Below are 60,948 nucleotides of genomic sequence, written 5' to 3'. Positions count from 1 at the left end.
TACAGATGGAAAAAAATTGAACATTGCAAATGTGTTGAAGATAAACAAACTGAGCAACAAACAAAAATAATTTGCTGGTAACTGGATCCGTACCTGCTGCATGAAAACTTCATATCAGCAGATGTATGATGTTGTGTTATATGGAAAGGAAATATTTTGTATGTTTGAGGAAAATGTTAAAAAGTCAAAGTTTTAATTGGTTTAAAATATGTTTTTGTTATTTCAAGAAAAACAAACTGTGAGCAACAAATTGCACAAAAAGACCTGATGTATCAAATATGATACAAATTAGAATTCATAAAAGCAAATTGATATTTAAATGTTTTTTTTTTATTATTATTTGTCAGCAGGTTTAATAAACACTCGAGTTGAAAAAAATAATAATTTTCTAGCAATTATTTCATGGTTCAGGCTTTCTAGGGTTAACAGTCCCTGAGTAACAAACTAATATCCAAACATACAGTAACCTCTGCTAATTAATGTGTTTCAATCAATGAGGAAATGTCTCTAAAAGAGGGAGGGGACAGAGGAGAGAAGCCCAGGGTTTGTGGAAGAAAACCTGTTAGCAAGCAGGTTAGGTTCCAGAGTTTGTCTATCTGGAATGGAAACCCGAGTTTCCTTCTTATCACGGTTTATATACTCAGGGTTTTCACAAACCCTGCTTTCTGGAGTACACCTCAGGTATAAACCTTCATGAATTCAACACTTTGTCACAGCTTCATGGTGTCACAACCTTCTAACACTTAAAGATCAGTGCAGCAATGTCTTCCTCCTCACAAGATTCATGGAAAGTTTCAATTCCGCAGGACTGTGACAGTTCAGCCACTAAGGGGGTCCAAAATACAGAATACAGGCAGAGTGTAGAAAAAAATAAACTCACTGGGTGTGCACAACAATGTCAGGCAAACAAATGTACAAATGAACAAAAAGCATGCTTTACTCACACTCAGAAAGCTGTCTTCTATTAAAGTCAAATATAATGGCTGTCATTGTGATTGGTTGTCAAACATCAAATATCATACGAGCCATGTGAGTGGCATGCTGGTCATAGGGCTGGGCGATATGTCCATATAAAAGATATATTGATATATTTTTAAATGTGATATAGAATTAGACCATATTGCATATATCGATATAGTTCAACTTTTTCTCTTTCTTTATATATAAATACCGCCCTTACTAGGGTTTGTCATATTTAGTTCTTTTGTAATGTTAGTTATTCTTTTCTCATATAAATATATTTTTTTCGGAAAAAGATTGGCCTATTTTATTTCATAGGCTATTTTTATTTAAGATGTTTTTATTTAAATGTGCTCTTTATAGAGCTTTGATTTTTTTTATTTTAAAAAGGTACTCCTGTTGTTATACAGTATTTACATTTTACTTAAATAAAGGGTTTCAATAAAACTACTTCTGACATTTCATATTTGACTTTGACTGAACATTTGCTCTCACTTTGTGATAAAAAATATTGCGATATATATCGTATATCGATATTCAGCCTAAATATATCGGGATATGACTTTTGGTTCATATTGCCCAGCCCTAGCTGGTCATAGCCACTACCGGTTTTAACCCTCATCCCACAGCTTTAGTTCCTGTCTGCATCTACTTATGAAACCAAATATACTGGAGCCCATACTGAGCTTAGAGCATGGTAGGAGACTAGAAAGAGAACCAGTCTGGCCGAGCATAAAGCCACTGTGGGAATGAGTGGGTTGAGGTAAGACCAAACTTATTAGTTGGCATATAGAAAATTTGGCGTCTATTTGGTACAACTGACGCAAAATGCTTCTGCAGCAGCACTCAGCTTACAGTCTTTACTGGAGGGGACCCAAATCTGACAGAAATTAAGTTTTATTTGTGTTCATTTTCCACCTTGTTTGCCACTTAGAAGACTGCCTACCACCAGGTGAGTTTATGTTTTCAACATTCTTCCTGTACCTGTAAAGACTTATGTATTGAGATTTGATGTTGCAGGACAGGGATTAATGGGGTTTGCTTTATGTGATTGTGGGCTGTGTGCAGCACTACACTGATGGCTTGCAACCTTTTCTCCCATCTGAAGCATGAAGTCCTATCAGTTCAAACATGCAGCTCAGTAATCAGTAAGCAGTATCCCAAAGCGTGATCACAGCACACAGCAGCTGCTGTCTTTTACATAAAGATCAGTGTTAGCCCTGTTACATTCTCATCTCCGTCCTCCTTGAGCCTCCTCAGATGGAGCCCTCCACTGTGTATCTGGGTTCATGGCTTGAGCTTGAGCCAGGGGTGGACCATGGTGAGGATGGAGAGCACAGAAGAGGCCAGGCCACAGGCCCCGACAAAGCCTTGCCCTGTAGGGTAAATCCCCAGACGGTCTAGTGGGATAAAGATATCACAACTGTTCTTCAGCAGGTCCAGCAGCAGAGGCGGGTTACTGTACAGCACCGTCACCAGCAGGTGGAGCTGTCTGCGAAGCCATGCCAACTGTGCAGGTGTGGAAGGGGAAGAAGAGTGGTCGTCGGGCAGGTTGGGGGAGGACGGGGACTTGGAGGCTCTGTAACGTGATTCACACTCAACGAGGAGGCGGAGCTCATACACGTCTCGACTCAGGTTGAGGATCAGAGCAAAGAGGTAGTACCTGCAGATTCAATCAATCAACGAGGAAGAGATTTGATTTATTTTGAAAGGAACAGAATGGTTGTCAGTGGGTAAACTGTAGTGGTGGAAGAAGTATTCAGATCCCTTACTTAAGTAAAAGTACTAATACCACACTGTGAAATTACTCCACTCCAAACAAAAGTCCTGCATTCAAAACTTACTGAAGTAAAAGTACAAAAGTATCAGCATCAAAATGTACTTAAAGTATCAAGTAAAAGTACTTGTAATGCAGAATGGACCCACTCTCAGACTGTTTTATATATTCCAAATATATTATTGGATTATTATTATTATTGATGCATTTATGTAAGCAGTGTTTTAATTTTGCAAAGACAGATCATTTGAACTACTTACTTTACTGTTATAAGCTATCATAAAAAAAAGCCTAATCATTTTAAATTGACCATATTTTATGTTAAATCTCGACCTGTAAAGTAACTAAAGCTGTCAGCTAAATGTAGTGGAGTAGAAGTATACAGTTACATAAAATGGAAATAGAGTAGTAGAGTCAAGTAAAGTACAAGTACCTCATAACTACTACTGTAGTAGTACAGTGCTTGAGTAAATGTACTAAGTTACATTCCACCACTGGTAAAGTGATATCATGGATGTGTGGCTTTAACTAATTTGTTCCTTGGAATGTTATATATTATAATATTGTCTGTTCTTCTGTTTTGTGTGCATTTCCAATCATTCTTTAGTATCTTGTGCTGCTGCTTATTTCTGCATACTGGGCTCCCTAAACAGTCTGTAAATGGCATAAATTGGGTAAGCCCAATTTTATTCTTGTGTGATGATGTTTGTCCCCATATTTGCATTTCATTGCAGTGAGAGCATTTTGACACTTCAAAGTGCTATGGATGCATTTGTTATTAAAATGTAAAGAAAAAAAAAGGTGACTCACCTGAAAGATCTCTGACTCCATTTGTGTTGGTCCAGTTTGGAAATGAGGCCAGTTTTCCCAGCCCACAGGACGTTGTCACATGCAAAGTACATGGCTCTGTTGAGGTGACTGATGGTCAGGCAGAGCCTCAGCACGCTGTCAGAAAGGTGGATGGCCCTCTTGGCAGCCTCCAACGCCTCCACAGAGTTTCCCAGTCGCAGCACTGTGGGACACAAACACATATCAGCCACCGTCTTTCAGCTTTGGTGCTTGGAAAATAACTTAACCAGCTGCTTTACTCACACTTTCTTGTCAGGCTCATGTGTGCCTCCAGCTGACTGACAGTTTTGCGAAGTTCAGACGATGCCCCGCCCTTCTGCAGAGTGTAGCCCAGCAGAGTGCAGGCATACTGAGCTGCCCTGTGAGTGCACAACACAAAGTCATAAACAGCATGACCAACACATCAGCTCACTGTAGATACATCTGTACTGTTAGTACAGAGACAGCAAACTGGGTTTATCTACGGCTGGGCGATCTATCAATATAAAAAATATATTGATATATTTTTAAATGTGATATGGAATTAGACCATATCGCATATATCGTCATAGTTAAATTTTTATTTTCTTTGTTTATATATAAATGCTGCCCTTACTAGGGTTTGTCATATTAAGTTATTTTGTAATGATTGTTATTCTTTTCTCATATAAATATATTTATTTCAGAAAAAGATTGGCCTATTTTATTTCATAGGCTATCTTTATTGAAGATATTTTTTTAATTCAAAAGGGCACTTTATGGAGCTTTGATTTTTTTTTAATTTTTTTTTTTAAAAGGTACTCCTGTTGTTAACTTAAATAAACAATTTCAATAAAACTACTTGTGACATGTCTTATTTGGCTTTGACTGAACATTTGCTCTCACTTTGTGATAAAAATATCAGGGTATATATTGTATATTGATATTTAGACTAAAAATATCGGGATATGACTTTTGGTCAATATCGCCCAGCCCTAGTTTGGGCTCATTTAAACTGTGTACATTAAAGAGTAATTTTTTAAATTATCCTTTTGGACATTCATCTGTGTCAGTGTCAACTGTCAGACTACTACAAGCACAAAGACATTACAGTCATCAAACTGTCTAGATCAGGGGACTCAAACTTGCGGCCCGCGGGTCAATTGCGGCCCTCATGATGATATTTTGTGGCCCCCACCTTGATATGAAAGTTTAATGTGAGTTTTATATGAATGGCACTTCACCATGTTTTGTGTGGAAGGTCCCTTTAATTACTTTTTTGGGTAATTTTTGTCTTTTTTAAATAACTGTCTTTTTTAAAATAATTTTGTGTCCTTTTTTAAAATAATTTTGTGCATTTTTTGAATAATTTTGTGTCTATTTTGGTAATTCTGTGTATTTTTTGGTCATTTTGTAGGGTTTTTTTTTTTTAATTTTGTGTCTTTTTTTGGTAATTCTGTGTCTTTCTGGTCATTTTGGGTTTTTTTTAAGTAATTTAGTTTTTTCTGTCATTTTGTGACTTTTTTTTACATAATTTTGTGTCTTTTTGGTAATTCTGTGTATTTTTTTTGTCATTTTGTGTCTTTTTTTGGTAATTCTGTGTCTTTCTGGTCATTTTGGTTTTTTTTAAGTAATTTAGTTTTTTCTGTCATTTTATGACCTTTTTTTTTACATAATTTTGTGTCTTTTTGGTAATTCTGTGTCTTTTTTTTGTCATTTTGTGTCTTTTTTTTGTCATTTTGTGTCTTTTTGGTTATTTTGATACTGCCTCCATCGGCCCCCAGGTAATTTAAGTTTGAGACTCCTGGTCTAGATAGAACCCTGCACCTCTGTCCTAATGGGGCAATAAATTGGGAAATCAATATTTGTGTACACACAGTGTGTCCTCAGGACAGAGTTCATGTCCTGACTCCTGAGAGTTTGACATCAGTTTACATTCAGTTACACTTTCAATTCAGTCTCAGTTAGGCGCTTCCTGTTGGAGTGTCTTTGTCCCAGTTCTGAATAATTTCCTTACTGTTTTTAGTATTTAGGCGAAAAACAGAAACTGGTCCGGAGTTATAGGACATGGAAAAACAGCTCAAAACATAGAGACTGTAACGTAATGTAGCTCAAAGACACATAAATGATCTTTCCAATCAAATACATAAACCAAGTCAGACCAACTTCACTGTGTTAACCTAGCTATCCATGGAAAGTAAGTAACTGTATCACGGTGCTTTGAGGTTTATTACAAACTGTGGAGCTCAAACCCATCACTGTGTCTTATACAGTAAAGTGAATTGGCCATCTCTATATGTGTGCCGGCTCAGCCATTGGTACCAGTTAATTTATAGGGCTATTCTTCAGATGACTCCATCTTATTTATCTTCCCTTTTAACCGTGAACAATAGGGCCTACAGTCTCCGCTCCCAGGACTTTTATCATCTTAAGGTTCCTAATGTCAGAACAGAGTTAGGGAAGAAAGCTTTTAGATTTTCAGCTCCGAATACTTGGAACTTATTGCAACAAGAGCTCAAACTCCAAAGCCTGATATCACTAAATGTTTTCAAATCCATGTTAAATTCCATCACATCCAGACTTCAGGAGTGTAGATGTTTTATTTGAGTGCAAACTCTTTTAACCATTTTTTTTTCAATTCAATTGTTTTTGTATGTATTTGTATTGTTGACCAATGTTTGTGACTATGTGTTGAAACGTTCTATGTGCTGCCGTTCTTGGCCAGGTCTCCCTTGAAAAAGAGATCTTGGATCTCAATGGGACAAAACCTGGTTAACCCTCCTGTTGTCCTCGGGTCAAGGAAGGAAGAAGAGGGAAGGATGCAAAGGGAAGTAAAAAAGGATGGAGGAAAGAAGGAAGGAAAGAAAGAAGGATGGAGGAAGGAAAGAAGAGAGGACGAAAAGGAGAAAGAATGGAAAGGAGAGAGAAAGGAAGGAGGATGGAGGAAAGAAAGGGGAGGAAGAGAAGAAAGGAAGGAAAAATAAAGAAGGAAGGAGGAAGAAAAGGAGGGAGGAAGGAAGGAAGGAGGAAAGGAGAGGAAATCAGGAGGAAGGAAAGAAGAGAGAAAGTAAAGGAGATAGCGGAAGGAGAAAAGAAAAGAAGGGAAGGAGGGAGGAAAGGAAGGAAAGAAAGAAAGGAGGATGGAGGAAGAAGGAAGGAGGATAGAGGAGGAAGGAAAGAAGGAAGGAAGGAGGAAAGAAGGAATAGTCAAAACAGATTGGGTAAATTTGACCCGGAAGGACGACAGGAGGGTTAAATAAAGGTTAAAATAAAAAAACTAAAAAAAACTCTAACAAGCCACTGTTGGGTTATTATGCTAGCAGAGGTGTAGCATTAGCTGGGGACCTTCCAGTACTTTAAGTCAACATTAACATTTGTAGGTAACTCACAGTTTGAGCTCTTATTTATGTATAAAAGCGGTGACATTACCTGATGACCCTCTCTTTGGCTTGGCTCTGGCCGTTAAAGCGAACCCAGGAGTCCATCCTGACTGCTTGTTGTGGGCCTGTTCCTCAGCAGCCTGCTGACGATACCGACTCCTGTTCCTGTTAGCAACCGTGGAGCTGCTATTTAGCAGCTATATTTTGTAATACTATGAATAATAATACTTAAATCACAGAGGAGATTAGGTGACTAAAACTTAATCCGTGCACAAGTTCACTAATATCGCACACGGATATGACACTTCTTCTTCTTCGTGTTTTTCCTGGCAGTTAAAAACGTGAGACAGCGTTCAGGTACATTACCGCCACCTGCTGGACATAGGCGGAACTACACTAGAGGCACTGTTATGTTGATTAATAGGGGTTTTATTTGCTGTGATTTTTAATTCATTTGTTTATGTTATTTTGTATATGTTAGCTGTGATTTTTAATTAAATTGTGTTCAGTTCAATAAATATGATAAAAAGATGATTAAAGTCACCTGAGTCTTTGGTCTCTTAAGTGGAATAACCTTATGTACAAAGCACATTCACCTTATCAGTGTGTCTGACAGATTTTTTTCTAGTACAAGTAAAATGTTACAAATTATACAGTTATAGTTGTTGTAATTATACATCATTATGAATCAGGACAGATATATTTACAACATTTATCAAAGTAAACAATTTTACTAAAATTCACTAAAGGCAAAAAACTTGACATTAGACTTCAAAAGGATGCAAATTACTTTGGCATGAGGAAAATGGGAATGACAACAGCTTTTTTTAAAGTTATAATGTTGCTTTAAACTTCCTTATTTGTCATTTCACAATTTAACTGACATCTCTTGTTATTGCACTACCCCTCTCTGCTGCTGTAAATTCATTTAATTCCCTGTTATTACATTTACTTATTTGTTTATATGTGGCTAATAATAATGATAGCAATGTGCTTCACGGCTGTCATCAATAAGTGGTGCCTTTGCGCTGATTAACTGAAGTTGATTAGGAAACATTTTATTGATATCGACTTATCCTGTGTATTTAAAACAACACACTGCTATAAGATATGTCGCTGATACTTCTATTACTTCATTCTGACTGATGAAGAGTGTGTGTGTGTGTGTGTGTGTGTGTGTGTGTGTGTGTGTGTGTGTGTGTGTGTGTGTGTGTGTTCATGTTAGGGCTGCAGGTGTGGAAACAAAATAAAGTGTTAACTGCATGATACAACCCAATGTACAATAATATCAATGCCAACAATATATGATATACATAATAGCATGCTAATATACATTTATAATTAACATATGGCTAAACCCAGGAAGGACAAAAATGGATTGTAGGAGTGTGTGTGTTTATCAGCCGATAAATATGACAAGGCTACTTGTTTATCTTTTTTTAATATAGTCAACATTACAAGAGCAGCACATCTTTACAATAAAATAACTACAAAATAAAAAGAACAATATTCTAAGGTAGCCAAATTCAACTCTTTAGTACATATGGTGTCAGAATAAACATGTTTTGGATCTTATGAATGGGATTATGTTTTTTTTTTTTCTCAGTTTATGGCACCATTTGAACACTGAACCTTAAAAATGAATGACAATGGACCCTCAGGGGTTTTGGTTGAGGATGAAATTTGATCCAGAAATGTTTCTACAAATTTATATTGTGAGATATAAATGTAAAATAATCATTTGAATATTTGATCTAAACCTGTTTTGAAAACTTTGCGTTTTTCAAGATGTAAATTATACAAAAGCAAAAGACACTTAGATGATGAGAGGTGACACTTGTTATTATTAATGCTTTAACTTTGGTCCATGCAAGAAGACGACTCATAATGCAGCAGCAGCTGTCTGATGAGGCTCAGAACACATCGGTACCACCGATGTGGTAAATGACTGCATTGATCAAAGGATTTTTTTGTTTTGCTATTGTTTATTACAATGTGTTTTTCTATGGATACAAAGCACACTGATATTAATCACATAAACCCACTGTGGACTCGACAGATTCACCTCAGAGGCCTTGGGAATGTTTTCTTTCTATCCCATTTTGAACCGGTGAAGAGAGGCCTCAGAGCTGGAAAATCTAGATGCTTTATTTATTGAGTCATCATGTCTGAGGCATTTTCTGGAGAGAACTGCAACTAAATAAAACAGTACTTTCAAGGAAATGTCCTTGGGGAATATTGTGAATATTGGGAAAAGTGTTACCATAGAAACCGTACAGTTGGCCACAAATGTGAAAAGGCCCTCAGACAACAGTAAGATTTTAAAAAAAGCACAACTGACAAGCTGTGCTTACAAACTAGATAGTACCAATGTCAACAGTTCAAACTGAAGCAGGACAAAACAAAAGCAGGAGTGACAGAGTGAAGATGAAGCTCAACATTTTGACATCAATAGAGATGCACAAACAGACAGGCGCTAAATGCAAATTACATCTGGACACATCATGGATGTGATGTGATGGCGATAATCCTCTGATGATAATGATGATGATGAGTTTGCTCATTATTTGAGAAAGCCTACTTGAACACTTGTACCTCCCTGAATATGGGCAGTAGAGAACAGATAAATATGACATCTATTTGTGTTGTCCATGCTAAGATTAAAATAGTGCAAAGCATACTCATTCATATTTTACACTCACAAAAGACTAAGGCAATAAATAATACTACTCAGGTATGATGAGTGCTTTGTTAATAGTTTTTCTATCTCTATAAACCAGTTTGACACACTGTGATATCTTCAAAGAACTACACAGATACCTGAGGGAACCACAGAATACCATCAAAAGATTTTGAACAGCTGAAAACCAAAACACAATGTGCAACATTTATCTTTATGTGTACAAAGACAAACTTGTGTCTGTCTTACAATCCAGTGTTGGTGCATCTACGGTTGATAACAAAAGGCACAAGTCACAAATATGCATATGGCTGATGTTTGTAAAGCAGCTGAATCAGACGCCAAATGTTTCCTGACACCTGTCATCCCACCGGTCGTAGAGAACCTGGCTGCTACTGTTTTCACATTTGGATCTATATTGCCGCCCAAAGATTGTACCTTTGTCATTGATTACGTTTGTACCCTTTGACTGGGTCGAGTGTGGAGTGTGCCACAGTAGCATGATTACCCTATCAGTTCACAACAAGCTCGTTTGGAACAGTTTCTTTGAACTCTGGTGTGAATCCTCCATCAGGGTGAATCACTGCTAGGCTAACAGCTCTTCACATACAGTATACAGTCATGTGTACTTGTGGCAGTCTGTGCTGGCTTTTGGTATGTTTCACGTCTTTGTTAGAATATACATGTGCCATGTGTACTGTATGTTAAAGTTGTTTTGGGTGATTCTTTCCCAACACAAATACCCAATGTTGTAAGAAAGCCACAGCCCTTTGTGCAAAGACACATGAGGAAAATATGAGCTTTCAGCAGTCTGACTTGGACAGATCCATGTAGGGTTTAATGCCCATGTTTTTTTCTGGCTACAAGCCTACATTCAACTGCTAGAACGTATTCAGAGTTAAGGTCCAATCCAAAGAACACCTCTGGAAGATATCCGCAACTGCTGAAGACTCATATTAGCTCGGACTGCGTTTCTACACGGATGACTGGATCGAGGCCGAGCGCTCCATCACTCTTGTGTCATGTCACAGCAAGAGTGGACAAGAGGAATGTGTACAGCAGCTCTCAGCTCTTGTAGTTGCCAAACTATATTTACACAGTAAACACAATGACAGCCGTAAATACGAAATCACATTTGTGTCCATGAAGAGATTGCTCCTGTGCATTCTGGGAGGGTGTGTTATTATGGATCCCACTGTACTTCACAACAAGACCCGCACTGGGACGCTATCATTGGTCAGGGCCGTGCCCTGGTAAATGGACCTGGACTTATATAGCGCTTTTCTAGTTGCTTTGCGACCACTCAAAGTGTTTTACACTGCGCCCATTCACCCATTCACACAAACATTCATACTGGTGGCAGAGGCTACCCTAAACGGTGCCACCTGCCACCATCGGGAATTCATTCACACACCGATGAACGCAGCATCAGGAGCAATTTGGGGTTCAGTATCTGGCTCAAGGCTACTTCAACATGTAGCTGCCATGGTCAGGGATCGTACCACCAACCATCCGGCCAGTTGGTGACCGCTCTACCAACCGTGCCACAGCCGCCCCCCCCCCCCCCCCCCCCCCCCGCCTGTTCTTTTTAAGAAAGCTGCAGAGTTTTAAGACTCTAATGAAAATGTTTTACTCTGCTTTTATTGAGTCTGTACTTTCCTTTAATGTTATCCTTTGGTGCAGATATCTCTGCGTGACGCAGGGCGTAAGGCACGGCGCTGACCAATCCTCGCGCAGCGGGGCGTGTCTTGTTTTGAACTGCAGTGGGATCCCAACCTGACTTCCTCATGTAACTGCAGTCACATGATGAGCACTCAACCTGTCATATAAGTGCTGCTCATGGTTTCAGCTCTCTACTCATTTGGCCTTTATTTCACAATGATATCACACAGCATTGATAGTCTGAATTGGTTGAGCTGTATTTGAAGTACAGGACTCAGATCCAGAGTTCAGATAAACTGCGAGGCACACACTGGAGTGAACACGCTGCCAGAAGGCAGACCAGAGAACACAAACACTCTCGGGTTTGTTTCTCTGTAGCTGCTCGTGGTTGATTCCCATTGATCAAGTGACTTTAACCGTCTTTCTGCTGTCAAACTGTCGAGTACAACACATGTCAGTCATCTAGTACTGCTACTGCACATCACAGCACGGTACAATACAAAGCTTAGGGAGTGTTGCAGTCAGGATCCTGTCAGAGACTGACTTCAGCCTGTCAGTGAGAAAGCGCAAAACTAAACTGTGACTTTGCACTGGAGTTATGAGGTATTTTGGCTTTGGTGATTTGCACCAACCATTTGGTTACATACAGGGTAGCACTGTTTCATTACAAAGAACAACAACACTACTTTAAAGCTAAATGTTTTTGGCTTTTTAGTCTTTTGGTACAAAAATAATATAGCTTGAGCTGGGCGCAATAAGGGAGCTAACGAGCTATCGATGCTAACAGTTTGATTTTAGATCAACATACAGTAGAGCGTACAAGCACAGAGATGGTTTCTTTAATCCATACTTCTACATCAGTTCTGCTGATGATAATACGAGGTAAAGAGTACTGTAATGCTGTTTGTATTCAGTGTGAATTTACTGACAGAGGTATGCAGTTCTCTTTCTGGATAACTTTTACACGTCTGTGTGGATTCCATGAATAAATGTGCAGAACACAAATCCAGATTGCATATAGGGTAAGTGGATTTGTGAAACACACAGTGCATACAAATGTCTTTAGGACACAATGTTTAGCTTCAGAGCTCCAACTGCCTCATGTTTGACTTCAGATTGTAAAGCATTAGAAAAATCTTCAGCAGTTTTATGTCTGTGTGGCTGCAGACATTTTGGTTGTAGTGTGTGTGTGTGTGTGTGTGTGTGTGTCTGTGACACACCATTGATTGTTACAAGCATAATATGTCGTTGGTCATTTATGTTGATTTGCTATGTGTATCAGTTTGAAAACATATTTGGCAACATGTGTCTGTGTGTGCACATTCATAGAATCCAGATTGGAATTTGAACAAAGTCCTGATCCTCAGTTTGCAGGCCCGGGGTCTGCCAGTGGCATAGTGTGCAACACCTCATCCAGAAGCTGCAGAGCGCGGTGCAAGTGGACCTCCACCCAGCAGGGTGTGTGTTTGATGCTCTGCCGAGGGTAGTCGGGTCCCCAGCCCTTCACGAAGCTGAGCCGCAGGATACACAGGCGCCTCAGGTCGTCCACACCGATCCCCGCTGCTGCAGACAGACCTGTCACAGACATAACACAATGATATCTGAGCACAGCTCCATCACAGTGCAGTCTTCTTGGTTGTTTCTTGCTGACTAGGGCTAGGCAATATATTTCTTATATCGAGATATTTTTTAATGTGATATGGCATTAGACCATATTGCATACACTACCGGTCAAAAGTTTTAGAACACCCCAATTTTTCCATTTTTTATTGAAATTCAAGCAGTTCAAGTGAAATGAACAGCTTGAAAGAGTACGAAGGTAAGTGGTGAACTGCCAAAGGTAAATAAAAAAAGGTAAGGTTAACCAAAACTGAAAGATAATGTAGGCTACATTTCAGAATTATGCAAGTAGGCCTTTTTTCAGGGAACAAGAAATGGGTTAACAACTTAACTCTATGGAGTCTTGGGCTATTTTGTCCATTTTTGAATTCTTTTCATGTCTTTTTGTGTCTTTTTTTGTCATTTTGTGTCTTTTTTTTGGTCATTTTGTGTCTTTTTTTAGTCCTTTAGTTCAACATAAAATGTGATTTTGAATCTTTTTTTATTTTCAAAACACTATCATGTTCTATAAAGAATTTTAAATGTTGCAAATGTGCATTAATTTCAGAGTAGACTGAGACATTAAACTGCATCATTTTCAATTAAATTCTGGAAAAGTTGGTGTGTTCTAAAACTTTTGACCAGTAGTGTATATCGATATAGTTCACATTTGCACTGTGATCCTTGATCCAGGATCAGGATGCTTCAGCACTCTAAGTTTTCTACAGATCTGTTCATGTTGTGGTGCCCCTATATTTACCCGGCACAGAGGATTGAATATACAGCCACTTTATTTGGTAAACCTGTGCAACTGCTCGTTAAGGCAAATATCCAATCAGCCAATCTAATGGCAGCAACTCAATGCATTTAGGCATGTAGACATGGTGAAGAGAAACTGCAGAAGGTCAAAGCGAGCATCAGAATGGAGAAGAAAGGTGATTTAAGAGACTTTAAACATGCATGGTTGTTGGTCTGAGTGTTTCATAAACTGCTGATCTACTGGGATTTTCAAACACAACCATCTCTAGAGTTTACAGAGAATGGTCAGAGAAAAAGAAAATATCCAGTGAGCCAATTGCCTTGTTGATGCCAGGGGTCAGAGGAGAATGGCCAGACTGGTTCAAGATGATAGAAAGACAACTCAAAGAAAACCCTCTCTGAACACACAACATATCCAACCTTGAAGGAGATGAAGAACACACTGGCATTTTATCAGGTACACATAAACATGAAGGTGTTAACAACACTTACTGACTGCAGGTGCTATGCCTCCGACGCTGCCCGGGCCTGGAATATTTCCTGCTACAGCAGCTGCCTGTGCAGCAGCTGCAGCCTGAGCCGTGGCTGCCTGCTGCTGCATCTGTCTGTGGCACTGGCGTAGGTCAAACACCTGAAAAAACACACAAGCAGTTCACATGGTACTATTCATTCTTTGGTAACACTGTTGCCTATCTCAGCTAACAATTGCTCAGTTCAAATGGATGTAACTCCTGTAAGCTCATTGCTGCTCACTGGTGTTTTCAAAGAAACACAATAGTGGAACAGTTTTTAAAAAATAAGGAGTTGTGTGTGTGTGTGTGTGTGTGTGTGTGTGTGTGTGTGTGTGTGTGTGTGAGCTGGCTTCGGACCTTGATGTAGGCTCCGGGGTAGATCTTGTGCACAGCATCACCTGGTGCTCGACCTGCCTCCCTGTCCAGGTAGTAGCTCTGTACAAACACAGCGTGGTCACTCATACAGCGCATCCACACATCGCCCTCACCACGACACTCCAGCTGTACGCCTTTACCAATGTGCAACCTGGAACACACAGGAAATATCATCAGGATAAACCAGACGGCAACCTCCGGGTCTGAGCAGGGAGGCAAACCAGGAAGTGCCTTAAGCTGCATTCTACCAAAAATTCACACAGGGGGTGCTAAGTTTGGCTGCAGAAAGATTTCTGTCCATTCATTTCAATGCAAAATGAGAAAACTTCTCACTTGATTTATTACCTCAGAATTTTTTTATGACAACACTATGGTCTCAATCGCTAGTAAAAAATCTTCGAGACAATTTGATGTTAATAGTTCAAATAAGGACCCCGTTTAGAAGAAAATAGAAGATAAAGAATTGTATGATTTGGGGCGGGGCTACCTTTGATTGACAGGTGGCTAACAAGGTGAGCTGTCATCAGGAGAGAAGCAGAACAATGCGTATCCACGGCAACGTGTCAATAAAGTTATATAAATATATTTTTTTAAAAGGGCGTTACTGGTTTGGTCTCATAACTTTGACCCTTTCACTGTATTTTCACTTAATGACAGTTTATTTCAACATTCTGTTCATTAAAAATGTCTTGTTCAGTGTTTGGTTGGACTAACAGACACTCCAAGGAGTCACTGCTCATTTTTCTTCGGTAAGTAACGTACATTTTGTTTTTGTTTTTAGTTAGCCAAAACTAACATCCCAACTGATGCTACAGTTAATGCTAACATGGATTAGCAGTGACTTTGCTCCGAGTGGTAGTACAGCTGTGTAAAATTGAGGTGTTTACATAACCGAAGACATCGATTACAGCGACCGTCTCCCCACCCGTACATGAATATCTTCAAGGAGAGACGGCCCAGTGTTATCCATATTTGTGTTATCCATCATTGTGTCCACAAGCAAGACACAATGCCAGGACAGAGAAGAAGAAGGCACTGTGATGCTGCCAGGAGGAGGGTGGTGTGGCAGAGAGAACGCCAACACAAGATAGTCAGGAAATGAAAAAAATAAAGAAATAAAGGTGTTCTTCTTTACTACTTGACCCATAATGTGTTTCACATAAAAATCAACGTGTTAAAGAGACACACCTGGCTCTCTCACTTGCATCTGTGCGGTGGACGTTGCTCAGCTGGCCGAGGCAGAAGCGATCGCCTCCTGACGGGTCAACATAACCATCCACGGTGACCACAGGGCAGCTGGAGGGCACCTTGAACATCTCACCCACCTGAACGTCCATTTCAAAGTAGGAGATGGAGCACCAAAACTCTGGTCCTGCAACGAAAACAGACTGTGACAACACTGTGGGTCATCTATGCAGTGATGCTGAACAGCTACAGCAGCAGAAAACTACTGTGCATAAACTCAACCATCCCCATTTTTATAGAAATTAAATATTTCTGTCAATGAAGCCAGGATGTAAATAGTGATGACATATATGATACACAGGGCTTCACACTGACTGAGTCTGTGCAGTCTAAAAATTGTGTCTCTGACCTGGGTGGTTGGACACAGAAGGAGGGAAAGGGGTTGAGCTGTGATGCTGAGACCCTGAAAGCAGAGGAATGAATGCATTAATCTGAAGCAACAACGGATAATGCAGATCATCAACACTTCCTACACCAGTTTTACTTTGAGCAACATGTACTTGTACACAAACAAGCAATCTATTTTAAGCTCTCTATTTGAACATGTTTAATCTTTGTGCTCTAGATGAATATTTCTCATCAAAGAAACAATACATTTGTCATTCCATTGGACAAATGTACAGTGTATATATATATATATATATATATATATATATATATATATATATAGAGAGAGAGAGAGAGAGAGAGAGAGACAGAGACAGAGAGAGTGAGAGAATTATTTTATTTGTTTTAAATAAATTTAACAAAATTTAACATGTTTAATCTTTGTGCTCTAGATGAATATTTCTCATCAAAGAAACAATATCGTTGTCATTCAATTGGACAAATATACAGTATATATATATATATATATATATATATATACTGTATATTTATACACTGTATATATATATATATATATATGTGTGTGTGTGTGTATATATATATATATATATATATATATATAGAGAGAGAGAGAGAGAGAGAGAGAGAGAGAGAGAGAGAGAGAGAGAGAGAGAGAGAGAGAGAGAGAGAGAGAGAATTATTTTATTTCTGGCACAGCAGTCCCATTGAACAGTATAAGGGTTAGGGTTATCAAAGTGATCTGATGATTACAAAGTGAGATTCTGCAATTGAAAAACATCTTATTACATTTTCATAGTGGGAGTGTGGGGAATGTCACAATAAGGTTTTGAAGCATTTCTTACAGTGGTGGTTTGGATGATGGAGGGCAGCTTGTTGGTGACCCCGCCCGTTCTGCTGGGGTCCTATGGGAGTATAAGAGGCTGTGCTGCTGCCTGTCCAAACTGCTGAATTACAGGGAAGGAAAGAATGATCAGTGTGACCATGAACACCGTTTATATTACCGAACATTCTGCCCTTGAGAGCCAGAGAAGACTCAAAAATCGTTTTCTCCTTGAAACTGTGGAAAACAAACATTTTTTTCCCAAGTGCAACGTGCAGTTATTTGTGATTTGCGACTCAATAAGCCTTGATTTCAGAAAGCTTTTTAAAAATGTCATACTACAATTTTTCCTTTTTTGATAAAGGGAAAAATCATACAAAACAGGAGAGCCAATTCTGACATGGTACTATTATTATTATTATTTAATTAAAATAATAATGATTCTATATTCTGAAATGAATGGTGCTGATCCGTCACACACACACACCTTCACACTCACTAGAAGATGCTGAGGCCTCCATAAATCTAAACTCTGCAATACAATTTATGAAGACTCATCATATTCAATTTTTGTTGGTGTAGATTTCATTTTGTCTAAAAATTTTGCCTGCAGCATTTAAGTTAACACACAACAGTAACCCAAGTAGAGAAACATATCTGCATTTTAAAATACAGACATGCATTTGTTGTAATAACTAAAATTTTCATTTGGGGTGATGGTGTTTTATTAGGCAACTGTTGGGTTTCCAATTCCCTGAAAGGTGAAATAAAATATTAATATGAAACAATATCCACGTATGCACAGTACTCACTGTGGAAGGCAGCCTGGCTCTGAGGGGGTTTATTGCTGCTGTATCCATTCTGTCCATGTGAGTGGGAAGGAGGTAGGGAGGGTTGTTGTGAGTGGGGTTGTGAGGGTTGCTGGGCAGCCTGTTGCTGAGGAGAGGGTTGGTTTGGGGTCGGAGGTCGTGGTGCCGGGGTCATGACTTGAGCCTGCGGAGATGCCGTCTGGAGCCGACCGTCACCATGAGCGCCCTGCAGTGGAAGCATGGAGCTGGAGCCAGACACTGGAAGGAGAACAGAGAAACCCATCAGGCCTGACTCCAACTGTATACCATACAATTACCGGATTTTCCGGACTATAAGTCGCAGTTTTTTTCATAGTTTGGCCGGGGGTGCGACTTATACTCTGGAGCGACTTATGTGTGAAATTATTAACACATTATTACCGGTATATCATTTCACATGTTATTTTCACACTAAACCGCAAGAGGGCGCTCTAGGCCGAGTATGAGGGTGAGTCTGACGTAATCGACGTAGAAGAAGAAGCGCCGCATCTTCTACCTCCGGAGTTAGCGGAGTTGTTTAAAAGTGACACCGAGGATGAAGATTTCATTGGATTTTGGTTATTTGGAGTAGTTATCTGAATAACTCTTAATATGTTATGTTAACATACCAGGCACGTTCTCAGTTGTGTCATGTAACGTAAGCATACCGTACAATTATTCTATTCTATTTTTATTTTTTAATTGCCTTTCAAGATGACATGTCTGTTCTTGGTGTTGGATTTTATCAAATCCCCCAAAAATGCGACTTAAACTCCAGTGCGACTTATATATGTTTTTTCCTTCTTTATTATGCATTTTATGGCTGGTGCGACTTGTACTCCGGAGCAACTTATAGTCCGGAAAATACGGTAATACACAGTTAAGGATTCATTCATCAACCATTCATTGCTGAACACAGACATGCAGAGCTGACCTTTGGGTGAGACGGGCAGGTTGGTGTATCTGGTAACGGGTTGGGGTCCATGGGGCTCAGAGGACAGCTGTTGGGGAGGCAGGGGCTGGCCGTAGTGTTCTGGAGGAGGAAGCTTGAGGGCAGCTTGGTGCTCAGACAGAGGCATGCCAGGTGGGAGGTCCATCTGTATACAGTCATGGATGTATTCTTCTTTGATCAGGCCACTCGGTGCTGCTGCAGAAGAGGGGAGGAGCCTTTACTATGCTGTACTGCAGTGATATTGGTGTGAGACAGAGAGCTGATACCAAACCAAATCAGGTCATCAGAGAATGTAAATAAAAACATTCCCTGAAGGTCATCTGAGTACATTCATAAAATATTCATAAACATTCCAAAAACCGTTCTGATAAAAGCCATTACTGGTTATTGTTGTCCTCTCATTAAGACTGGCCCTTGAGTTTATTTTGTTTAATATTATCTACCCATTTTGTATGCAAATTGTACCACCCACATGCATGGCATCCCTTTTTCTGCACAAAGTCAGTTCAATGTTCAAAAAAACATTGTTTCACTTTCTGTAATCATCCACCTTTTTGGGGCGGGTTGTGAGGGCAGCAGGCTAAGCAAAGTAATCCAGACATCCCTCTCACCACCCCTACCTTCCAGGACCTCCTGGGGGACCTTAAAGTGGTCCCAGGCCAGATAAGATACATAATCCCTCCAGAGTTTTCTGGTGTGACCCCGGGGTCTCTTACCAGGGTGCCTGTGGCTCATTTGGTAGCACAGATCAGAAGGTTGGTGGTTCGATCCCTGACCATTTTTTATTTACATACTTGGGCAGGATACCGAACCAGATATTGCTCCCGATGCTGCATTCATTGATGTGTGAATGAACTCCCAATGGTGGCAGGTGGCACCGTTTAGGGTAGCCTCAGCCACCATTAAATTAATGTGTGTGAATGGGTGAATGAGCGCCATCTGTAGTTTAAGCGCTTTGAGTGGTTGCAAAGACTAGAAAACTGCTGTATAAGTGCAGGTCCATTTAACATTTACCAGATGAACGAGTCGGGAACACCTGTAACAGGAGTTACCCAGGAGGCATCCTCAGCAGATGCTAGAACCACCTCAGCTGGCTCCTTTACAAGCAAAGGAGCGGTGTCTCTACCATGAGCTCCTTCTGGATATCTGAGCTCCTCACCTTATCTCTAATGCTGAGCCCAGCCATGCTATGAAGGACATCTTTTTTACCTGATGTAAAGTTTTTTTTTTTTTTTTTAAATGTTAAATGTCTTTTAATATTTTAAATGTTGTGCTACTGTAGGCTTTTTGTAATTACACCACTGAGGTCAGACTTGACCTGCAAGCTTATTCACACAAGGCCGTACATGCATGTGTGAAAGAGGCTTTAGCGTTTAGTCAGGCCTTACCGTTCTCCATGTTTGGAGGCTGCCCAGCCAGGCTGAACTGCAGTATGTGTATAAGACATTGTCAAACTTGCTACTTGCTCCTTTAACCTTTGGCTTGTTCTCTTAATGACAGCACCTGCACTGTAACAGATGCTATGACTGCATTCAAACTGTTGACTCGGTACAATTCTTGGCCTGATTGTTGTACAGGAAGGTCAACATGTCCCACAGGTTGTTCACATGAGAAACAAGAAATCCTTTTGATCATGATGTGGTGCAGTAGAGTGAAACTCACCTGTATTTTGAAGGCTGAGACCAACTGTCAGAGAAAACAGAAAGATCATGAGCTGAGAACTTGACATCATACAGAAAATGAAGCATCAGTAACAAACAAAAGGATGAGATGTATAAAGTTTGTCATATTTGTCAGTGATTAAATTATCCTTTATCAAAGCAGACATTTTGAATTGTCATAGAAGAAGAACACAGGTGTATTTAATAACATCCATGCATTTCAGGAGGTCCTGGTATTGTGCATGCTGACTCACTGAGATAGCTCAATGGGATACTTTCTTCTTTTTTTAAAGATTTTTTTTGGCATTTTCATGCTTAATTTTGGGGGGAGACAGAGGGGAAGACATGCAGCAAAGGGAACTGGGTCCGGATTCAAAACCAGGTCTGCTTCAACAAGGACACAGCCTTAGGTCACTTTCACACATAAAGTCTGGTGGACTCGGACTGTGATTCAGTGGTGAAGTCGTAACATTGTTGAATTTTTCATTTGGTTTGGTTTGCTTTCACACTGTGCTTTATCATGTGCACCAAGCATTGTAAACAAATACCCTTCGTCTATTGGACAGAATATGTGAGGGAAAGAGAAAGACACTTTTTCAAAGCAACTTACAGACAATGTATTGTAATCTAATGTATTGTTGAGTTTGTCACTTTAATGTAGCATTGATCTGCTGTGCGATTGAATCCCTTAGCTCCCATTCTGTCACTAAATCATTTGAAGACCTTGTTGTTCTTGTGTGTGTTCTGTGATCGTCTGACCATATTCGGATAAAGGCCTTTACTTCATCGTTAGAATGTCCACAAGACATTTTTTAAGCCTGATGTTGATTCTCAAATTCTTGCCCAAATTCAATGTGTTTTGGTTTGCTTCCTTCCTTTGGTTCACACTGCATTCTCACCTGCAGTGAACCAAACTCTGGTGCACTTGAAGTGAACCTGAGACTCCCACTTTTTTAGCAAGTTTGGTCCACACCAGAGTTCACTTGAACATTCACACCAACAAAAACCAGTGACCCACCAGGACACTCCATTTAGTGGGACACTAAGGGGGCGACCAAAACACAGTGCATCTGGGTTGAATTTGGGCTGAAATTTGAGAATCAACAATCAAGCTAGGTAGTAGCAGGCTTGAAAAATGTCTCCTGGACGGATGAGACGACCACATAACACAGTTGCTTGTGGCTACTGGCTACACATAAAAACAACAAAGGTCTTCAAATTATTTAGCGCCAGAATGGTGGCTAATGGATTTAATCACACAGCGGATCAATGCTGCATAAAAGTGAAAAAAATCATTCAAAAACTCAACAACACATTAATGTCAGTGACTTGCTTTGAAAAAGTATCAGCTCTTTCCCTCTCATATTCTGTCCAATAGATGAAGAGTATTTGTTTACAATGCTTGGTGTGCTTCATAAAGCACAGTGTGGAAGCAAACCAAACCAATGAAAAATGCAACAATGCTGCAATTTCACCACTGAATCACACAGAGTCCATCAGACAAGGTACTTATGTGTGAAAGCGAGCTTAATGGAACTAAGCCATTTTCATCATTTCACCTGTGCTTTTCTTACTATGACGTGTCAAAATGTGTGCTGTGGAAAAGTTTATTAGACACTTTTAGCATAGTGACTGAGACCTGTTAAGTAAGAAGGCGACCTACCGATGCCTGGTGACACCACCCTCTCATAATGGTAGGGGTTGACACACACATTGTCATACTTCAGGTCAAAGGCGTACTGGCAGAACTTGACATGCTTGAGTTCATTCTTGTGGAGGTCAGGCCAGCGCCACAGTCGTGCATAAATGACATGAGGAAAACCTTTCCTTCCTGCCACCTGAAGAGAGAGCAAAGCATCGTCATACCCTCATCTCTGAGGAATAGAAAATAAAATGATATATGAATAAAAGGTATATTTCAGATTAAGATGCTCTTCTTGAGTTGACAGAGAACTCTTGGATGATGTGTCCCTTCACTGTTGCAAAATGAAACAGACATCTGTACTGTTGACTTAATGTGGTGTATTAATAATTTGTGATAATGCACAAGAGCAAATACAAGGACAGGTTCCTGCATCGGAGCACAGCCCCATCAGTCCATCAGGTCAAAGAATAACCTAACATACAGTCACTTTATTATACTATCAATAGATTGTAGTCCCAGTTTGTAGGGTGTGTTACAACACCACAGAGAAAACAGAGTACAGCTGCCATTGTAGACCAAATGAATGCCCAACATAGATAAACTGTGTGTTTACCACTATAGGTTAATAAATCTACCCGCGTCTATGTTTGAATGCAATTCAAGCAGCTGTTCAGACCAAAAACAAGTCTACTTTAACACCAAGCTGGCCTTACAGATAGGTAGACAGCGACAGACTAGTGGTCAGGTGGTGGTGTTTGTTACTTCTCCAACTGACACATCAGGAAATTTGGATTAGTAAAACTCCATGGCGGTGCCACAGTGAGAAGACAGCACCAGGGATGGTAGGCATTTTATTTTCTTAATTGGCTTGAAAATCTGTACATACACTACCGGTCAAAAGTTTTAGAACACCCCAATTTTTCCAGTTTTTTATTGAAATTCAAGCAGTTCAAGTCAAATGAACAGCTTGAAAGGGTACAAAGGTAAGTGGTGAACTGCCAGAGGTAAATAAAAAAAGGTAAGGTTAACCAAAACTGAAAGATAATGTACATTTCAGAATTATACAAGTAGGGGTTAACAACTTAACTCTATGGAGTCTTGGGCTATTTTGTCCATTTTTGAATTCTTTTCATGTCTTTGTAAGTCATTTTGCGTCTTTTTTGGTCATTTCGTGTCTTTTTTTAGTCATTTTGTGTCTTTTGGTGTCTTTTTTTGTCATTTTGTGTCTTTTTTTGTCATTTTGTGTCTTTTTTTAGTCCTTTAGTCCAACATAAAATGTGATTTTGAATCTTTTTTTTACTTTCAAAACACTATCATGCTCAATCAAGAATTTTAAATGTTGCAAATGTGCATTAATTTCAGAGTACACTGAGACATTAAACTGCATAATTTTCAATTAAATTCTGGAAAAGTTGGTGTGTTCTAAAACTTTTGACCAGTAGTGTACACTATAGCTGCTGTAAATAGGTAAAAGAAAAAAGAAAAGCATGTCAGGCTCCCCAAGATTTGTGCTAAGCCCCAAATGTGTCCCCAAAAAGACAAAAGCCCTAAACTGCCCCCTAGCACTCACCGCCACATCATGAAATGCTTTATGTGGTTAGTCAAAATCACTCATCACCTCCTCCCTCCCCGACTCACTGGTCCCATTTCTATTTGCATACAGGTAATGCCTTCACCATAGCCCTCTACTCTGCCCTTTGCAAGCCAGACCACAGGAACACACTCTGTGTGTGAGAATGCTGTTCAGAATTCAGAATTTAATACCACTGTGCCCTCGTTATCAAGTTCAGAGACCTGGGGCTCAACACCAAGCTTTGTAATTGGGCCACATTATCCCACAATGACACAGACACACACACATCCTTGTACATCTAGCTTTGTGAGGACCCTCAGTGCATTGCTTATCCTAAACTTAACAATGGCAACTAAATTAACCACCAACCCTTACCCTAACCCTAACCTAAACCTAATTGTCAAATTATTCTAATTGAGAAACCGTCAGAGGAGAGTCACTGCTGGACAGGTGTCATACTTGAGTCCTGACAGAACAGTGACCAGCAGCATCAGGAAATGCTCAGTATCGGCGCATCAACTAATTTGAGTTTAAATCTTATGGTTTTGAAAGCCCTATGCAGTGGTCAACTCCTTCTCCCTGCAGCATTAAACACCCTCTTCATGCAGAACCAGACAGAAACCACAAGTAAAGCACTGGGGCTGTTTATAGCTAAAGATAAGCAGGCCATGCAGTCTTGAGGATGCAGGATTGCAGTATTTGATTGAAGTATTGTATCCCCTCCTGCTCTGACTTCAGCAACAAAGTCATTCCTGAACTTTATGAAAAGAAACAACAGAATATAGGCTACGTTTACACGAGGACGGTCTGAACAGAAGACGCAAAAGTAGCATTGCGTCTTCACTTTTTATTCCTCGTTTAGACGAGCATTTTCGGGAGGAAATCTGCTGCATACGATGACGCAAAAGTGTGTGAAATTCGATTGTATGCAGCCAGGCGGCATCACTTAAAGCGATTAGAGCATCTTTGGGCATGCAGAAGTTTTCACGCCACACATTTTCATCAGCTACTCCTTCCACAAAGTTCTCCACCATCACTAGATCTCCCAGGTCTCGTTCACAGCCGTCTGGCTCGCCTCCGACTAATTGCTGCATTCAAAATGTGATAGAGGTAATTACAGATCCTTCTCTGTTCACTAATACTATCTGTACATATCCTGTACATTTGGTGGAAAGACTCCTATAAGTTTATTAGAGCTGCCAGAGCAGCTTGAAGGTCCGACGCATGGAAATATTCCCACGTTTGTTTATTTTCCTGTACTGGAGCATGTATGTGACGTAAACACATACGTGACGTGAGCAGATCTGAGCAGTTTTGCGTCTTGGCAGTGTAGACGGACACGCTACGGCGGAGCGGATTTAACTTTTCCACTTTGGAAGGTGGTTTCAGATTTTTGCGTCTTTAAGAACCCAAAACGCCGTCACCGTCTAAACGAAAGGCACTTCCGATAAAATATTTTGTCGTTTTTACCCGCGAGCGTCCTCGTGTAAACGGGGCCATAATCAAATAACTGTCCAACACAGCTGTGGATGGACCTCCAGGGCTACTGAAAGTTACCTGACTGTGACTTTATGGGAGCAAGTGAACATCTCTCTCAAGTAGGGCTGGGCAATATATCGATATAAAAGATATATCAATATATTTTTAAATGTGATATGGAATTAGACCAGATCGCATATATCGAAATAGTTCAATTTTTTCTTTCCTTCTATCATGAAAAGAAAAATCACACCACAAACACAACTACAGCAGAATGTGGTCTGAAGTGGAATGAGTCCCTGCTTTTTTTCAGGACTGGATTTGTTCCATGTGCTGGACAGCTTTTACACTCGCCTAAACAAACCCAACCACACACACACACACACACACACACGTCTGTTTGGACCGCAGCCAACAGGTCCATTGTGAATGATGAAATGACAGGTTGGCTATTTATTAGCTGGATTAAACACATTCCTGCTGATTTATACTATTTCATTGCATAAGTACATACTGAATATGATTGACAGAATGTTGCCACCTGCTGGATATATTCTAAAATAAAACCCAACATGCCTTGCAATGGTTTTTATTTTTGATAATGGATATTCAAATATCGTGAATATATGGAACATGCTAAATTCAATAGGATCAGGATGAATTCATGCAAAAAAGACACAGATAAACCTGGTAGCTGTTTCAATTCATACTAAACTCATTTTTTTATATTAAATATGATTTTTTTTTAATGTTAAAGTGAACACAAAAATCCAAATCAAACTGTGACTTTCCTAAAACAGTATCAATTCCAAATGTCCAACTGCAACATAAGTGAAAGTGTGCAGCAGTAAAAGCTGAGGACACTGATATGTGTTTGAAAGTTGATGCCGTATGTAAGAGGTGCACTGACCTGCAGCCGTCCATCCAGCGTCCTCTGGATGGTGACACACTTGCTGGGATGGACTCCATTAGTGGTGATGGCCGTAATCAGCGAGTCCAACTCGTCCTTCTTCTCCTTCAGCTTCTTCACCAGGCTCTCGATGGCCCGCTTGGCGAAGCCCTCGTTCTCTCCGCCCTGCCGGTGGCACATGAGGCTGTGGACGATACTGAGGCAGGCGTCATTGCTGCTCGGAGGGTTCACTGACATGATGCTACTGCCACAAGACACAAGAGAAAGGCTTTTTATGCTCAGTGGACACATATTATTCACTCTGGACAACTCATGCCGGCCCTTGATAGATCAAATTTCTCTGGATGTAAATCTCAATCTTGCCAACACATGTCAAATGTCATGTCAATAAAACCTATTGAACTAATCTGAATTGAATTGACTCTGACCAACTTCATAACACGGGGCGCAGTAATGTGCTGCCCACTGCTCCTAGCATGGTTTGATCACTGTTCAGCAGTAGTTCTCAACCTTTTTGAGTTGCGACCCCCAATTTAACATGCATGTTGTCCGCGACCCCCCGCTGACTGAACAGAATCTCACATGCACAGTTCAGATCACCCAAAAAAGAAACAAAATGACCAAAAAAAGGAAACAAAATGACCAAAAAAGACACAAATTGACCACAAAATGACCAAAAAAGACACAAAATGACCAGAAAAGACACAAAATGACCAAAAAGGACACAAACTGACCCAAAAAAGAAACAAAATTACCAAAAAGACACAAAACAACAAAAAAAAACACAAAAAGACCAAAAAAAGGAAACAAAATGACCAAAAAAGACACAAATTGACCACAAAATGATCAAAAAAAGACACAAAAAAGACACAAAATGACAAAAAAAAACCACAAAATGACCAAAAAAAAGACATTAAGTGACCAAAAAGACTAAAACACATTAACACATGAACACTTTAACACAGTGGAGACAGAGCTGACTTCCAAAATGATTTGGCGACCCCCAGAAATCATCTCGCGACCCCAATTGGGGTCCCGACCCCAAGGTTGAGAATAGCTGGTGTAAAGGATGGGTTAAATGCAGAGGTTGAATTCCCCCGTTTTTGGAATAATAAGGGAATAATGGAACACATTATTATTTAAAAGTCCAGTTTTCTGATAGAAACACATTCTGGGGCTACACAGTGGGGTAGTGGTTAGCAGCTCTTCTGTGTGGAGTGTGCATGTTCTCCTGTGCCAGCGTGGGTTCTTACTAGGGCTGGGCGATATATCGACATAAAAGATATATCAATATGTTTTTAAAAGTGATATGGAATTAGACCATATCGCATATTGATATAGTTCATTTTTTTTCTTTCTTGAGATATAAATGCTGCCCTTACTAGGGTTTGTCATATTTAGTTCTTTTGTAATGTTCGTTATTCTTTTCTCAAATAAATATATTTATTTCTCAAAAAGATTGGACTATTTTATTTCATAGGCTATTTTTATTTAAGATATTTTTTATTTAAATGTGCACTTTATGGAGCTTTGATTTTAAATAAAGTTTCCCCTGTTGTTATACAGTATTTATGTTTTACTTAAGTAAACTGTTTTAATAAAGCTACTTGTGACATGTCATATTTGACTTTGCCTGAACATATTGCTCTCACTCTGCGATAAAAGTAACGTGCTGCCCACTGCTCCTTGCATGGTGTGTTCACTTGTGTGTAAAAAAGGATGGGTTAAATGCAGAGGTTGAATTTCCCATTGTGGGATTAATAAAGTAATCTTCTTCAATATATATATATATATCATATGTCGATATTCAGCCTAAATATATCTCGGGATACGACTTTTGGTCCATATCGCCCAGCCCTAGTTCTTACTCCTTCTTCCTCCCACAGTCCAAAAGCAAGCACTTCTAATTGGTGACTCTAAATTGCCCGTAGGTGTCTATGTGTCTACCCTGTCCAGGGTGGACCCCGCCTCTCACCTAATATCAGCTGGGATCGGCTCCAGACCCCCGGCAGGATATGCAGTTAAGGAAAATGAATGAAGAACACATTCTGTGCCAATTTTAAAGTGAAAATGAAAAGTCATATGAACATATGTGAAGTCCTTATAACGCTTAGATGCCTCTATCGATTTTATCATATTTTCTGTCTGTTTCACTGAGACTGATGGAGGGGCCTCCCAAAAAAAAAAAACATTTGGTATTGCTGATTGCTGTCTGGCTTACCTGGTATTAAGTTGGTCAGCCAATGAGTGACCAGAAAGTTCACCGGCATCATGATGGCCCAGTTCTGAATCAGTCCCTGTTAGTAGAGCGGGGAGACCAGGGATTAGTGGAAGCCAGTTGTGAGCGGAAATCCAGCACTTATTAGTGCTTATCAGTTGTACAATAATTATTAGATCTTTTACTAAAGTTAAAGTTGTAATACCATAGTAATAATAAAGTCATATTGTGTATCTACTTTGTCAGCAGCACATTAAAAACAAAGTAAGTAGCAGACTAATACGGGTAAAGGTACATATACAGATAGACATATTGATAAGCCATTGGTTAGACTCTCCCTGATGGGTAAAAGCCCACACCTTTCAGTGTGTAACACAGGCTTTCTGTTAAAATATAGTAGTTTCAAAATCAAGCCCTGATGAAATCTCCCAGGTTTTTGTCAGACATTCAGAATAATTAAAACAACTGTTTTTTGTTCTGTCCATGATGAGTAAACTGAACTTGTGTATGTGTAAAATTGGTGGGTTGTTGTGAATAGCATTTGAATTATTAGGTTATCTACTTAAATCATCAAAAGCAATGCTACTTGCTATCAGAATGGCCCTTGGTTATGTACATTCTGCACATTCTTTCATGACTTGTTGTTTACGCATGGCAGGCTGACTACCACTGCATTTATACTTTCATAAAGGAAGTACAATAATGGCTTATCCGGATTATTATGAGGACGATGGTGAGTCATTTCACATTGATGAAACTGGAGGACACTGAAAGGGAGATAATCAAATAGGAGAGGAGACACTAAGAATGAAGGCAGGAGGACATCATGCATCAGGACACTGGTGGTGTTCCTGCACTCACTGCTCTCCTCCACTGGCTGAGAAGACTAGAACCTGTTGATGTCAGTCCCAGATGGAGATGCCTATGTATTTATCCAACATGGCAACTGCACAGTGCAACTTTCTGTGTTTATTTTGGATCACACTTAAAGAAAGGCGTTTGGAATTATTCATTGTTTTTTTGCAAAACTTTAGGAGACACCTTTTAATAAACAGGAGTTTTTTCTTTAATGTAGTTTCTATAGATGGGTGCTATTACAACTACAACCTGGATCCAAAAAAGTTGGGACACTGTGTGAAATGTAAATAAAATAGAGTGCAATAATGTGCTTCCTCTTTTTTGACACATTCAATTGAACTGTGCAAAGACAATATATTTAATGTTTTACCTTATCAAATGTATAGATTTTTGTAAATATATGCTCATTCTGAATTTGATGCCTGCAACGCATTTCAAAAAAGGTGGGACGGGGCATCAAAAGTAACAGTGAAAAACATTCCACTGGTAAAAAAGCAACAGCTGATATAACCACAACTGTTTCTAACTGTTGCCACACACACACACACACACACACACACACACACACCTTGCCCATGTCTTCTTTCAACATTTATCATACAGGCCCGAGTGTCTCAATCCAATGTGATACCAAGAGGCAGACATGACTCAAGTCACTTGGTCTACGTCTCAAACAAGTCCCAAAGTCATTTTTCTTTGGGTAAGTCAGGTCAAGTCTGAAGTCATGTCATAAATAAAAACGTTATTATTCAACAGATAATAGCATATAATGTAGCATTAAATGACACATAAAAACTTGAATTTTTGAACATTGAAACCTAAATTAGAGACTGGGTATCAATGTATCCGTGGTTTGCCCAAACATAATGTGACATTGCCTATGTTTTATTCTGTTGATTGGGTTGATTAGTCAGGCATTTCAAGTAGAATATGTGTAATGTTACCTGTAACTAAAACATTAAACTTTTGTCATTTGAAGACTCATTTGGATCAGCACGTGTCTGTGTGGGCATATGTTAGACAACATTAATCTGTTCTCTGCACAACTCTGTTGATTCATATCACTAATCAACTCTATAGATAGTATAAAATATTACGTAAGTAAAGTTATGTTTCAATGTTGATCACATTATGTTGTGGCGGGCATGACTTAGGACCTGACTTGCCTTAACTAAGGACACGACTTGACTTGACATGCCCAAGGCAAATTGACTTGGGACTTGATTGAGACTTGGACCAAATGACTTGAGTCACATCTGCTTGAAACGTACACCGTGTTATTGGTCAGGAGAAGCATTCAACCTGAGCTGTGTGCCGGCCGTACTGTGTGCCGGCCGCGGATTTCAGAAAAAATACATCCAGTGTTTGACACAAAGCCATTCATATGAGGACTCATTTATCGTCACCTTGTTAAAATAACCGCCTAACTCATTTTTTCAAGTTTTGCAGGAAACACAAAAAACGTCACCAAAAGTGTAACATGTGACATTTATTGATTATTTCAACCAAAAAGGATGTAACAAAGGATGGCTATTGGCATAGTAATAACACTGTGTGTAAATTGTGTAACTTAAGAGAAATAAATGAAAATGAGGCAATTCTTTTAACATGGTTTTGTGACTTAAGCAAGATATGGTAACACTTTATTTTGAAGGTGTCTACATAAGAGTCACACAAGCCTGTCAGAAACATGACATGACAAGTATCATGAGCATTAATGTTACTTCAAAGTGTCATTAATGTTCATGACACATCCCATGTCATGTTTATGACACGATCATGTCACTCTTATGTAGACACCTTAGAGTAAAGTGTTACCAATATTAATGTCAACAATAAAACACTGATGAACTAAACTGATAACTAACCAATCTCCCTCTAGCTCTTCTTTGCTGGGTTCTTATCTGATGCCTATGAATGTGGCAAATTGTCAAAGAAGTGATGATCTTAAAGGGGTAAAATCATGATCTGATCAATTGAGGATGTAGGCGATTTTACAATAGGTGGCCGGCGTCATGAGGAGATGGTTTAGGCAAAAAACCAACCAATTTTGACAAAAAATGACATAGGCGATTAATTCAACAGTGTGACGATATGAGGACTCATTTATGTTTAACGACTAGTAAGAAATAAGCTGTGTGAAAAGGCAGAGCAGGCTACAATGTGTGAGTAGTGTGTTTGAAAGGCTGAGACAGCAGATAAAAGCAGGTTACAGTGAGCAACAATATAGCAAGCTAATGTGACTGACTTCCCCGTCATGTTGTCGCTTCTCGGGGCTACACCACTGGCGAGAGCACGAGACGGAAAAGATGGAGATCGATAGTTTGTACTTACACATCAGCCGGAGTGGAGAGAAGAAGTTGGACAGAAAGACCGTTGGACGTGTTGTATGTGTTGATATACTGCTTAGTATGTTTGGGCTGCGTGTACGCGGCTACAGCTTTTCTCTATTTCTCCACTGTAGCGAGCTAATGTTCATGTGTGACACGTTGTGCTGCGCTAGCTTGATGTTTCGTCGATGTTTTATCCTTTTAACAGCCCCACTGTCTCCTCGTGCATCCTGTCTGTTCCCCTCGCGCACGCCACAATAACAATAGAGGGGAGACGTCGTGCGCGTCACTGTCTCGACATGCAGCAGCCAATGGGCGGCCAGGTCTCACAGGGACCACCGCTCTCGGCCAATCCCGTGACGGTTCTCACAGCAGGGCCGCCAGCCACGGTCTGTCTGGTTCGTAGAGATTGACAGGTCCGCGAGACTGTTTTTTTAAGGTGGCGCCGCTGAGATTACCCCCCACTCCAAACCCCCACCCACCCACCCACCCATACACACACACACACACACACACACACACACATAAACTGCAACTGTTATTTGAGCAACACTGCACTGTGTAATGGTCAGTTAGCATATTTAAGAGAAAGACCACTGGAACAGTGCCTCCACCTTGTCTTGGCTTGGTCAATTCAGTCGCAGGCAGAATTTACAGATCTGTGATAAAGCAATGCATTGTTTTGCAATGCTGCTTCCTCGGGTTCTTTAATCAAACCAGTGGTGTAACGTAAGTAAGATCATTAACTTAAGCTGGCAGCTAAATGTGGTAAAAAAAAAAAAAAAAATACAATATTTGCCTTTAAAATGTAGTGAAGTCGAAGTATAAAGTTACATCAATGGAAACACGCAAGTTAAGTAGATGTGCCTCATAATTGTACTTTATTACAGTATTAAAATTTCATTATTATTTTCTAACACTTCCATTTTCTAAAAGGTAGGGTTGATTTTAACTACTTAATATACTGTTATGTGGTTTAATTAAATAAAATATGCATATCACTTTAAATGTATCATGTTTTATGTTAAATCTCGACCTGTAAAGTAACTAAAGCTGTCAGATAAATGTAGTGGAGTAAAAAGTACAATGTTTGCCTCAAAATGTAGTGAAGTAGAAGTATAAAGTTACATAAAATGGAAATACTCAAGTAAAGTACAAGGACCTGTACTTAAGTACAGTACTTTAACATAAAAAACATGATACATTTAAAGTGATGAGACATTTTTTTTAATTAAACCTTATTACAGTATATTAAGTAGGCTAGTTTAAATGAGCCCCATCTTGGGAAGATTCAAATACTGCTTACATAAATGCATCAATAAAAATAATAATAATCTAATAATATATTTGGAATATATAAAACAATCTGGGTGGGTTCATTCTGCATAACGAGTACTTTTACTTTTGATACTTGGATATTTGGATGCTGATACTTTTTTGTACTTTTACTTCAGTAAGTTTTGAATGCAGGACCTTTACTTGTAGTGGAGTAATTTCACAGTGTGGTATTAGTACTTTTACTTAAGTAAAGAATCTCAATACTTCTTCCACCACTGAATGAAACAGAGTGCAATTCATTGTGAATTTTATTATTTATGACAACATGACAGGGATTCCACATTGGTTAGAAATTCTTATATGCCAGTATTTTAAAAAAATGTATTTACCTATTTTATGGGGTCACCTCTAAGTCCATCAGACTGTGCATTCAAATAGAGTAGGTGAATGCTTATGGTCCTCCGATGATCATGCCTTTCCTTTGTCGCAAGTGCCAACATGTCAAAGTGATGATGTGTAAATAGTAGCCACATGCTCCTTTAAATAAGGGGCAGCACTTTAACTTTACCTTGTGTAAGAATCACATAATTTACTCATTTCAGTGATGACAGGGTTCAAGATAGTGCAATGTTATAAAACATGCAATAAACCTGCATTGTCTTCAATAATGTGTAACGGATATTCAGAACTATACTTAAAAGGATATTCTGCGTTTAACAGCATATTGCGGTGGACGGGTCCCCGGAGAGTCTGGCTCCATCTCAGCAGTGATTAGTTGCTCAGCTGAGGCACAGAGAGCAACAGCCTGGCAGAGTGGAGGCACAGGCGGATGGGATGCAGAACACTGGTGGACTCAGGATGTTTGTGGAGGAGGGGCAATAATAATACGAAGGTCACATCCTGTGTCACCCTACAGATTGCCCCCATTAGCGTGACCCTATGGGCTGCTCTCTAGCGCTACTATTGCTTTTAAGAACATCAGCAAGTTTGAATTACTGTCCAAAGCAAATAAGCAAGGTAAAAAAGTTATGCAGAAGCTCAAAAAGTTGAGAACAAGACAATATATATTTTAGAAACAGCAACTTAAATGCACAAGCAATATGTAAGTATTATGTTGTATAATCGTGGAGGCAACTTTCTACACTGTAATTTTCATTTTCATCATCTAATACCAACAGAATATCATTTCATGCCTTCAGTTCCACCACGATGGGCTATAGTAACAGTATTTATTCTATCCAATAGAACTAAGCATGTTTCTCCTGTTCTTCAATATTTACAAAGGCTTCCAGCGACTTATAGAACACACTATCATACAACTCAATAGAGCTTAGATCTTCATGGAGCCATCAGCTGGTAGAATCACAAGTCTGATCCAAAAAGGGTGAAGATGATCATGCTGCACACAGAGTGAGCCACTTATATCTGTGCCATAACCTATCTGAGCCTCTTCCAAATCTAAAGGCACCATTTTCATGTGCCTTTTGGGACAAAATTTGAAAAGCGTTGTAACTTCACTTGTGGACTAATTCTACTTGTACTTTAGTTTATTCAATGTATTCTCTTTCATTCTAATTTGTAAAATCTAATTTTATTCTCTAAGCATCTTCAATGTGTGCAGCTCAGTGTATTGATTTCTAACATTTTGCCATGCATTGTATGTTCTTCTGAATCAAATCCATAATCAAACTTAAAACTTGTAGAACTCCTATATGTTATTACAATGACATTCCTTCCTCCAAGCCAGAACAAGGTGCTGATTATCTGACAAATCTAACAATCATTTGTTAATTAAAGCACAAGTCCAGATGCTGCAAGTGGACATGTGATCAGTTTGTCAGGAATGTAGATGACACAAATGAACATATATGTACAGTATTATCAGATTGCTTCCTGTTGCAGCTTTAATGCATGGTCAAACTGATATATATATACAGAATATTGACTTGTGTCACAATAAAATGCACATTGGATTAAATATTTACAACAGTTTTTCTTAAAAAATACTATCACAAGTGGTGGCAGACATGTTCTGTCAAGTTAAAGTTTTTTATATTGGAAAAATCTTTGTAAACGTTTTTTTCACTGACTCACATGTCAGAAGTACATTTATTATGAATGTTGCATTTAATCATTAAACTGCTGTCAGTGGTGAGAATATTAATCATGCAGACAACATTATTTGTGGTTTAACTGCATTCACTCATATTGACTAATTGTACATAACTGAGTAAACATTGCAGAAGACAATACAGATCACACTAACATGAGTAACAGAGCAGCAACACCGATGCAAATGACAGATAACAATTCCATTGCCCCAGTGCATGCTGGTTAAACATTTGACACACCTTTTTGCAGTGCAGTAATGTATTTATTGTAGTGATCTTAATACAACCCTAAGTGTGCCACCTGGTGTTGGCGTGGTTGTGGTGTTCATTGTGACACAGCAATCAGGTGTATTAACCCTGCTAGTTCCCATGTGGCTGAGCTAGCATCAGTTAGCATCTCACAGCTAGACTGGTGAGAACTAAAGAGTAAAAGACCATTTAACTTTCACTTCATAAAGAGATACTGGGATCATGTGTGTGAATAACCACTTACTAAAGCCAGATAATTGAACAAGGCATGAAGACTAACTATGCTTCCTCCCGGCAGAACAACAGTGAACAATTTGCTAATGGGTAAAAGTATTTATCTTAAGTGTATGATCTGGTGAACCTTGTTCTTCTACCATTTTGTAGCTGCCCAGCACTAAACAGATAGCAGGCAGGATTTTTAGTATGACAACATCAGACAAAGCAGCGCAAAACATCAGCATGTCATGACACAAACAGCTAACTACATGTTCAAGGAAGACTTGCACTCCTTTGTGTTACAGTTTGCAGTCCTGATGTGTCCATCCTTGTCATGACAGTTCAGAAGGTGGCTCAGGGTTTACTGGGGGAGCGGGAGGTGAACACTCCCGAAGCCTCCAGCATGGTCTTTCTACGTGCCGTCTCCTTGGCCACATTGTGGTTGAGTCGCCTCAGACGTTCCTGGGGACAGAGCATATCACTTAACTGTTTGTCTTCTAATGTCCTCTTACTGTCTGTAAACTTGGTTGGTAATTGTAGTTGTAATATAGTGGAATTAGTGGTGACGTAGTAGTATTACAGTACTAAGACAACAAAAACATCAGTGAAAGTAGTAACATCAATAACAGTATTATTGGTAATAATAACACAAATTGGTAAAGTAGTAGAAGAAGTTGTATTACTAACAGTAGTGGTTGCAGCAGTGTTACCGAAGATGTAAAGCTTCATGTGTCCACCTGATGAATGACATTATTTCCATAGTGCTGTTTAATGCCGGTACATTTACGACTCTGTAACATCTCGCCTGCACTATGAATGCACCTGAAGCAGGATGCTGGGATCAAGTGATTCCACTAATTTTACGCCTCCAGAGGTAGTCACAGAGGAGGAAAATTTTTGGGACTGTTGGAAGCGGGACCACTATGAACGGGCCATCCCGTTAAGGCGGAATATTTCATGTCGCGCATGAGATCTAACACACACCTCCCACTGTTCAGCTCAGCAGCATGCACAGCAACTGCCGTTGCTAACTGTGCACAGTGTCCGGCGCTTATCGTAAACAAATCGGCATGGCTAACTGTGCACTGAGTGTCTGGTGCTTGTTGTAAACAAACGGGGGTCGCTAACTGAACAAATACTGCTGAACATACACACTGTACTGCTACAGAGCTAACTGTTAGCACTGTGCTATTGTGCAGCACTGCTGCTGCTCTGTCGCATGCCACTATTGTCTCCTTCCACCTTTTCCGCGATGCCGGACTGCACTATGAAAGGGCACGAATATCAAGCCTGAGCACGATCACAATTAACGATCTAACGGCGAAAAGCCGGCACAGGTCTTTTCAGCAATATAGCGGTACATTTGCGACACTGCACAATGAAAGGGGGCTTTTGTTTTTGGTCTCTTTATCTGCTGAAGGCTCCACTATGTTCAACAGCACGTAGGGCTGTCAGAATTCTCCAAAACACAAGTCTATTGTACCAGGGGTAGGGCTGGGCAATAAGACCTCAAATCAATATCACGATTGATTAAACATTTTACCACAATTATGATTAATGACCCATGGTTTGTTTTGTTTTTTAAATATACTCAACCATTAAAGCAGGGTTATTTTTTCCAATGAAAGTGCGCATATGTCATGATTTTAAAGAAATTAAGAAAACACACATAAATTAACTATTATGTGGTCATTTAATGAATATTTCAAACTGAAATCAAAGCATTGCTAGAAATTAAAATGTCACATTTAAGTTTTGAAGTAGGAATCAACTTAATTTAAACAGAAAATAAATACATTTCTGCAGTGTTTACATTTGACTTTTCTTTCAGGGTCTTCTTCCCTGAAGCCAAAATGCATCTAAACGAACGACATGGCATTTTTCTCGGGTATAGGCAGCTGGAGTTGCTCAGCTGGCTCCGTGTTTGCGCTCTCAATCCGGGAATTTAATCTAAATAATCGCCATTGGCAAGATTATGTTGGTTAGAGGTTCTGATTGTCAGTTTTGACTTTTCGATGCATTGCCCAGCCCTAAACAGAGGTGTCAAACTGATCCCTGAAAGGGCCACAGGCTGCAGGTTGTTTTGTTTATTTTAAAGATATTTTTTGGCCATTTTAAGGCTTTATTGAAAGTGGGAGAGACACAGAGTGAAAGGGGGAGACAGAGGGGAAGACATGCAGGAAAGGGCTCCGAATTGGATTTGAGTAAATTTGTATTATAACCTTGACTGTAAGGTCAGTACTGAAGCCTGCCATTGTTAGAACATCAAGACATTTGTAAAGATCAACAAGATTAGTTTTATGTCCTGACAACTGTCATTCACATTTTTAAATGCTTCTTTAAAACGTATGCTACATTGTGTTAAGTGTGATATACCTGCCAGATTTCTGGAAGGTACCACACTAAGGTCATTTGGTCAAATGTTCGAGTCTGACAATGCTGCTTTTGAGCTCTATAATTAAAAGAGAAAACTCATTTCACTCAATTTTTCAGAATTAAAAATGGTGACACCTCTAGCAGCTAGTCTTCAGGTAATGTACAGTAGCCTAGAGCAGCTATTCTCAACATTGGGGTCCCGACCCCAATTGGGGTCGCGAGATGATTTCTCGGGGTCGCCAAATCATTTTGAAAGTCAGCCCTGTCTCCACTGTGTTAAAGTGTTCATGTGTAAATGTGCTTTAGTCTTTTTGGTCATTTAATGTCATTCTGTGTCTTTTTTGGGCATTTTGTGTCATTTTGTGGTCAATTTGATTCTTTTTTGGGTAATTTTTTGCCTTTTCTGACATATCCCAAAGTATCAAGTTCTTACTTTCCAAGGAGTCTCTGGCTTGAAGCTGACTGTTACACACTCAGGAGGTCAGAATGGACCTTATAGCAAAGGACTTCGATTAAAAGTAACAATAAAATATAAAAAAATCTATATAAATGCACAGACAGAGAGATGTTTTAGTTGTTGTCTGCTTTATTATTTGTCCAAAATTCGTCGTATCAACTGAGTTTGTATGATCTAAACTGTGCGTGTGAGATTCTGTTCAGTGAGCGGGGGTCGCGGACAACATGCATGTTAAATTGGGGGTCGCGACTCAAAAAGGTTGAGAACTACTGGCCTAGAGGAGAGCAGTGATTGCAGGATAGAAAACCAAAAGCTCTGCAGAGCTGAGAGAACTGTGTAGTTAGCGATTACTCTGGGTTTGACATTATGAGTGATAATAAATGAATATTAAAAGAAATATTAGTGCAGCTCTTAGAAGTCCCACACCGAATGCTTGCCACTGACCTGAGCATTCTGCAGTATGTTGTTTACTAGCACGACTCTTCGTCTTGCATTCAGCAGCTTCTTTACATAAGGGTCCAGGTCCAGAGCCACCTTCTGATGTTCATTTATCCGGCATAACTCTGCGGAGAACGCACCAAACCAATGATAAGCAACACAGGTTATTTAATGTTCGGTTTATGTTACAGGTGTTATAAATACTTATACAATAGATTACCTGTGGCCAGATTGTCTATGTGTTCTCTTAATTCTACCTGGCTTTCTCTGCAAAGAAGAAAGAAGCTCATGAATCCAGAGGAAGGACAGATGATAAAGTACTGACTCCATCTGTGATTATTATCATTTGGAAACATGTCAACACACATAGAAGTTACAACATAATAAAGGATTTTTTTTAGTTTGGTCTTAAATGTATTTAAAGAGGAACATGAGTCTGTTTTTTATGTCATTCCACAGCACCGCATCTTAATAGACAAATGAGAATTTAGCAACAGAGGTCCTACAGAAAGCAATATTTATTTATTTATTTATTATTTGTTTATTTAAAAAGGGACACTGCATGGCTCTCAGTCGTACCAGAATTAGCTACTAGCTAAATTTCATCTGTAGTCCCTGGGCAGGAACAAATAACATAAATCTAACACAAACAAACAAGCATTTCAAACAGCAACAACAAAGTTTCACACTCTTAAAAACACAATACAACACAGGACAACAGCAAAAATAAAGTCACAGTATTAAGACACAACACAAAACAATGTTAAAATAGAACACTAAAGAGATTGCAAAATAGTGAGCTAATGTTTGAGTTCATAGTTGGTAGGTGCATGATTGAGTGGATTTAAGACATGATTTTATTTTAGATTTAAAACCAACGAATGTGCTGATGTCTCTGATCTCATTTTCTACTGAGTTCCAATAATTAGTGGCTCTTATAGAAAAAGCTGATCTGCCAAACTCAGTACATCTGCGCTGTACTGCACAGTGACCTCTACTGGTCTTCCTAGTTGTTCTCTGTTGTCTGGGTGCAGTGATATAAACTCCTTTAAAGGAGGAGCAGCCAGATTATGAATCACCCTATACACCAGGGGTGTCAAACTCAAATACACAATGGGCCAAAATTTAAGACTTGAATAAAATCGCGGGCCAACATTGAACAAATAAACCTTTTAATATATACCAAACATGTTTTGCTTTAACATGAAATATGGAACCAGCAACGCTTATAAACATACAATATATAACTAAATAGTGCAGACATGCAAAATCAAATTTCAAATAAAAAACACATCAATGTCATTAATTTACAATAATAATATAATAATTTGGTATTGCCCCAAATTTGGCCCACGGGCCAGAGTTTGACACCCCTGCTATACACTAAGCTAACATCGGCAAGACACACTACATTTTCAAAAGTCAAGAGTTTGTGCTTTTGAATGATATTGCAGTGATGATGACTTGATGGCTTTTTGTCTAATACCTTGAGAATACACAAGCCTGTCAGAAACACGACATGACAAGTATCATGATTATTAATGTTACTTCAAAGTGTCATTAATGTTCATGACACATCCCATGTCATGTTTATGACACGCTCATGACACTCTTATGTAGACACCTACAAAATAAAGTGTTACCATATCTTGCTCAAGCCACAAAGGCATGTCAAAAAATTGCCTTAGTAACATTTTATTTTGACTTAGGCATAATAAATCCACTTATGTCACACACTTGACATAGGCCATTATCTTAACGGGGTAAAATCACATGATCTGATCAACTGAGGATGTAGGCGATTTTACCATAGGTGGCCGGCGTCATGAGGAAATGGTTTAGGCACACAAAAAAAAACAATGTTGGCAAAAAATGACTTAGGCGATTATTTTAGCAGTGTGACGGGTTATATCCTGAATGTCTGTATTTCTCTAGTTGTTAATAAAGATCTGAAATAAAATAAAAATAAATAAATAAACTTGAAGCATAGGCATTGGCATGACCATTAACATATTAAAAAACAACAAGGGTCCTGGACTGGATAATGAGGTGCAAATGTTTAACAATAAACTGGTGATACAATAACAAACAGCAGCGGGTCGACATACTGGGAAGTCACGGGACTTGTCAATGGTTTCCAGTGCTGCTGTCAGAGCGACAGCCAGCAGGTGAGAGTGATATTTACCTGACCGAGTGCACGTGCAGGTCGAGCTGCTGGATAGCTGGTCTCAGGAGGTCCAGCAGACCCTCGGCTACGGGGTCTTTGCCCGAGGAAGTCGCCACCCAAGCCGCTGCCGCCATTTTAGTAAACTATCACTATCAACAGCCAGACCGGAAGCTACGTCACCGTGACGTCACAGTCATAAGAGCCTCTCCATTTTCCTCTCGCGGACACTCATCACAGCTAGCAGCACCATTTTAGAGACGCAGCCGAGAGTCTGTCTCCTGCGGTGTTTGTTTGTTCAGACAGAGCTGAGAACATAGATAGAACTGCTCATTTCTTAAAGCGCTTATATGGGAATGAAGCATATTATAGGTTATATTTAAACTCAAGAATATAAAGACAGCCCACACAGCCACACCGTGCCGGCACAAGCTAACGTTAGCTAGCTGCTAAAGCTAACCCCAGCTAGCTCTAAGGCTAACCCCAGCTAGCTCTGAGGCTTTTCTCAACCGACGCAACGTTCATTGTAAGTAACGAACATTTTATTAAAGGTACTTGACTTGTTTTTTGGATTATATAATGGTTAACACACATGATTACATCTGGAGTTAACAAGTTGGGCTGCTACTGTAGGGAGGGACAGTTCAACGGCCCGCTGCTCCGAAAATACACACCGGAGTGTTTGGACTACTGTCGGCCGGAACTCTCCAGAGTATAGTGGTGGAAAGTAACTAAGTACATTTACTCAAGTACTGTACTTAATTTTGAGGTACTTGTAGTGTACTTGATTATTTCCACATTTGTAACTTTATACTTCTACTTCACTACATTTAGAGGCAAATATTGTACTTTTTACTCCACTACATTTATCTGACAGCTTTAGTTACTTTTCAAGTCAAGATTTAACATGAAAGACATGATCAATTTAAAGTCATGAGACATTTTTTTTAAATTTAACCTCATTAGGGTATATTAGGTAGTTAAATTTAAAAAAAAATAAAATAAAATGCCGCTTACATAAATGCATCAATTCAAATAAAAATACATTTAGAATATATAAAACAATCTGAGTGGGTTCACTCTGCATGTTGATGCTAGTACTTTTGCTTCAGTAAGTTTTGAATGCAGTACTTGTACTTGTAGTGGAGAACTTTCACGGTGTGGTATTAGTACTTTTCCTTAAGGGAAAGTAAGGGATCTGAATACTTTTTCCACCACTGTCAGAATACAGTAACTTTTTGTTCAGTTTAACAAATCAGGTTTCCCTGTTAAACAGATGATACTCCTACGGCACATCATATGACTTCATGACTCATAAAGACAAGCTTGATCTAGGCTTATATTTGACTTCAACAGCTCTTCTGTTAACTAAGATTTTTTTCAAGTAAGACGCTATGGTGGGATGTTACATTTTGTCCATGTTAGCATGAAAATGAGTGAAACATGACCTAAATAGCTCAGTTTCCTCACACAACAAACATAATCGAAGTCATGACTGGTCTTGATTTGTTACGGAGGACCATCAGAAAAGCAGTAATTGGCAACTATTTAGGAAAGGGCAGACAATTTAACAAAACACTGTATGTCACCATCACAAAAGTCTGTGCTGAAGCCAGTCAGTTCAGTGCTGTTCTCTGCTCTTCTTTTAATGAAGAAATATTCTCCATTTCTGATACAACTGGTGCCATTCGCTTTCTGTGCCACATTAAACCTCTTCAGGAGTCACTATTGTTTTTAGAACCAACAGTCACCTGTGTCTCTGTGTCACATCAGATAGCTGACTGTTGCCAGCAGCTCCTCAAAGGATGCTGACTGGTTAGAACCTCCAGCTGTGTTTCTCAAACGCATAACTTGGTTAAGGGTGGGAATCAAAACGTCCTCCAAAGAGAATTACAATTCTAAAATGGCATGCAGTGCTACAGTCCCCCAGACATTGAAAAGTAACAACTTTACCATTTAGTGTTTTATTTGCAAGTCTTTTTTTAACCGTTCAGAGTCCTGAACCCAGCAGTGGTGTTTTCAGCATAGTCTGGATTCCACAGCGATTAATTTAAATTGAAACCATTTTAAAATAATTGTAGAATCAAAAATGTTTGCCTTCAACATTTGAGACTAGTTTAAGATATAAATGTCTAAGCCCAAAGATATGAATAAGCTGATTTTGTCTGATAAAATCAGTGTTGAGTGTCAAGCTACTTCAATATTGGATGAGCAGCAGAAAATATAATTTGAACCTCTGAAATCAATGGTCAACCCTGGCTCAAATTGAGATACGTCTACTTAAATCTTTCCTAAGTTGTTCTTCGGTAGTAGAAACAGTGATTAGAGATAGAAAGCAAAGCTATCAGAACCAACCTACTTAGTGTTAAGCTCAGTGTAAATGATATCAACATATATTGTGTTGTGCATTTAATGTAATGTTAAGTCAAATTTCCTCTGATACCATATGTTATTTCAGTCTAAATTTAGCTTACCTCACTTCTTATGACCTCCTATTGACGATTTATTTTCCCCTCTGTTTCTAGGAGCCTGCAAGCGAAGTCTGTCAAAATGAGCGCAGCCTCCTCCCAAAAAGTTGTCCTGAAAAGTACCACCAAAGTGTCCCTAAATGAGCGGTGAGGCGCCACGCACCCTGTCAGCAGTTAGACACCAGATGCAAGGGCCATCCTTGGCTTGTGAAGGTTCTAGTGCTCCCTACGGAAGTCTACTGTTGGGGACCGGACCTGAAATGGATGCTATTCTGACTGTCCCCAGTGTGTGCACTGCTCACTCAACTATGATGGTCCTGTCAACATTTCTTGATGCCCCTGCAGAGTTAAATGTGATTGTCACATGTAGCAGAAGGGGCTGGTCCAAGCCAAATATCTTGTATGAGCAGTGCACACATATAAACAAGGGGAGAGGGTAGTGGTCATGCTGGGTAAGCCTTGGTTAGTCTATGGTGGACCCGACCACGGTCCTGCAATTGCCATGGCACTCCTGCTCCCTGTTAACATACACAGCAGAGTATACACCGCCTATAGAGGGGTGAGGAAGGCTTAAGCTAAACCAGGAAGAGGGGCACTCTTAATCCTTTCTGCTGCTCTGAAACCAGTGGAAGTGAAGCACATGCTCCTTTCTCCTCCTGTTCTGTCATTCTTTCTTATCTTTGCTCCGAATCTATAAAAGACCAGGTACTCAGTCCAAGCTCAGACGTGACAAAGAGCTCCCCTTTCCCCATCCATCTCTCCTACCCTCCTGAGTCTCTCAGTGGTTTAACCACAAGTCACGGTCTGTGCTGTAAGTGGCTGAGTGGCCAAGCACTCCTCACGTCCAGGGCCTCTGCTGCTGCAGCATGATGACACCCCAGCCAGTCAGCTGGAGGCCTGTAAGTGGCAAACATCTGGCACCTTCTCTCTGCTTCTGTCCTTCAGTCTGTCTTTGCACTGTAAGTTTTCCTTATCTTAGTTTTGCCTTTCTTCTTGTGCTTGTTTGAAAACACATCGGATTGTCATGTGATTGAGAAAGGAAAAAAATGGTGCCAACAAATGGAACATAAGTCTTGCATAACAAAAAGCCACCACAGTCTGTGGCTTCATCCATAATATGAGAAATGACTTGATGTGGAACCCTGCTTCCTCCTCCTCTGTATATCCCCTCTCCCCTTCTTTTACTTCCTCCCTCTTTTTCCCTCCCACCTCTAAAGCTTCACTAACATGCTGAAGAACAAGCAGCCCACTGCGGTAAGCATTCGAGCCACCATGCAACAGCAGCATTTGGCCAGTGCCCGCAATCGCCGGCTGGCCCAGCAGATGGAGAACCGGCCTTCGGTGCAAGCTGCTCTGAATCACAAGCAGGTGAGGGCAAAGATCTGATAAGCTGAGTGTCAATGGACCGTTTTACCATTGAGACCCATGTAGTTAACTGTAGGCACCTGCATCAATACCATATTTGTGTAAATAGTTATACTGTATAAAAGTATTTACTTGGTAGACTTGGGCACCGAGAACTGGTTCCAAATCTCATTCAAAAGGATTTGTTAAAAATGTCAAAGTTGGGTTCTGCTTATCGGTTTCTAAACTACACGATGTCGCTCTTTCTGGACTGGAAGACCCTGCGCAAAGTTATTTGTTTTGTTAAAGAACAATGGAAAGAGTTACGATCACACAAGTTGGCTCTTCACAGCCGCAACTGTTTGTTTGCTGTGCAGCCATCTTACCTCACCCAGTGGATCCAGCAGCATGTAGCCGCTGCACATACGGTGTCCAGAAGTCCTGGTTTATTCAGGATTGTTGCAGTTTTAAGCTGGGTGACCTCACAAATGTCTGTAAAACACTAAAATATCCAAGTTTATAACATTCACTGGCAAATTGTCCTGCTGACCTGCATGTGTCTGAAAAAGACTGCCGCTGCTTCTGCGCTTTTCCAGACACATGGAATGTGTCTCCTGCTGGAGTCAGAGATGATGGAGAAAAATCATAAATGGAAAATCATCTAGCTTCATTGAAGCCAGGAGTGTGGAACTTTTGGTCTTCACTGTAGTATTATGCGAACCAACTGCATGAACATCCTGCATGGAAACAGACCAAGCACTGCCCCAACTCGCATTTGCTGAGATTGAATGCAAGTTAGGAGAGGGGTAACATTATTTTAGGCTGTTTGCCAGTTTTACTGATTGTTATTTTTGCAGTCCATGCAGTATTGTGTGAAAAATGTAAATTAAAGGTGATTACATGTGAGCTGTCCTCTCCCTGTCAGTGATCTTTGGATTTGGTCCTGAACCCTGCAAATATCAGCTCTATAAATAAATCAGTAATAATTCTTCTGACATTTAACAATGGTTCATAGTATGGCGATGGTGGTTGGCAGAAGTATGATGAATGAGTGGTAGGATGCTGCACATAGCCACAGCCATGTGTAATGACAGCTGTTCTGGTGCTGTTTGAGAATCTCTCCTAGCCAACAGTCAGTAAAATGCTAATTGTCAACGACGGGTCAAGTTACAAGTCTCAATATGCAAATAGAGTTTAAGGCTGTTTCTTTATCCATTTCTGGTGAACTATGGAATCGAGGCTTGGTTATATTCTCCCAGCTCCACAATGACAGATTTATTAAACTGAACATAGGAATCAGGAGTATTTGCAACTTTATAAATCTGACTAAAAGAATGAGTATGCACATTTCTGACTTTGTGTGCGCTACCACTGTTTGAATGTGGCTTTCATTCAGTGACTTTAACCATGTGTCGTCATAATTGCATCCTTGAACAACTTGTGTCAGAGCCTGAAGCAGCGTCTGGGGAAGAGCAACATCCAGGCCAGGCTGGGCCGGCCTGTCGGCGCTCTGATGCGCGGAGGAGCTCCTGGAGGCAGAGGAGGAATGCGAGGGATGAGCAGAGGAGGCCTCAGAGGACGAGTCAGAGGAGGAGTTATGAGGGGAGCTCTGTCCCTGAGAGGTGTGTGTCCGCCACCTCACACAGTTTCTGGCCTACAATGTGGCTGTGTGTGACTTCAGCTGCAGGGTTCTTGTTTGTGTTGGCTTTGCATTGACTGATGTGTCTTTGTGTTGCCCAGGGAAGCGAGTGTCTCCTACAGGTGGCCCCATGCGAGGTCGTGGTTCTGCGGGCCGCCTGGCAATGCGTAGAGGAGGTCGCCACCGTGGAGGACCTGTTGGCAGAGGAGGACCTCAGTCCCGAGGCGCGCCACGAGGAGGAGGAGGAATAGCCAGAGGTCAGATGATGACAATGTTACTTTCTCTAATAGTGGAAAAACAAGATTGTACATACTTTTCACTTTATGTTAATGATGACCCCTAATCTGGGCTATTGTTCTGTGTGTTGATGGACAGGTCGTGGTGGACTGCGTGGGCGTGGTGGTTTTGCTCCCCGAGGTGGTCGTGGGCGCGGGCGGGGTCGAGGTGTTGGCCGACCAGCCGTGACCCGTGAACAACTGGACAACCAGCTGGACGCCTACATGTCAAAGACCAAAGGTCATCTGGATGCTGAGCTGGACGCCTATATGGCCCAGGCAGACCCAGACAGTATGGAGTGACACTGAAGGACTCTGTCTCTGCAGAACTACAGTCCAGCCCAACTCACACGTGCAGTGTAGTTTTCCACCAGATTAATGGGCTGAGAGATGATTGTGCTTGTAATTTAGATGAGAGTGGTGACAGTCCAGGACTCTTTGTTTTGGAACAGCAAGAGATCAAGGTTTCACTTGAATGTGCTTCAACCACTACTCGATTCTGCATCAACCTGCTCCTGCAAGTCTCTTTTCCATCTGGAATAAGTGTGTGAAGGGACCTTTTTTAAACATTAACAAACCCTACGGTCTAGACATTGTTGTTTTTTTTAATATGTGACCTGAAAAACACTTTAAAACATTTGGGATGTATGTGAAGTGTTTAACTTCTGTTGAAAACGATTTTGAATTACACCTGTTTTTTGTTTTTTTTACATTTATTTTAAATGGGATTTTAGCCTTAGTGTGCTCAGATCTTTGGGTTTAATTAATTGGCTTATCTTGGAAACAATTGCAAAGCAAGACTTTTCTTTATTTGATGAAGATTGTGAGCAAAGAGTTTTTAAGCCAAGTATCCATCTGTCATTGTTTGTATTTAAAACATGTAATACTTTGAAGTTTTTTTTGTTGCTCTGTATCTTCCATCTGTCAGCATTCTTTGGTTAACTGCTGACATTAAGTTCTACTTGAGAGCATTTGTATGACATTATCCAAAGCAAGTAAAATAGATTTTAATTAAAGTGGAAATGATTTCCCTGAATGTGTCAGTTGTGTGAATGTGAAATGGCATTGAGTAAAATGTTAACTGCAGATGAGATAAAGGGAGTCTCAGAAAAAATAATAGAATTAGCCGATAATGGCAGTCAGAAAATGAGCTTTCTTATTGTGCTCCAGTGGACATGGATAGATGACACCTGAGGTGAAGTAATGTGTTTCTTTGTTTCTTGTGTTTTCAATAATTTTAGATGCCTGAAAAGGTAAAAAAACGCGAAAAAAAGCATAAATTTGTGTAGCATAAGCGACGATTTAAGCTTTCTTGAGTTAAAAAAGATGCTTGACTTTGGGGTTTTCTGTCCAGTCAACATGTAAGATTTTCAGACTGAGGAAGGTTCTCGATCAGGCAAGCTCACAGACTCTGAATAGGATCTGTGTTACTGTGACTGAGCTACGTTTCAAGTGATCAATAAGATTAGTTTGTGCTCTGTTCCTTTTTCAAGCTAACATCCATTTGTCCTCCCTGAAGCAGCAGGCAGGGCTTGTTGGGCCACATGGATGCGGGGGTTTGGGTTCTTACACACCTATATATAGCAACAGTTGTTACTGTTCCACATATCTTTGGAATGAGTATTTGCTGTTCAAGTCATTTGTCAAATCACCACCAAGACTCCTACACTTTAAGTAGGTATTTCAGCCATAGAGCAGATAGGAGATTTGAGTATTATTTGTAGTTGTCTGGTTTTGATCCTGGTTTAGCTGCACTTATGTTTGCTTTCACATGTACTGCAACTGCTGCACAAAATACACTTTGAGCCTTTGTTCTGAAAAGCGCTTTGTAAGGAAGTTCATTTTTATTATTAAATCATACATTTTATTAATTTAGCACTTTCCAGAAACATGTTTACAAAGTGCTTCACAGACATTCATTCATTCATTATCCTTAAAATCAGCCCTACCTTTTAGAAAATGGAAGTGTTATAAAATATTTTTAAAACAAATACTGGACTTAAGTACAATTATGAGGCACATCTACTTGTGTGTTTCCATTTATGTAACTTTATACTTTGACTTCACTACATTTTAAAGGCAAATATTGTATTTTTTTACTACATTTAACTGCCACATCAAGATTTAACATGAAAAACATGATTTTTTTTTTTTTTTTTTTTTTTGTACTTTATTTTTATAGAACAAACATAGACAACATACAGAGATACATAGAACAAACAGTTGGTCACCTATACATTCATTCAGATATTACACTGGTAAAGTTACAAATACAATGATGGCTCAATGAGCATCTCTTTCGGACATGTACACAATCCATTTTTCCCAATAGTGCAAGTATTTATCAGTCTGTAGATTTAACGAAAAGGTCATTCTTTCCATATTTTGAATATTGGTCACAATATTGATCCAGTCGGACTCCGCCGGAGGTGCAGTTTGCAGCCAGCTGCGAGTAACAGCTTTCTTACTAGCTGCTAATAATATTTTTAAAAGATATTTATCTCGCCCCAATATATGGGGTGCAATATTACCCAGGTAGATTGAAGAAAAAGAGCTGTTGATTACATCACCAAAAATGTTTTTTACTACTTGTGTAATCTTTTGCCAATATGGCTGAATAGCTGAGCAGCTCCAAAATATATGAAAGTGGTCTGCTAGTTGTTCACCGCAGTTCCTCCAACACAGTCCCCTGGCTGTCTCCCCTGTTTGCACACATTTTAACTTAGGGGTTATGAAATATCTGACCAGATTCCGCCAGCAGAAATCTCTCCAGAGACCTGAACTAGTGGAAGTTGACTGCACTGAGCATATATTCATCCACTCTTCTTCTGTGATGACAGTTTGAGATTCTTTCTCCCATTTTAGTCTAATCTTATCTGTTGAGTGTTTCTTGTTAGATTGAATACAGGAGTACAATTTCGAAACAAGTTTCCTATTGTCCTTTTTTTTGTACATGTCAATAAATATGTCAATTAAGTTGGTCTCACTTTCTGCTGGTGGTTTTATCTGGTCATTATAATAAGACCGAATTTGAAGATATCTAAAGAAATCCATTTTTTCCAGCCCATATGTATCCGAGATTCTCTGAAAACTATCAAATTCACCCTTGGACGTAATTGAGCAGTAAGAGGTAATTCCTCTTCTATACCAGTGTTTAAACCTTCCATCAATCCTTGTGGGCTTGAAGTCAGGGTCAAAGACAACCCATCTCAATAACTTAGACTGTCTTTCAAGTGATGGTGACCTACATTCCTTAAACCAAATACGAAGGCAAACTTTAGACCATTGATTCAGGCCACTAGAATGCTGCTCATACAGTGTTTTACAACCCAGAATAGATTGTAATGGTATTTCTAATTGTGAAGTTTCCAAATCCTTCCATTTTGCTGAATAATTTGGGTTACAGCAGCACGCCAGTGGTCTCAATTGCGCTGCCTTATAATAGTCTGCCAGGCATGGTAGTGATCTGCCCCCTTTCTCTTTGGTCAGTTGTAGTGTTCTGAATTGAATCCTTGGCCTTCTCCCTGCCCATACGAATCTTGAGATCCACTTATCCCATTCGTTAAATTGCATTTGTGTGATCATTACTGGGAGGGATTGAAAGAGATATAAGAGTCGGGGAAGTAGGTTCATCTTTATTGTTTCTATCCTATTGTGCATGTCCAAGGGCAATTGAGACCACCTGTCGATATCTGACTTGATGGTTTTATTTACAGGCCCAAAATTGGCCTCGTATATTTTGGATAAATCTTTAGGTATTCGGATCCCCAGATATTTAATCTCCTTTGAGTTCCATTTAAAGTCAAATCTATTCAACATGTCTTTTTGCGGGGAATAATTATAACTTAAAATTTGAGTTTTTTGCACATTTAATTTATATCCAGAATAGGTTCCAAATTCTTTTAGTACAGACATCAACCTAGGGATGCTAGTTTCTGGCTCTGTTATTAGCAATAAAACATCGTCCGCATATAGACAAATCTTTTGCTCCGAGCCCCTGACCATTATTCCTTTTATTACCGGGTCATCCCTGATTGACTGCGCTAAGGGTTCAATGAATAGGGAGAAAAGAGCTGGACTGAGAGGACAGCCTTGTCGGCAGCCTCGCTCCAGGGCAATAGGCTGTGACTGATGTCCGTTGATTTTTATCCTGGCATTTGGGGAAAAATATAGGGTTTTAAAACATCTAATAGAGTCTTCTTTAAATCCAAATCTTCTCAGCGTCAAATATAGGTACTCCCAGCGGACCGAATCAAACGCCTTTTCGGCATCTAGACTGAGTACTACAACTTGTTCTTTCCCTTTAGTCACATGATCAAGTATATGCAGCACCCGTCTGATGTTGTCTTGCGTTTGTCTATCACACACAAAGCCTGTTTGATCTGGGTCCACTAGTTCTGGTATAATATGTTCTAATCTTTTAGACAGTATTGACGCATACAACTTATAATCAATATTCAATACAGATATTGGTCTATATGCACTACACTCTTTTTTATCCTTACCCTCCTTATGAATAACTGAAATGATTGCTTCACTCCATGTTCTTGGTGGTTCAGCTTCTTTAAGTGTATGGTTAAAGCAATCCAAAAGTATCGGTACTATTTGTTCTTTAAAGGTCTTGTACCATTCGGCTGGAAAGCCGTCGGTTCCCGGTGCTTTGTTAGCCTTCAACTTAGAGATTGCCTTTTCTATTTCTTCCCTTGTGATATCTGCCATTAGTGTTTTATTCTGTTCTTCACCTATGGAGGGCAAATCTAGTGATTCCAGAAATGTATTTATTTCCTGAGGGCTAGTCGAATTTGGTTCCCTGTATAGTTCTCTGTAATAATTTTCAAAAACGTGTTGTATGTCCTCTAATTTGTGGCATGTTTTTTTTGTTCTAGGGTCTCTAATTTCAAATATGGAGCTCTCTGCCTGTTGCTTCCTTAGCCTCCATGACAAGAGTTTTAAGGCCCTAGGGCCACTCTCATAATACCTCTGCTTAACAAACTTTGCTTTTTTCTCTAATTCCTCTTCATAGAGGCCATTTAATTCCTTTTTGATAGTATTAATTTTATTTAGGGTGTGGGGATCTTTCCCTTTTACATGTTCACTCTCTAGTACTTTAAGTTTTTCTTGTAAATCAGACATTTTTTTACATCTTTCCTTTTTCTTATGTGATGTGTAGGCAATAAGCTTCCCTCTGATCACTGATTTAGCTGCATCCCACAAAACACTTGGCGATACTTCCCCATTATTGTTATTATCCATGTATTCTTTAAATTCCTTCTGTACATAGTTCTTGCACGTGATATCATTTAAGGTACTTGTATTAAGTCGCCAAAGAGTGTTTTTCTTCTTGTTGTCTAGGTGCAGGGTTAGATAAACAGGCGAGTGGTCAGAGACATCACGAATCCCTATACTACAATCTCTGAGTCTATGCCTGTCCGAATTATTGGTAAAAAAATAGTCAATTCTTGAGTGCACTCTGTGACTTGCTGAGTAAAATGTGTATTGTCTAGCTGATGGGTTGAGCTCCCTCCATACATCAATCATCCCAAGCTCTGTCAACAAACTCTTTATTACTCTAGCGTTGGGAGCGGGTCTCTTCGATGTGTTAGAGGAATCTAGTTTACATTGTAGCTGTGTATTCCAGTCACCCCCACATATTAGAACTCCAGTGGCTTCAGTGGCAATCAAATTAAAAATTTCCCTAATACAGGAAATTTCCTGACCAGGTGGTATGTACACATTCACTAGTGTAACTTCTTTCTGTTCAAGATACCCCTTAACAATTACATACCGACCCTCTTTATCACAGAGTTCAGAAACCACTTGGAAATTCACCCTATTAGGAATCAAGATTGCTACCCCTCTTTTTTTCCCGTTTTTATAGCTTGAGTAAAATGTATTTTTAAAACCATATTTTTTTAGCTTTTCATGTTCAATCTGGTTGAGATGGGTCTCCTGCCAGAAAATCACATGCAGTTTCTCCCTCTTCATCTTTGCAATAACCTTGCCCCTTTTTGTCGGATTGTGTAGGCCGTTTACATTAAGAGTAGCTACCCTATATTCCTGACATTGCATTTAATCTCACAGTTAACACAGGTAAGTGAATGAAATACTTTTGGTGACCAAACTTGAACTATTTTTGAACTGTAAAACAAACTTGAAACATTGAGTAAGGAAAAACTCAAGTGAACCTCCATTTTGAAGTAATCTAATACTTCTTAAGGTGGGGGGAGTAGTCTAGTGAATCACCAGAGCCCCCTCTTCAGTGCAACTTGTAAAGTCCCTGCTCCAAGGGTGTATTTGTGCACTAACTTCTTCAAAACCCCAAACTCTTTCCCGTATATGTCGGTCAATCATAATCATTTTAGGGTTAAGGACGATCTCACACAGCAATACATCAAAGACTGAAATTAAGAGCTGGTGGCTGTATATAAATGAAAAAAACAAAACAAAACATAGAAACAGAAATAGGTGAGGTTCAGTCTTACGGGGCGGAGGGAGGGACAACTACAAAACAACAGGTGATACAGATTCTACTCCCATCAGCAGTAATGTTATCCCTCCGTTCCGTGATCCCAATGTCATTACCGGTTCCTTTTTTTTTTTTTTTTTTTCTCCTTCCTCCCTCTTTTTCCCCTCACTTTTTAATAACTTTTCTCAGTCGGGACTCTGCCCTTACATTACACAATCTGTTACCTCCCGTTTCCGTTATCGTCGGATCTCTCACGACCGTTGAAAGTTTCGCAGCCTTTCCTTGATCTTCTCTTGGTGGGATTGGGTGCTGGCCATGGTGCTGGCCGTGGTGCTGCTGGCTGTCTTCGCTACGCGCTGCCAGGTGTTTTTCCGTGCCTTCTCCGTGAGTCCGGATTCAGCCGTGCTCCCGCGCTCCAGCGAGAAGCCTCTCTTCTTCAAATCCTCCGCTGCCGCCGCTGCACTCTCGTACGTTACCGGTCCGCTGTCGAGGAAGACTCGTAGCTTGGCTGGCGGTGGTGTCTGAAACCTTATCCCCTTCTCTCGTAGAAGTCTCCTTATCTGTGCATACGCCTTTCTTTTTGCCAGTGTTTCTGCGGGGTAATCATGATCGAAATAAATCCTCCTTTCGTCGTAGTAAATCTCTCTCTTCTTCCATGCAGAGTGCAGCACCAGCTCTTTGGTTTTAAACTCCTGAAAGTAGACGACCACCGACCTGGGTTGTGCCTCTTTTGGGGGTTTAGGGCCGAGTGCTCTGTGGCACCGTTGTATGCCAAGCTCAACTCCGGCGAGGGGCTGCAGCTCCTTTTTGATCATTTTGACAATAAATTGCTGGATGTTGTTTTCCTCAGCTCCCTCTGAGATGCCGTAAATGCGTATATTATTACGCCTCGAACGTGCTTCTAAGTCAGTTAGTTTCAGTTGTAGCCTTTCCTGGGCTTGCAGTGACTGACTCAGCGCCTCTTTGAAGTCCACAGAGCACTCTTCAATGTCGGCTATGCGGCTTTCTGCTTCGCACAGTCTTTCGGTTGTAGCTTTAAGGTCGGTAGCTACTTCACCTAGCTTGTGTTGGATTTCCTCTCTTATGTCAGTTAGCTCCCTTTTCAAATCCTCTCTGATGCTGTCTCGAAAAATACCAAGCTCAGACTTCACCTCTGAGACCATGGACTTTAAATCTGCACGGATGATAGCAATGTTAGCTTCCATATCCACTGCTGTTAGCTCAGCGCGTTGTCCGCCATTACGGTCAACCTGTTCCTCGTCCATGGCCTCTTCTTCAGACTCGAATATGTCGTCATTCTCCACTTTCTCCGGTTGTTTTCCCTTGCCCTTCTTGTGTTTTTCCCCCTCCATCATTAATTAGGACAAAATTTAGAGAGTATTTGTATTTCAATTGGGGAATAAACTCCGACCGACCGGGAGGGAATATTTATGCGACCATCCGCTTCTGTCGCTCCGCCGGAAGTCATGAAAAACATGATTAAACGTTTTTTATAAACTAAACCACATAAAAGGATATTAAGTAGTTAGTATACCTTGACAACAGTAAAACGCTGCTTACATAAATAATTGTAATAATAGATTTAAAATATATTTAACAATCTGAGTGTATCTATTCTGCATAACGAGTACTTTTACTGTTGATACTTGATACATTTTGATGCTGATACTTTTGTACTTTAACTTCAGTAAGTTCTGAATGCAGGACTTTTACTGTAGTGGAGTACTTTCACAGTGTTGTATTAGTACTTTTACTGAGGTAAGAGATCTGAATACTTCTTCCACCACTGAATATACCCTGACTGTAGAAGAGGGGGTGTAAGGGTGAGTAGTTGGACAGTGTATAAAGGGGGAAGGCCTTTTAGTGATTTAGAGACTAATTTTAAACAAATTCTGAAACAGTGCAATGGGGCAAGAACAGGAGAAATGTGGTCATACTTCGGTGTTCTTGTAAGAATAGTAGCTGCTGTGTTTTTTACAAGCTGCAGGCGGTTGATGGGTATCTGGAGTAGTCACACACTGATAGTGGTGTAATGTAACTAAGTACATTTACTTAAGTACTGTACTTATGTATCATTTAAGGTACTTGTACTTTACTTGAGTATTTCATTTTTATTTAACTTTAAACTTCTACTCCACTACATTTTGAGGCAAATATTGTACAGCTTTAATTTGTTTGCGTACATAAATGCATCAATAATAATTATCTAATATATTTAGAACATATAAAACAATCTTAGTGGGTCCATTCTGCATAACGAGTCCTTTTACTTTTGATACTTTAACCCTGTAAAACCCAGATATAGAAAAACGCAAAAAAATATATTTTTCAACCATTAAGATGTTGTTGTAGGAGGCCTTTGGGGGTGAAAATGGAGTGTTTTCGAAAATGTTATGTTTTAGTAAGTTTTTACGGAAACGTTGTAATATTGCAACGTTGGGCTTAATGGGTAGCAGAATCTCCTGTATTTCCACTCATTGTCTGAACAACAGTACAGAACTATGGATTCATTTGCAGGGTTTTGCTTTTCCCAAACCAGTATATAGCATGAATAATAATCTTAGTCATGTTGTTATGAAGTGTGATTTATTCAAACAAGCACTTTGACATCTATTTACATTATTTACATTTTAAGTTGCAGTCAGTTGCAGTGATAGTCCCAGAAGCAGTTCTTGGACTCTGAAAAGCAGAGGCGGACATCACACTTGCTGCATTGGGTATTTGTATACCCTTTACTGCAATGTCTGCAGCGTCCTCTTGTCGTCTTGTATGGAAAGTGTCCAGTGAGGTCTCTGCGCACATCCAGAGGGGGGTGTGCACATGTTTTTTTGGAGGAGGGACCGTTTGGACTCCCATCACCCAAGGATGGTCTCTTTACAGCATCCAAAGGGCTCCCTGCTGCGTCTGGGCTCCTGTTGCCTGCCGATGGCCGTCCTCTCTTTGGAGTTTTGAGTGCTGTGCCCACCTGATTAGGGGAAAAAAAGAATAAATATATCAATTTATATACATCTCAAATATGCATAAAGATACCAGTCAAATATATCACAAACAAGGTAAATAGCAGGAATAGATAATTACCAGAATGAGAGAGGATGCAAGCTGTGCCTGGAACATTCTCATGTTCAGTGTCTCCTTCTTTGGAATCTTGAGGGCTTGGCAGTGCCGCTTGTAGAGGAGCCAGGCGTTGACCACGGCGAGGGTGATGGTGTGCCAGAAGATGTACATGTACCACCGCCGGGATTTCAGAGCGTACTTGTATTTCGCTGTAAATGAGTCCAACAAATGGCGACCCTGCCTGGCTGTTCCCACATAATGTATTCCTTGCTCAAGGAGCTCCGCTACCAGTGGAACCGAGATGAAGTAGTTGTCTGCGTAGATCTTGTAATTTTGACCCTTTGGAAGTGTGGAGGCAAGCTTCATCACAACGTCACCTGACAGTCCAAGTTCAGATTTGACTCGACCTCCATTGATGCTCCCTTGGTAAACATCAAAGTCAAGCATCATGCCAGAGACTCCAGCTCTCACCCATACTTTAAACCCCAATGGGTGTGGCTTGCCTCGCATATACTGCTTGATGCTGCTGAACTTCCCCTTGAAAGGTATCATCATCTCATGCACAGAATTGTGCTCTTCTGGTACCACCTGCAGGCAGTTCTCTCTGAGTGAATCCAGCCATGGTCTGAGTTTCCAGAGTTTGTCCCTCTTTTCAGTCTCCGACACTGTAAAATTGTTTACAAAATGCAATGTTGTCAACAGCAATTGGAATCTGTTGCGTGGCATCACATCAGCAACAGGTGGGTGCCGCGTGTCCGTCTCCCAGTACATACGGGCTCCAGGCATTTGTACCAGGCCCATCCTCAGGTACATGCCCAATACTGTCTGTATTTCTTTAGTATTTGTGTTGACTGATCTTCCGTGATTTTGAACGCTGTACTCATTTGTGTTTGTTGCCAGAGCTTCAATCATGTCTTCTGACACAAACTTCTGGAAGTAGTGCAGTGGTGTGTGGATGGAGGTGACATCATCTGTGAGAGCTGGACCAGAAAAATCAGTATTGGGACTGATAAAATCTTTTTTTTGCCAGCGATATCTGTCACGGGGCATGGTGTGTCTGTTTGATGGGGGCTCAATGTCCACATTGGATGGGCAATCAGGTTCTCTGTTTTCTTTGTCCACGCAGGCATCGCTATCTGATTCTTCGTCACTTGCATCAGTGTCGTCAAAATCCAGGTCCACATCACTCTCTCCGTTTTGGACGATGGAAATTACGTCCTGCACACTGTATCGAGGATCTCTCTTTGCTGGTGGCATTCTGAAATGGAAAAAATAAAATTGAAACAAATATATATAACTGTATATACAAATAGCACACATGCTTACTAGATTCCGGATGACGAGCAGGAAAGATGGGCTGGTGGGGAGACTGATTTCATTTTGAAGTGTTTACACATTGCACTGAAGTAGCCAATTCACACATTTCACAGGCCATACAATACTGTATGATTGACCTATCGTAGACTGTGATTATCATCCTAATAGGAATGCATGTAGCCTCCACCTTACAACCACACCTTACATTCCTGAACATTAGCACCTGTTCCAGAACAATGCAACAAGTGCACCAGGAGCATCCCCCACAACTGCTTTGACTATGAATTGATAGGAGCATTTTCTTATCAATAGAGACTAAGACAAAGGGCAGACATGCACAAACAGAATTTCTTTGGTAAAAAGTCCTGCATTCTGTGATAAGGAGAAAATACTGAGAGTGTTGAAGGTGGTTAAAAATCATTATAAGTAAATGAAAATGTTTAGATACAGCAATATATCTTTGCACTTTAGTTTCTAATACAATAAATATGTAATTCAATATAAGGCTCAGGCTAGAATGTGTAAATCATGTGTAGTTTAAAGTTATATTGTAAAAATTTTAATTGAAGTTCCTCTCAAGACATTCCTCTCAAAAACAGGGCTGTTTTGACTACCACTCTGACCCAACGTTGTAATATTGCAACACTTATAAAACAAGCTCTAAATAAAATGTAGGGCACATTTTCCACAAACACTACATATGTTCATGTTCTAGACACTGTAATAAACACACAAAAAAATATTCAAAGCATTTTACTAACTTGAATCAGATTAATCCAGTCCAGTAAATCGAAGGGATGTTGCTCGATCAAAAAATTGGAAGTTGTGTGACTTCTTGACCCAAGGGCGGGCCTTATATACAAATGTTGGATCCAATCGCATTGTGAGAACAAACAATAGGACCCAATGATCATGTTAATGTGGTTGAACCAATAAAAAAAAAAAAATGTAGAGGTTTTTTGGGGTTAACCAAAATTGTTGTAATTCTGCAATACTGGGTCTTACAGGGTTAATTACATTTTGATGCTGATACTTTTGTACTTTTGCTTCAGTAAGTTTGAATGCAGGAGTTTTCCTTGTAGTGGAGTCATTTCACAGTGTGGTATTAGTACTTTTACTTCAGTAAGAGATCTGAATACTTCTTACACCACTGCACACTGATAGCAAGGTCTTTATTATGTCTATTATGTATTTATTATGTCCATGATATGCAGTTCACCAAAACTTCGCAGCAGATCTTTTGGTTGGAGATTATGTACTCAAGCTTTGTGGTTGCAATTGTTTGTGTTGGCAGGGTGTTTACTATTAACACTAAAATTTCCGTTATGCAAGGCTGTTTACACTATCAAGGTTTTGTAATCTCAAATGTTGAAATTACTGACAACGGGGCCAAGTTTTAAGAATAAAATGCCTATTATTGACTGCTTACACATTGTGTCTTTACCTTAAAAAAGAAAAAATAAGTTTTTTGTAATAACAGCAGAACTAAATAAACAAATGTGATTCTTGTAAAAAATGCTTTTCTTTGTATACAGTGTGAAAATAACAACAAAAACAGCAGCTTCTCATATGCTCGTCAAAAAATTAAAGTTTATTAAATCGAAAAAAAAAAAAAAAAAAAACTTCGCAGTCACGATTTCCGAGCTGCCGTGAATGCAGAAGCGGCTGTCGCAAAGCGGTTTCAACTGACGTAACTCTTCCTATAAATACTGGTGCGGCGCGGCTAAGAGTCCTCTTAGCGCCGCCACCGTGTCCAGTGTTGTCTCCACCAGAAAGCAAGTAGGTGAAAAAACTAAACACACTTTATACATAGCTGTACCTACGACCGCCGTGGTTAAGTAACGTTAGGTTAATGTTAATTATATTCAACGTTTGTAACAAGACGTCCTCATAACGGCCACCAATAAAGGTAGCTCTGAGCTAGCGAGATGCTAAAGTAGCTAACGGCTTCCTTACACGTGCTACATGTTGGATTATGATCCGTCGGGTCTGAACGGATCTAAAGAAGTCCTGATGCAGACCCCATCGGGCTTCAGGTGTTGTGCATGCTTTGGTAAGGCTTTATTAGAAGTGAATGGTCGGTAACTTCTACCCTGCAGCTCCTGCTACAAACCAAAATGGGGTAATTTACCGTCAAAGGGCGGATTTCTACGTAAACATGTACAAACTAATCCGACGGGATTTCGATTGTGGTTTACATGACCAATGAAAAATATTATTTCAGTATGTTTCCTTGATTTGGACGTAGTTTGCCACATGCCAGTTACACTACAGGCCCATTCAGAGGCTCTCGCCGTCACTAACCAGCACAACGTGCCGCCTTCTCTTCATGTTAAACTCGAAACCAACACACTGAAATGTGTTGGCACATTTTTTTTGACCAGCTGGGCGATATGGACCAAAAGTCATATCCTGATATATTTAGGCTGAATATCGAAATTTTTATTTTGTGAGGGCATTATCATACAGTGCTTACTTTCATACAATATACAATAGTATTTCTGCCACTCACAATCAAGGTTTTTTGTTTACAAAACAAGAAGCAAGATACAGAAAGTTAAAAGTATTACATTTGAGAACTTTGAACAAACTGGGAATATCCTGATATTTTTATGACAAAGTGAGAACAAATGTTCAGTCAAAGCCAAATTACATGTCACAAGTAGTTTTATTGGAACTATTTATTGTCGCTTGGTGTCCTTTGCCACAGTTGACTGCTCAGGGGTTGTCCTGTGCAGTGGGCTGATCCCAGGACAACAGTGGCTAGAGAAAGTCAGGTTTTGCTTTCATCTCTGTACTGTTGGTTGCAGAATGGTGACAATGAGGCCTGGCACATTTACCCTCTGTTTACTGGTTTAGAGATGCATGAAATCCTCTGAAAAGATGATGTAGGAGTATATGAAATTAAAACCAACCTCTCTTGCAGGATATGGCTTTATTGCTGAATGTGATGGATGAAAGGCTGTCCTGCAGTTTGTGCTGGTCCTCTGGGACATGAGGTAAGTTGGAGAGAAAAAAAATCTACCTTTCCCTCCAATAACTACCTTCTAAACAACCCTCAGAGGGCCACTGTAGACTAAGCCAGCTGGAGTAACATGCATGATTCAGTGCATCATAACATGGACCAGACTAGTAGGTCAGATTAGTTGCAAACTCTTATCAATTACTTTTAATTTACTTGTTGCAGCCAAACATCATACTCAACTAAACACTTCGTAGGTTTAGTTGAGTTTCTGCATGCTGACTCAGCTCACTCTGCCCCCTAATACTAATGGGAGCCAACAAGAACTGGCCACATGTATATTTTCAACTTCACATTAGGTAGAAAATGGCAATTACAGTGTTGGCACAGTATGAGCTCTGGTCCTGTCATGTGGGCCGTAGAGCTCCTATAGTGCATAGAGCATTTAATTCCCTTGCAACCCACTGCTGCAGAATGTAGTAGTGTTACTTATGGGAAGTGACAGCTGTGAAAATGATAGAAAAGTAATGGTTTTTCAATGGCAGTGAATTTAAACTATCCTGTGTCTGTTGCAGGTACTGAAGATGATGTCAGGCCAGCAGGGTAAGTTTTATGACGCAACACATCCATTGTTGACAAAGTGTCATGATGATTGGCAAAATATGTTCAACTGCTCTGATGTGTGAGTGAAAGCTGCCTCTCTGAACAACATTCTGCACTGATAACTCACTGTGTGCTCCTGGAACATGTGATCACA

At 39.9% G+C, this 60,948-nt stretch overlaps 4 protein-coding genes, 1 long non-coding RNA gene and 1 other non-coding gene across 7 annotated transcripts in view; 3 read left to right on the top strand and 3 right to left on the bottom strand.

The window, feature by feature from the left end:
* Window positions 1-308: 308 nt before the first annotated feature.
* pex11b (peroxisomal biogenesis factor 11 beta) lies at window positions 309-7,227 on the bottom strand. Its single transcript, XM_059350474.1, has 4 exons — window positions 6,974-7,227; window positions 3,830-3,945; window positions 3,548-3,749; window positions 309-2,623 (listed from the first exon to the last, which is right to left on the bottom strand). The coding sequence occupies exons 1-4, from the start codon at window positions 7,027-7,029 to the stop codon at window positions 2,248-2,250; spliced, it is 750 nt and encodes a 249-aa protein (XP_059206457.1). The 5' UTR covers window positions 7,030-7,227; the 3' UTR covers window positions 309-2,247.
* A 4,068-nt stretch (window positions 7,228-11,295) lies between these two features.
* On the bottom strand, window positions 11,296-31,599 carry smad10a (SMAD family member 10a). Its single transcript, XM_059350669.1, has 13 exons — window positions 31,382-31,599; window positions 28,193-28,268; window positions 25,972-26,215; window positions 22,028-22,202; window positions 20,366-20,389; window positions 18,686-18,898; window positions 17,737-17,991; window positions 16,947-17,048; window positions 16,106-16,159; window positions 15,700-15,883; window positions 14,494-14,662; window positions 14,117-14,255; window positions 11,296-12,841 (listed from the first exon to the last, which is right to left on the bottom strand). Exons 1-13 carry the CDS (start codon window positions 31,383-31,385, stop codon window positions 12,630-12,632), a joined length of 1,851 nt encoding a protein of 616 aa, XP_059206652.1. The 5' UTR covers window positions 31,386-31,599; the 3' UTR covers window positions 11,296-12,629.
* Window positions 31,600-34,533: 2,934 nt separating this feature from the next.
* On the bottom strand, window positions 34,534-40,828 carry snapin (SNAP associated protein). Its single transcript, XM_059349546.1, has 4 exons — window positions 40,688-40,828; window positions 38,723-38,769; window positions 38,509-38,627; window positions 34,534-35,693 (listed from the first exon to the last, which is right to left on the bottom strand). The coding sequence occupies exons 1-4, from the start codon at window positions 40,801-40,803 to the stop codon at window positions 35,586-35,588; spliced, it is 390 nt and encodes a 129-aa protein (XP_059205529.1). The 5' UTR covers window positions 40,804-40,828; the 3' UTR covers window positions 34,534-35,585.
* A 34-nt stretch (window positions 40,829-40,862) lies between these two features.
* On the top strand, window positions 40,863-47,428 carry chtopa (chromatin target of PRMT1a). The gene is made up of 6 exons (XM_059349545.1): window positions 40,863-41,192; window positions 43,192-43,281; window positions 44,352-44,502; window positions 45,926-46,100; window positions 46,219-46,374; window positions 46,493-47,428. The coding sequence occupies exons 2-6, from the start codon at window positions 43,217-43,219 to the stop codon at window positions 46,693-46,695; spliced, it is 750 nt and encodes a 249-aa protein (XP_059205528.1). The 5' UTR covers window positions 40,863-41,192; window positions 43,192-43,216; the 3' UTR covers window positions 46,696-47,428.
* An 11,545-nt stretch (window positions 47,429-58,973) lies between these two features.
* LOC131985664 (uncharacterized) overlaps window positions 58,974-60,948 on the top strand; it is a 4,602-nt gene continuing 2,627 nt past the window's right edge. The window contains exons 1-3 of one of the 2 annotated variants that reach the window (XR_009395650.1): window positions 58,974-59,282; window positions 60,156-60,228; window positions 60,767-60,794. This is a non-coding gene — a long non-coding RNA (uncharacterized LOC131985664). The remainder of the gene's footprint in view (window positions 59,283-60,155; window positions 60,229-60,766; window positions 60,795-60,948) is intronic. The other variant, XR_009395651.1, reaches the window with a different exon arrangement.
* On the top strand, window positions 60,831-60,902 carry LOC131985681 (small nucleolar RNA Z40). Its single transcript, XR_009395662.1, has one exon. It is a non-coding gene; the product is annotated as a small nucleolar RNA Z40 (small nucleolar RNA).

The sequence above is a fragment of the Centropristis striata genome, chromosome 14 (genome assembly GCF_030273125.1).
Source record: "Centropristis striata isolate RG_2023a ecotype Rhode Island chromosome 14, C.striata_1.0, whole genome shotgun sequence".
NCBI lineage: Eukaryota > Metazoa > Chordata > Actinopteri > Perciformes > Serranidae > Centropristis > Centropristis striata.
Note: the sequence above shows the minus strand (reverse complement) of the source record. Positions and strands in the feature narration are given on the sequence as shown.

Bases quoted from the DNA above. Each gene is read 5' to 3' on its own strand.
- chtopa (XM_059349545.1), top strand. From the start codon at position 43,217: ATGAGCGCAGCCTCCTCCCAAAAAGTTGTCCTGAAAAGTACCACCAAA. The intron at 43,282-44,351 runs GTGAGGCGCCAC...CCACCTCTAAAG, and splicing joins AAAGTGTCCCTAAATGAGCG to CTTCACTAACATGCTGAAGA. The intron at 46,375-46,492 runs GTCAGATGATGA...GTTGATGGACAG, and splicing joins AGGAGGAGGAATAGCCAGAG to GTCGTGGTGGACTGCGTGGG.
- snapin (XM_059349546.1), bottom strand. From the start codon at position 40,803: ATGGCGGCAGCGGCTTGGGTGGCGACTTCCTCGGGCAAAGACCCCGTA. The intron at 38,770-40,687 runs GTAAATATCACT...TCTTCTTTGCAG, and splicing joins CTGCACGTGCACTCGGTCAG to AGAAAGCCAGGTAGAATTAA. The intron at 35,694-38,508 runs GTCAGTGGCAAG...CTCTGTCCCCAG, and splicing joins ACATACTGCAGAATGCTCAG to GAACGTCTGAGGCGACTCAA.
- pex11b (XM_059350474.1), bottom strand. From the start codon at position 7,029: ATGGACTCCTGGGTTCGCTTTAACGGCCAGAGCCAAGCCAAAGAGAGG. The intron at 3,946-6,973 runs GTAATGTCACCG...GTGCACTCACAG, and splicing joins GCCAAAGAGAGGGTCATCAG to GGCAGCTCAGTATGCCTGCA. The intron at 2,624-3,547 runs GTGAGTCACCTT...TTGAATCTGCAG, and splicing joins TGGAGTCAGAGATCTTTCAG to GTACTACCTCTTTGCTCTGA.
- smad10a (XM_059350669.1), bottom strand. The intron at 15,884-16,105 runs GTCAGAGACACA...TTTTCGTTGCAG, and splicing joins TTCTGTGTCCAACCACCCAG to GACCAGAGTTTTGGTGCTCC. The intron at 12,842-14,116 runs GTAAGTGTTGTT...TGTCTGTGACAG, and splicing joins AGGCATAGCACCTGCAGTCA to GTCTGTCTGCAGCAGCGGGG.